General features: G+C 41.4%; 1 long non-coding RNA gene across 1 annotated transcript; it reads right to left on the bottom strand.

Annotated features, from left to right (window-relative positions):
* Positions 1-25,451: 25,451 nt before the first annotated feature.
* LOC143441670 (uncharacterized) lies at positions 25,452-66,630 on the bottom strand. Its single transcript, XR_013109260.1, has 4 exons — positions 66,512-66,630; positions 60,957-61,099; positions 30,689-30,968; positions 25,452-28,193 (listed from the first exon to the last, which is right to left on the bottom strand). It is a non-coding gene; the product is annotated as an uncharacterized LOC143441670 (long non-coding RNA).
* Positions 66,631-72,089: the final 5,459 nt, after the last annotated feature.

Below are 72,089 nucleotides of genomic sequence, written 5' to 3'. Positions count from 1 at the left end.
AGACAGAGTTTCTCTGTATAAATAGCCTTGACTGTCCTGCACTCACTTTGTAATCCAGGCTGGCCTCAGACTCATAGAGATCCACCTGTCTTTGCCTCCTGAGTACTGGGATTAAAGATGAGTGTCTGGCTTAATTCTTATTTTTTAATTGGAAACACTCTAAGTTGAAATTCATCTAATATACTGGCCAAGCCTCATAGCTCAGCTCAGAATCTAAACTCAGTATCAGCAGTCTGTCCTTGCCATCAAATGCCTGGCTGTGAACTACAGCTTTCTGACTCCACCAAGTAGCACAAGAGAATATCGATATTCTATTGATCATCGCTAGCCCAGGTGAAGACTGAAACTCAAAATCCAGAGTATGGTTTTTGCTGTATACATACAACTCTCTTGCACCAGCACAGTGTAACAAATTTAAAAAGCTAAATCTTGCTGTAAGGCCTGGACTGTCTGGACTACAGAGGCAAAATCACTGCAACCTGCAGTGTTACAACTGGAAACCATTTCCTTCATCTCAATCATGGGGTAGCTTTCCGCATCTCTAGCTCCTGAGTCTTCCTATTCTACAGAGCAACATACTTGTGCTGGGAGGAGGATGGTATCCAAGATACTAACCGCAGGAATATGGCACCTTGGGCCTGTCTCATTCAGCTCTTACATCAATCATTTCTGCATCTGCTCTGGCACTGGCTGAGGTTGACAGCGAGCTGCATTTTCAAAAGTCTGAAGAATAGCAAGACAACAGTTCTTCACACACACAGTGCAGTGGTTAGATGCAGAAGGTAACAAAAGGAGGTCTTTAGTGTGATGTGTGGCTAGTTATTTAACAGTTTACACCTAGTGAATCACATACTTTGTTCTGAGGTCTTCTGGTCTCACTGAGTTTTCCTTTGTGCAAGCCAAGCACGCATAACAAATAGTTTTCCATCCAATTGCAGAAGGCAGTGCATGTTGCCTGACCAGCAGGCTCCTTGCCTGTGTGGTAACAATCAGCGGGAGCACGGACTTCAAGGCTTTTATTTTCTCGTCTGCTCTCATTTTCCATGGCTGCCCCTTGTTTGGTTTTAGGTTATTCAGTGCCAGGAACCAGCTCTAGATGTATCAAATTTTCCATCCATTCATCAATTTTGACCCAGAGAAGTATCCTGTGTGCAGACACAGACAGGGAAGGTCTCTTGCCTTCTCTTACAAGAGAAGCCAGTGTTTAGGCTTGGAATCTGTGCCGGACTAGCAAAAGAACAAGAATGTGTTCTCCATTAGACACCACAAAGGCCTGGCTATAGACGCATCTTAATCAGCCCCAATAAACGGGTATCGTGGTGTCTGCTGTGTGTAGTATGGTCTAGAAAGTATTTTTTAAAAAGTCTTTCTTAGAAGGGAAGTCCCTGGAGATACCCAAGAGAAAAGATTCTGAAGTATGCAAAGTGTTCTGTTCCAGAATTCTCTGGTGCAGGCCCACAGTGCACTATGGGACTGCACTGCTCTGATGACCCCAGCTGCTGAAAGCAAAGCCAGAGAAACCATAGTTGTGCAAACCAGGATGTCAAGTTTTATTTGATCATAGACCCTGTGTTTTAGTCACCCCATCAAGATCTGAAGCAGCAAGGGTAAGTAGTTACTAGTGTAACTAGTGGTCTGTGAGTTACAGTCTGGGACTAGATCAGCCAGTGCCTCCGATCAAAAAACAAAGTTCCAATCTGACATTTGCTACCGACCCCTTGGCGTCACAGACACTATCATACTAGGCCGTACTCTACCACTTATCAGTAACCTTCAAGCAGTAATAGCAGTAAATTGTAAATAAGCAAGACTAGTTAGTAAGCCTTTATGTCAGGCACTGGGGTGGAGCTTTATATAGCCTGTCTAATTGATGCCCTTAAAGTTGTGATTATTTTTAAAAGAATTCAAATAAAGTTGTAATGTATTTGTATTTTTTAAAATGGAAAGTTTATACAAATAAAATTATTTTGACTTAAGCACGTGATTATCCAGTTAGAGAGAGCTGCTGCTTTTCCAGGGGACCCAAGCTCAGTATCCAGCATCCACTGGGTAGCTTCCAACCACTGTGACCTTAACTCCAGGGGATTTGATTCCTTCTTTTGGCCTCCTGGGATCCTTTCTCTCCTCCTCCAACCCCTCTCCATCTATCTCTGAGACAAGACATAGAAATATATATATATTTCTATCCTGTTACATATGTACCTGTTACATGTCTTTCCATGTCATGTCATTTTATAATATATTTAGATATCATTAGGATATTATTGGTAGATACTCATCTTATTTTTAAATTTTTTTATCAGTGTGCCAAAAGCTTTTGTTTCTTAGCAATAAGGTTTATAGATAACTACTGATGATATGCTAATTGAAACAATCAGAATCAATCAAAACTCTTGGAGACAACTTTTACAAGGCCCATAAGGAGTCCTCAGAGACCAAAGCCCAGGTGAAAGCAGAGATCTTAAAAAGCCAAGAGGCCACTTGGTGGTTTCTTTGTGGGAGTCAGTGTTGAATTCTGGATCTTTTGAGCTAATGTTTGGTGTGGTACAGGCTTCAGGAATTAAGTCTTAAGTTTCATGCAAAGATTTGAAGCCCGTAGATGATGCCCAGCTTGAAGCAGCACCAACAGTCTGAGCCTTCAATGTACCAGGAACAAAGCCATCATTTAGGAGAGATAAGAACGAGATTTGTCTGTCTCAGCTTAGGGGCTGGATATCAGATGAGGAAAATGAGTTCTGAGAATCCAACCCCCTGAGCCTGCTTCTGCGATGTGTGTTAATAAGGCAGCTGCAGCAATTAATATAGAGGGAGAAGTACAGTCCTGTTGGGGCACGAAGAGCAAGAATGTTCTTGAAAAGGCTGATTTCTAGGATAAATAGACATTCCTCAATTGATTTCTAGGATAAATAGACATTCCTCAACAGAGGTAGAGAGGGGGCCATAGAAATTTCAGTCTCAAAAGATATATCATGGGGATAGCATCAGAAACAAAATAAGGCTTGGCTTCGTGTGCTCTGTCTAGGCTTCTATAAAAGAATACTACAGACAACATGCTTTTTGTACTGAGACACTGTCCTATAAAAATCCCTCATGGCCTCATCACCTTTCTGTAGCACCACAGCAGATGGCCTCTAAACACTGTGGGTTAGGTTTCAACATGCAAACTTTAGAGAGATGCAAGCATTCAATCTATAGCATAGAGCATGACCTGAGACAGCCCTAGAGTAAGACACACCATGAGAGAGGATTCTGAAGAGACAGAATGCCCAGGCTAAGGAAGTTTGATCCCATAAAGAGTATTTTTGAAACATAATTATGTAGTAGAAGGATCTTTGTAATAGTTCTGTATTGAATTTGACTCTGTTTCTGATTTCTTTGTTGCCATTTAAATGAACATTCCAGTAAGTTAAAAATTGAGGCTCAGATAAAATTTAACCCCTGCACCCTCTAGTTCCACTCAGAACAGTCCCCATGATACTTTCAGGCTCACCTGTGTTGGACACATAGTTATTGATACATTTGTTGAGTTGTATACTCAGTGTCAAGTGAAACTATACAACTTGAGGCAGTTTTCATGAATTTGAGATTGTGTAAGATAACTTGAAATCATTTCATGTAGGAGGTTATATTTCATGAGGATAGGCTGACAGATAACGGCTGTAATGTATCTCTTGACATAACTATATATAACATGCATGCACCTTTCCAATCTGAATTTCTGTCTTGGTTATAGAATTCACTATTTAATTCAGTTAAACCAGTGCATGTAGGGAATAGCAGAGGGAAAGTAAAGATTGGTCTTCATAACCAATGCAAGAAGATGGAATATTGGTGTGTTTCAAATAGAAATGTTTTCAATCAAGCCAGCTCCATGTGGCTCACTAAAGTCTATCCCAGTCAAATTTGATGACAGTACTTCAAAATTGCACTAAGTCATTGTAAGTAAACAATCTGATTTGTGATGGCAGCAACATGAAATCTAATTACCATAGAATAACTTTCACTATAATATTCTGTCACATCTGAAGTCAAGATTATTAAAGTGGCCATTATTTAGAAGAGAGAGAAGCTGCTTCATTACTGACGTTTGTTCTGTCACATTCTGAAACAACAGTCTACCTCCTATACAGAAATTAGTAGAAAGATGTTGCAGTTTCTCGGTGCTGTATCACAGGCTCTGGGAGACATTATACACAAGGGGAATCTAAGGAGAATGTCGACCAAGGACCCATTCATAAAACTTGCCTATTATCCTCTCAAGCATACTATTTGCACAAATCCTTTTTCACTAGGGATTTTTTTCTATCTTAAGCAGTAAATTGTGAATAAGAGAAGTAGATTTCCACATGTGTAAATAAAATGTATCATCTTGCTGTATTAGTTTTTTTTTCTGTTGCTGAGACAAAACATTACAACCAAGACAACTGACAGCAGGCAAGTGTGGCCGTGAGCAGCAGTTGAGAGCTCACAGCTTGAACTGCAAACTGGAAGCAAAGAGCAGAGAGCCAAGAGAAATTGCCCCCTGCCCCCTGCCCCCTGCCCCCTGCCCCCTGCCCCCTGCCCCCTGCCCCCTGCCCCCTGCCCCCTGCCCCCTGCCCCCTGCCCCCTGCCCTCTGCTCTGAATGCCTAGGCCTAGGGGTAACATCTCACTCAAACTGCCGAACTCACTATGTAAGTTTTTTTTTTTTTTTCCTTAAAAGAATGAAATCTACTTCTTACACTTCTTACAGTCCATGGGTTGTATTGTAGGTATTCTGTACTTTTTGGCTAGTACCCACTTATTACTGAGTATATATCATGCATGTCCTTTTGGGTCTGGGTTACCTTACTCAGGATGGTATTTTCTAGTTCCATCCATTTGCCTGCAAAATTCATGATGTCCTCATTTTTAATAGCTGCCTTGGTTGTAATGTTTTGTCTCAGCAACAGAAAAAAAACCTAATACAGCAAGATGATACATTTTATTTACACATGTGGAAATCTACTTCTCTTCCATGGTGTAAATGAACCACATTTTCTGTATCCATTCTTCGGTTGAGGGGTGTCTGGGTTGTTTCTAGCTTCTGGCTGTTACAGATAATGCAGTGACCATGGTGGAGCATGTGTCCTTGTGGTATGGTGGGGCATCTTTTGGGTATATGACTATTTCCAATTTTCTGGGGAACAGTCAGATTGATTCCCAGAGTGGTTGGACCAGCTTGCAATCCCACCAACAATGAAGTGAGGAGGCTTCAATCCCATTTAGAAGGGGTAAGGAAATAATCACGGAGGCAAAGGGAGGGAAGGACCTAGGAAGGGAAGGGGAGGGGAAAAGGGAAACAGGACCAGGTATGGGGTAGGGGGTGGGGACAGGAGAGAAGCCCAGAAGGCCAGGAGAACTAATGGAAATATGCAACCCTGGAGGGTGGGGGGGACCCTCTAGAAAGTACCAGAGACCCAGGAGGTGAGAGACTCTCAGGACAGTGGGGGTGACCTTAGCCAAAATGGCCAACAATGGGGAAAGGGAACTCAGAGAGTCCACCTCCAGTGGATAGACAGGGCCTCAAGTGGAGGGATGGGGTTATTAACCCAGGGCTGTTCACGTCTAAAAGAACTGCAGGAACAAAAAATGGAGATTTTTGAGAGATTGAAGGAAAGGAGGTTCAGTGACGTGCCCAACTGGGATCCATCTCATGGGGGCGAGGGGACACCAAGGCCTGACCTTATTACTGATGCTATGGTGTGCATATAGACAGGAGCCTAGTATGACTGTGCTGTGAGAGGCTCTACCAGCAGCTGACTGAGACAGATGCAGATACTTACACCCAACCATTGGACTGAAGTTGGGGACCCTTATGGTTGAATTAGGGGAAGGGTAGAAGAAGCTGAAGGGGATGATGACCCCATAGGAAGACCAGCAGTCTCAAGTAACTTGGGCCCCAGAGAGATCCCAAAGACTGAGCCATCAACCAAGTAGCATACACTGGCTTGTCTGAGCCCCCCCCCCAGCCCCCATTACATATGTAGCAGAGGACTGCCTGGTCCTAATCTTGGAGAGTCTTGAGGCCCCAGGGAAGGGAGGTCTGGTGGGGGTGTACCCTCTGAGAGATGGGAGGGGGAGGAGGAATGGGATGAGGAACTGTGGGAGGGGAAACTGTGAGCAGGGGGCAATGGCTGGAATGTAAATAAAATGAAATCTACAAGTGGCGTTGGAAGGTGATCTTGTGTTTTATTTAAATGGTAGCACCAGCCTTGCTTGTGCAAAGATTGATTATTTTTAATTCAAGTTTTCTATTGGAGGGGAAAGTGATAGCCATTCTTTAAGACAGTGAATGTCAACCGGATGTGGAGACTGGAGTCAATCACTGGACAGCAAGGCCTCTCCTGCTCTAGGGACTGAGTCGAGGATGTCACATGAATTCTCACGTGAGGTTAAACTCAGGAACAAGTGACAACAGCATGCCATCAAACTCAGTTTTGCTATTAGTTTGGCTTTTCAGTTTGTTTATTTTGGGTTTTGAGACAGTAGTTTCAGTATGTATCCCAGGCTGCCCTGGAACTCACTAATCCAGCTTGAACTCACAGCAATGCTCCTGTCTCGGCTTTTCACGTACAGGTATTTACAGGAGTATGCCCAGCTCAGGTTTGGATATTTTTGGTTCTTATTTGTTTATTTGAGATAGGGTCTTACTATGTAGAAGTCCTGAAACTCACTATGTAGACCAGGCTGGCCTCAAACTCACAGAGATCCTCTTGGGATTAAAGGTGTGTGCCATCACACCTGGTCTGGACTTGGGTTTTTAAATACAGATTTAAAGAGAGATTTCCAGGTTATTTTAGTTGCAGTTACATTTGGTACAGAGTAACTTCAAGCCTCCTGAGTTGTACTCAGATGTCTTACGTTGCTATAGTCCTGAGATATGCACCTATCTTATGTTGCTATAGTAAAGAAACGACTGGACAGTCAGAATATCCAGTGGTAGATGTGATGATTATAGAATGTTCAGTGGCAAGAATTCATTGAATCTCTTCCCTCATCTATAACATAGGGTATTCATTCAAATATTTTGATTGTTCACATATGTAAATTTGTATTATGTACTGTGGATTTATATAATGTTCACGAATAATGTCCAAATTAAAAAAAAAAAACCTTTGAAAGATGGAAGGTAGGTAAATAAATAATAAGTATATAATGAATATTATCTAAATAGAAAAGAACCTGTTTGTTTTCAGTATAATCATCATTACCGAATACACTTTTGTATCAGCCCTTGCTGCTTAACAAAAACACCCAATAGTCAGCGATTAAGACAAGTCTCTCGTGCTGTTTCAGGATTCTTTGAGTAAGAAGCAGGCTGAGCTCATCCAGCAGCCATGGAGTTCCTGTTGCCCTATGTCCTCACCAGCATTTGACATCATCTGTTGTGTCTCAGCCACCCTTGTTTGTATACACTAGCTTCTGATTGTTGCTTGGACTTATTTCAGCATAGTCTCAAAGCTGATTGAGTAATACCTGGTACTGATTCCTCATCCAAAGCAAGAGTACAACCAACCCCCACACCTCCAGTTTTGGAGAGAATGTAAAAGGCATAGATAGTTAGAGAGATTTATGTAGCCGTTGTGGAAGCCATCTTCAGCAACTTTGGTTTTGTCTTATTTTACTTTGTTTTGTTGTAACTTTTTTTTCTAATCTTTCCTTTGTCCTTTATGACAGAATTCCAAGTTCTAGTTACTACTGAATGGGAGCAACTCCTCAGGGTCACTGTCTTAAGTGACTACCAAGCTAAAGCTCATAGATCTGATTGAAAGTTCCTCACTGAATTTGTATTTTTCAAAATTTTAAAATCATGGTTAGAATTGCATGGAGATATTAATTTCATTGAAGTCTGGCTACTAAATTTCCATCTTCTCTGGTATCAATATGTAGCCGCCCAGCGGCCACTGATGAACTGGGTTTGCCTGAAAGTAGAGCTGGAAGTGAAAAGGAGACGGTGGGGCAAGAGAAACATGAGGGGCGAGAGAAACATGGAGCCAAGACAAAGTTCTCTGATCAAGGCTCAGAGTATAATATTTAGCTCTTGTATATACAGAGAAAGTTCCACCTACCCCATCCTTTGTTTTAGCTGGATTATGTCTTGGACTATGTTGAAAATCAAGGTCAGCGGGCAGTCTGTTCTTGTACACGCAGCCAGGGTGGATAACTTGACCTAGGTCACAAGGTCTTTCCAGCCTGCTCAAGGCTGGAGAAGGACACACCAATCCATTTTTCTCACAAATAATTTGGAAAGTTTTGCACTTTCTAATAGATATAAAAATTCACTAGAATTCTGAAATACTTTTTTTAGTATATTTAAAAGATGTCTCTAGTTTTGTAATTATGATGGTAAGAGAGTTTTATCAGGTTGCTTATGTTAGTTTCAGCATAGCGATCACATAACAAAAAAGTATTCCAAACATCTTTGTAAAAACTCCATAGCACATGTTTCTTTCTTTCTTTTTATTTCAAAAGTAATTGATTTCACTCAACATTTAAAAAAAATTGCCTGGATTTTAAATATTATCTGGCTTACTGTAAGCCTTTTGTGTTGGTAAATACAGTAGCAATTTTATGCCATTTGGTGTTTTTTTTTTTTTTTTTTTTTTTAGAAAATGATTAGTTTTAAAATAGTAGCTGTTTTAAACACCTTGACATAAGGTAACCAGGGAACTTCTGGTCACAAAGCCCAGACATAATTAGCTGGAAAATTCTAGAAAGTGTGAGCATGGTCTGATACTGAAAGGGGGTACTACTTATATCTGCCCTTTGCAGAACCTGTGGTCTATGGGTTACACAAACCTCTGACTCATGGGCCAAGTGTCCATCGAGGCTTTTAATTCCTAGTCTATTAAAATAAATAAGCCAAACTCTACTGTACTCACCTTCTGGAATACCAGCTTTGAAGACCTTTGTACCACAGAGCCATTGACTTTAAGGTGAGCATGGGATGAAACATTGAGGGGGCCCTTTGGCTACTAGGATCCAATGGTTTCTTCAGTCCCAGGGAATTTGGGACTGCTGCCATATTTGGCTTGGGATATACTTCACCTGTGCAATAATGCTCAAGGTGTTAATTCTCAGGTTTACTTATTTTTTAGAGAATATATTTTATTACATGTATGTGTCTGCGTCTGGGTATGTGTATATGCGTGCAGTTGCCCACCAGAAGCCAGAAGGCATCAGATACCCTGGAGGTGTCATTACAGACCGTTGTGAGCAGGTTGATGTGGGTGCTGAAAATCAAATTAAAGTTTCCACAAGAGCAATACATGCCCTTAACCTCTGAGCCATCTCTCCAGCCACCATCCCCTGCCCCAGGTTTGCTTTCCACCTATTCTGTGGCTATTATTTCATAATCCATCGTAATTACAGTACTTTGGCCACAGGATCTAGCTTTCAAAATAAGCCTATATCAGGATCATTTCGAAAGTTGCAAAAGTAGAAAATTACTATCTTTTACTTCTTTTGTGCTGTCATGAGCCCTATGTAGACATCTCCTAGATCCTAGGCAGGCTGAGGCACAGAATGAGGCAATCAAGAAACAAACTCTATTTTCCAACTATTTGTTCTGATAGCTATGCAAATGGGTCTTCCTTCCCCGAGAGCACTTATCTTCCTTCCTATGAAAATGAGAATCATGAGATGTGGAGAGGGGTCCCGGCAGCTCTTCACACAAGTATTAGGCTGATGGGAAAGCCTTCTTGACCATAGCCCTGCCCTGTGTGTTGTAATATAGTTGGTGGTTGCATCTCTGGCCTCAACCACACAGCATATGCCCTCTTCTAGCTGTAATTACCAAATACCCGCCCACTAGGACCCACTGCCTGGAGATGAGAGGCTCAAGGGCCAGCTTGGATGCATTGCTGCCTCTTTCTCTCCATTTGAGGGTGGTCTGGACTTTTAGGGGTTTTCCATGGGAATTTTTCTCTGTCCCTTCCATTACCCCACTTTTCTCTTCCTGCCTTCTTCATTCGCTGTTCCCCACCCCTCAGCATCTTTACTTTCCACATAACCCTGGACATAAATTATTACATTTTGTCTTAGTCTTTTTTATTCACCAATGTATTCAGTATCTAAACTGTCACCTTGTGCCATAGGAAGTATCCAAAAGGTAATTTTCAGTGGCTTAGTAGGTGGTGGCTGATCTCTGGTCCTGTTGAAAAGGGATCTATCTCCCTCATTGTCTTCAACTTAGCTTCTCTTACAGTACTCCAGGCATGGGACTATTGATAATTAGGGCCAGCTAAATCTTCCTTACATGGAACATACAGTATGCATTCTTTCTAGAAGTCCATTTCAATCTCTGCACACACACAAAAGCACTCCCCATCCCTGCTGCAGTATGCAGGCAGATCCTCAGGATTCAAACCTTCCTGGAGGCTACAAGAGAGTTGGAAGTCCCATTCACTCCCTAGTCAGCACACCTGAAAATGTCATTGTCTTCATCCTACATAAATTAGACCTTGACTAGGTTCCAGATGTCAATTATGTCACAAAAACAAGGATTTGTGAGTTGTTTAGTCTTTCCTAAAAGTTTCCACTGAAAAATTCTGGGTTATTTTCCAGGTATTAAAGTAAGTGTAATGTAAAATAAAGTAGATGCAAAACTCAGTAAAATGTATTAATTTTGCCTAGAAAATATTTAATAATTCTGTCAGAGGCTAAACCTTACCCAACGACTACTTATATAGAAATACTTTACTGATTAAAAATTTAAGGACTCAAATAAATTGTCAAAATATTTGTACAAAAAGGCATTTTCAATCATATCTTACTCCCTTTGAATTACTGATTTCACTCTCTACCTGGGGCAAAGAAATAATTTAATATTCATTGTACTTTTAGATCTAGACTTCCATACAGAACAGAAATAGATACTAGTTGACTTATAGCAGTATTTTTATGGGGGAGTTCTGCCCACTCTTTCCAGTTTAACTCCCAAGTAAACAACGCAGAGACATCAGAATTTGTTACAAGCTACAGAGCTGAACTGGGCATGTTCTAAGACTATTATAACCCAGTTAGGTTATTAATAACCAGATAAATGCCCCATTACTTGCCAAGTGAGTCTTGCTCTGTTTATGTATGTCCTCAAAGCAAGCTTCTTTTGGCCATGTGCTCATGGTCCATCCTGCCTCATAGTGACCTTCTTCTAACTCCTCTGTCCTTCATTTCTTCTGTCCTGTCCTGTTTCCTGCCTGGGACCCCCTTGGTCCCCTTGGAGCCCAGAACTCAGAGTTCTGAGCTCACATAGTACATAGAACACAAGGCCAACCCCAATATTGACTGAAAAAAAATCCATATACTAAAAATCATTTATGTAATAAAGTTCTCAAAGTACATTTTGCTTGACAAGTCTGTTACTGTTTTTAGTATTGCATTAATCTGAAATGCTTACCTTTAAAAATATTTCTTAAACTTGAAACTATATGACAGTGTTCTTGAGGCATTAAAATGGTCATAAGCGCTAAACTAATAATTACACTTCTGGTATTCAGTCCTGAGAATACAGTAATAATTACTCACTATAAGTTAAAGCAACAGAATGTTCTAGGCAATCTACAGTGACCAACAACAGTAGGTGGTATTTGAGAAGCCCTGCAGTGACTGCCAAAGTGTTAAACAGACAGTTAAGATTATATTTCAAAGATTTTCCTAACATGGAATATTCTAGAATACAACATAAATAGACATTATAAATGGGACCAGGTCAAAACACATAGGTAGACAGTTACTCGAAAGGAATATGACTTGATGTTGCCTTGCAGCTGTGTGTGAATGCTACAACTTTGAGCCTTTCTTCTTTGGATGTTCTTGTCTCTTTGTGTTTGTTTGTTTTATCACAGTATATTTTCCAAACTCCCATCACCTCTGGCTTAGAACATGACAGCAGCTCTTGGTCGATGTCTCCACTTCCTTAATAGCCACCACTGTGATCTCAGATAATCTAGTTTCGTCATTAAATGACTTCCAGTAGCAAATAATGATAAAACCCATATTTTAAAAAATTAGTTGGCAATATCCACCACAGCATATTTGGTCTGACTTCCAACATAGGTTCGGCATTTATTAGATACATTTTAAAAAGCATTTCCCACTTCTTCTGAAATTCATTATCTTCCTGAAAAATGAACGCGCAAACCTTCCTTCTGTTCTTCAGCCATTAACTATGGGTTATGTTTCATGCTCATTTCAACAACTTTTACTAATCAGTCACATGTGCATTTTACCTTTGTTTCATATAAATACAGTGCAAATAAGACACCGTGAAAATGCTGATAGAATCCCCCCCCCCCCCGGGAGCACAGGAATGTGAATGAATGCTTGGCAAAGTGGATTCATGGGAAGCAGCCCTTTCCTTACTGATTTGGCAGCAAGGCCCTTACTGGTGTGAAAGACAACATCAATTGCCCTAGGTGAGGAGAATTACATTTATGGAGCTCCTAATGTGCAGTAGATAATTAATACTTGCTATCTAGAAGTGTTAATAGGTCCATGACAAAAATGAAACAAGAAATATTACCAAAGAGCTGTCTGAAATAAAGGTAAACTTTGTCTTAATTTCAGCTCTGTAATTTTTTTCTGGGTGAAAAAGTCAGGGTGCTGGATTAGTATTGCCTGTTGCAAGGTAATTCAAACCACGTGGCTAATCTTAAGTGTCTAATGGACACACAGAAAAGTTTAAAGTATAAAAATAAGATCAAATTTAATAACCATATCTATTTAAACCATATCTAAAACATCGCAATTATGAAATCTGTTCAATAAGAAATTCATTAATAACATGGTTTGCATTTCTTTGTACCATCTTCTGAATCTAGGATACATTTTCTATGTATAGTGCATCTCGGTTCAGATTAGTCCTGCTTCAGGCTCCCACTGCAAGCCACACGAGTGGGCATGGCACCAAACAGCACAAGCCTTGATAACAAGAAGAGGACAAGTCCAAGTTTGCTTCTCTAATGCTTTGGGAGGGATCAGTTACCTTTAGATTTTGCAACACTAGAGCTGAGAAGTCTGGCTTAGAATTGTCTGGGATAGTTGGTCCAAGACTCCAGCTGGCCAAGTCACTGGGGAGACCAGCTTAGTTGCACATGATGAACATTGGCAAGATGCAACTTTGATATCCAAATAACAGTCCACCACGCAGCTTTTCTAGTGCTGCATCAGCTCAACTGATGTTTAATTAGGGTGGTCAAAAAATCCATTATAAAAGTAGCCAGAACTTAAGAGAGAGAGAGAGAGAAAAAAAACCCTGTTCATAATGAACCCAGAACCACAGGCATAATATAGGCCTGTCTTTGGCTGGCCAGCCAGGACATATGACTATCCTGCCTTTAGTATTTTTACCTCTCAGGAAAATTTGGGTTACTGCTAGGGGCCTCATGACTCTTCAGGATGTATGTAACTCAGTGCAGAGTCCCCAGAAGGCCATTTGGATGAAGCCCACAATTCCTTCTGCAGATTCTAGACTCATTTCAAAAGGCCACATCAGAAAAGACTCTTTCTCCCAGAACGCTGTTATGGATGCAATTCCCAAACTCCCCGCTTTGCGCTTTTTCCACTCCGGGTGTTGTTAATATTGAGGGTTTAATGATATGTGGCTGGTGTCAGCAAAATGGAACTGCTCCATGGCAGGGTCTCTCAAGGAACTTGGAGGACTAGTAAACAAAGCCATGTAGGAGGACGACCAACACCTCTTCTATTTTTTCTTATTTCTTTTTTTTAAAAAAATAATTTATTTATTTATTATTTTATTGGATATTTTATTTACATTTCAGATGCCATCCCCTTTCCCCATTTCCCCTCCCTAGAAAACGCCTATCCCATGCCCCGTTTTCTTTTTTGATTTTATACAATTTTTTTAAAAATGTTAATCAAAGGCTTTATAAGTTTGGTAATGCTCAATCAGAGGTGTAACCCAATACCCAACCTAGATATATCAACTATCTCTGACTGGTGGAGACACGTGCACATCTGCCTCCTATTTTTTCTTATTTCTTATCCCCACACCTTTTCTACTTTTTACCCTCTTTCCTTCTTCTGTAAAAAGAGCAGAGCAAGGACTAGTGATAGCGTGAGAAATGTTTTACTGTAAGAAACTGGAGGCCAGGAGCCACCCTCAACTCTGTGCGAGGAAGAACGGAGGCCTGGAAAATTGGAGGATTGTCAACTAATTTATTTTATTTAGCTCTTTATTCTTTTACATTTAAGTACCCTTTTCCCTTCCCCACCTCTCTCCCATCCCCTTTCCTCTCCTTTCCCCTCCCCCTCCCCCACCTCTTCCCCTTCCCCAGTGGAAGATTGAAGGATTTACTTTTGCTTCTTTCCAGCTGAGAAAGGTAAAGATCCCTGGAGGAAACTGAAAGCAGAGGAGACAACACCTTGCTAGCCTGAGGGTGCCTGGGAAAGTCTCAGCTAGGAGATCTTGTGTAAAGGCTGCAGAGTTTTACGTGGGGCTATGTGTCATGTAGAAACTACAATCAGAAGTTAGCTTGTTTTTCTTTTCTTTTTTTTCTTTTCTTTTCTTTTTTTTTTTTTTGGTTATTCGAGACAGGGTTTCTCTGTGTAGCCCTGGCTGTCCTGGAACTAACTCTGTAGACCAGGCTGGCCTCGAACTCAGAAATCTGCCTGCCTCTTCCTCCCAAGTGCTGGGACTAAAGGCATGCGCCACCACCGCCCGGCTAGCTTGTTTTTCTACTATCGTAATCATTTTTAATTGATCCATCATTCCTTTGTTTTCCATTTCTTGCATTTTTGAAGTAGTCAAGTATCCTTATTTTAAATCTCCTACTAATATATTAGTTATTATATGAGTATTTAAGAATCTCTATACTAGATATATTACTGTTTATATAGTATAGTATTAGTATCGATATACTAGATATGTTAGTGTTACACCCCATAGCCTTCTATGCTAGTGTAGATGTATTTAAATTCCACATGTATTTTATACTCCATATTATTTTCATTTTATGACTTTATTATAGCCAATATGTTTACATACATTCTTATCCAGAGCCGTTTGCTACCTGCATTGACATTCTGTCTAGGCTCCGCCTCACAGATACCTGGCAACAGCCAGGTGGGCCTAACTCTATAAAAGGGGCTGTTTGCCTCCTCTGCTCTCTCTTGCTCTTGCCTTCTTCCTCATCCATCCTCTCGACCCTTCCTCCTCCCCTCCCTCCTCTCTCTCCACGTGCTCATGGCCAGCCTCTACTCCTCTTCTCTCTCTCTCTCTCTCTCTCTCTCTCTCTCTCTCTCTCTCTCTCTCGCTCTCTCTCTACTACCCTCTCAATTCCTGATTTCATTTAAAACAAGTTTTACTTATTGAGTTATTTTAAAGACATTATTGTATAGTTTTGCAAGTAGTTAATTTTTTGTTTCTGTAAAAACATCTTTGTTGTTCTTTGATATTTGAAGAATATTCTGAACGAATATAGAATTCTATGTTGGCATTGATTTTACCCCAGCACTTTATAGATTCTACCATGTTTTTTATAATTAGTTGGTTCTTTGACGACTTCACATATGTACATATTTGTATACAGATGACTCTCATTCACCCACTCTCCTAACTCCCATATCTATCAGTAGTCAATAGGTCAGCAGTAAGAGAGAGGGTGCCACGTGCCCCTCCTCCGTTGAGACCTGTCGCTAAGCCCAGTCTTGTGCAAGTAACTGAGGCTGCTGTGGCTTGGTGATTACATTGGCTGCATTGTGCTTAGGGGATGCATTTTGTAACTCCTCTCCCATCTTCCAGTCTTCAGTGCCTCAGGATCCCTCTTCCACAATGTCCCCTGAGTCCTGGTGGTAAAAACATCTTGTCTGGGGCATTGTCCCAAACAATCTCACCATTTTTGGGTAGCTGTAAGTCTCCACATTCACCCATTCTTGAAAAGAGGCTCGTTTGATGGAAGCTGTTGCCATGGCAGCTATAAACAGACACACTTAGAAGGCAGACTGATACTGTATCATTTTAGTTAAACAACAGCTTTCCCCTTGGGCCAACAACTTCTCTAGACATGGATTGTTGAGCAGTCTGAGAAGTCACGCTGCTTTATGTCACTGTCATCCTAGAGCAGGGATCATGCTAATCTTCTAGTTATGACTTCACAGAGACCATGCACCTGGAGAAGGAGAATGCATAGGCAGGTTTTATCTGGTTGTCTGGTTGGTTGATTGGCTTTGGTTTCTGTTTCTGTTTTGTTTTCTTTGGTTTTTACTATCATTATTTGTGTTGAGAAACAATAGATTTGTGGCAGTTACTTTGAAAGTAGTAGCGATTTGTTTCTTCTTGTTGCTCTTCAGTTAGTGCTTTTATCTTTGAGCAATAGACTGCCTCTTTTTTTTTTTTTTAAATTTGTAGCAACTCTTCACAGAGTTCTTAAAGTTTCTACAATATGTGAGTTGACCTGTTTCATTGGATTTTGGAGCTCCTCAGCCCTTACATCTTCTGCCCATGTCCCTGTTGTCTTCCCTCACCTCCCTACATCTGCATGCCCAGCCACGACCATTGCTCGCACTTTGGCTGCATTCTTTGTGCTCTTCCACCCTGTGTGCCTAGGTCTGAATTTTCTCTTTCTGCTTCTGTTCACGTTCACTAATCCTCTCTGCTGCTGTTTGATCTTTTGTTGAACTCATCGGTTAGTAGTCTAATCTGTTCTATCATTCAATTCTAAGAGTTTCACTACAGACACTAGAGAGTTGGCCAATGGTTCAGAGTACCATATACTGCTTTTGTAGAGAAACAGACTGTGGATCGCAGCAGTCACACCAGATGGCTAAGTAGGGCTTGTAATTCCAACTCCGGAGGCATCTGACCTCTCCAGCCTCTGAGGGGAACCTGGACTCATGTGTACAGACAGACAGACAGACACATACTCAGCTTCTTGTTTATTTTGGTACAAATTATATTACATTCTTTAAAGATTCTGGTATCCTGGTGAAATTCTTCAGTTTTCCTTCACTTGTGTTATGAAAGCTCTTTATGATAACCCCAATATAAAGTTACTTCTATTATTTCTTGATTTTTAATTACTTGTTCTTGTCTTTGCTCATGCCTAGTAGTTTCCAATAGAAAAAGGGCCAGTGTCTATGTAAAATTATAGTGGTCCTGATGATATATCTTCTCCATAAGGAATCTGTTTTTCTTTTTTTTGTTGTTGTTGTTGGTGGTGATTAGTGTAAGAGCCTGCAGCCCTCACTCCCTGGGGAACTGGGGGAAGGTCATGCTCATTTCTGTGTGAAGACAGAAATGTTCTACCTGATCGGTAGTTCTTTGAGGATACTGACTTGGTGAGTAAAATGCTCACTGTTTCCTCTCTTATCTGGCTTGAACTTTGACCAGTAATTTATTTCTCTGAGCATCATGATGGCCTCAAAGGTTGACTAACTTCTGAGTGTGTCTGTCCTTCTGTCTGTTGTCTCCTTTCCCATCCTTCACAGTTCATCAATAACAAATATGCCTGGGGTTGGGGGAGTGCCACATAATGCCAGCTTCCCTTCAGGCATTTTCTTACTTCAAGATACTACCCCGCCCCTTTTCTTTATTGTTTCTTTAGCCTTCACATTGCTGAATTTTTAATATTCATCTAGCTTTCAGTGATGTCATAGACGAGGAGCTGACTGGACAAGAAGACACCCCATCTCATGGAAAGGTAGGCAGACTACTCCTTTACATTGATTTTAATTCTAAATACAACTTTCATAAAAAGATATCTAAGAACCAAATCATCATGGTACTAATACCAAGTTAAATGATAATCTGAAGTTATTATGTCTATGGCTTAACAATTACATTTTAAATAGATGAGGACTGTATATCCACATGACAAATCAAGAAGCAGGAACAAACCAAGGGATCTTATCACCAGTAAGGTGTCAGCTGAAACCAATGGGAATGTCCGGGAAAGAAAGTGCTAGAATATCAGTGTGGGTAGGCATAGGAGAAACAGAGCCACTGTGAGGTCATTTATTTTTTAGAAAAAGTCTTTGTCACTCTAAAAATATGACCAGTTACTGGTAGCACAATGGCCTCTTGGTTCAGTGAAGTGAGATGCTAATGAAGAGTCCAGTGACATCAGTCATTCTCTATGTGTTGACATTCAGAGACTAAAATGGAAGAAATGAGCAACTCTCTTTTAGATATAAAAAAAAAATCCAAGTGATATCAGCTGTGGTGAACAAAGTATTACTTACTTTTCTTATCACTCTGATAAAATACCCAAAGAAGCCCATTGAGGCAGAAAGTATATATATATATATATATATATATATATATATATATATATATATATATGTGTGTGTGTGTGTGTATACCTATATATACACACATACATATACATATATATGTATATACCTATATATACACACATACATACACACATACGTACTTATATACACACACACACACACATATATATATATATATACATATATAGATAGAGACACATACACACACATATACATATATACATATATACATATATACATATATACATCATATATACATATATACATATATACATATATACATATATACATATATACATATATACATATATACATATATACATATATACATATATACATCATATATACATATATACATATATACATATATACATATATACATATATACATATATACATATATACATATATACATATATACATATATACATATATACATATATACATATATACATATATACATATATACATATATACATATATACATATATACATATATACATATATACATATATACATATATACATATATACATATATACATATATACATATATACATATATACATATATACATATATACATATATACATATATACATATATACATATATACATATATACATGTATGTATAGTTTGGATCATGGGTTTGAGAGCATTCATCCTATCCTTGTAAGGAGAGCATGGTGGAAGGCACTGCTCGCTGTGGCAGATGATGTATGAGATGATTTGCTTACATCTCAGTGGATCAGGAAACAGAAAGGCCTGCACTGGAGGCAGGATAGAGCTATAATCCTCAAAGCCCCATGACCCATCACCTACAGCAAGCCCAGACTTCCCAAAGGCTCCACACTCCAAGGTGGCGGCTCCAGCTGGGAACCAAGTGTTTTGAACCCGTGAGCCTGCAGGGGACATTTTATATCCAAATCATAACAGGAACACCAGAGGGAAGTGTTATTCTGTGCCCCAAATGTAAGAGCAGTTGTAAGTTGTATGGAAAAGGGAGTGAGGCTCCCCTCATCCTAAACATGAACTCTGGGATATTCACTGGGTGGTCAGTTTACAGAAAACCACTAATGTATTCTGCCACAACAAACCCACTGATGAGACACATGGCAAGTGTAGGGAAGAAATCCAGAGAAAGATCAGGAGAGCAGTGGATCATGTGAACGGAACTCTGGCACTTGTAATGGTGTGTTCCCGGTGACGTGGGGAAAGCTTTGCTTCATGTATAAAGTGATGTAATGCTGTCCCACAGATGAGGAATTACCTCGAAAAATGGCAGACATGGATGCAGAATGAACAGATAGTTGGTATCTTTGTCATTGTTTCCTCAACACCTTCAGGATAGTAAGGCATTTCTAGTTATTGCGTATTATATAATAACCTACACAGGAGACAGTTTGACTCATTCTTTGCAAATGAACTTTCGATTTCTCTATTAGAAGATTCACGTGAAACCAATGAAGAGTGAGATGACAATTTCATTAAAAGAATTCATAATAACCACAGCAGAGTCATTAGTGATTTATTTTGGGGGGAATGAAACAATTAAAAAGGTGTATGGCTGAGGGAAAAAAATCAAATTAACACAAGGAAGCCTTCATCGTGATGATCCGCATTCCATTCACCATTTGAACAGTGAGGCTTCCGTGTAGACTTAGTACTTAGTCATCAGTGATCAGCAGAAGCACATAAATTCCTGCATGGCGCCGGTCAGTACATTGTTTCTTAGACCACACCTTTAATGATTATTTGGAAGAACACTCACTCGGCAAACTTCCCATGGAAAGGTGTCTGCTTCTTACTTCATGTCCTCCGCTTACTCCTCACTGATGTCTCCCAGTTTACTCTGCCCCCTCACCTTCCATCCTGAAGCCCGGGAAAGCATCTTATCCTCACCATCCATCTCTCATCATGTCGAGATTTGCATCCCTAGCCTCTCCACTCCTTCTCCCATAAGCTTACAATCAGGATGTGTGCACATCGCTCGTCCTCCTAGGTTGTCCTTGTGAAGGGCATCAAGTCCAATCCTGGCCTTTAAATCCTTAGCATACTGAACAGGATTTGATGAGGGTGACAATCACCACTCACTGGAGGATCTTTTCTGACTGACTATGGAGACTCAAGTTCCCTGGGTTGCCTCAGATTTCACAGGCCAGCACTCTGCAGTCTCTTTCTGTGGGTCGTCTCTCTTCATGGTTTCTGAATGTAAGAGTACCACACTCCTCACATCTCTATTCACCACTTAATGACGTCAGCCAAAGGCTTTACTTGACGTTCGCCTATTTCACTGTGTCTAATGTGACAGATGGAGTAATGAATCCCAAAGAGGCCCAAATCTAAATCCTTAGCATCTGTAAGCAAACGTTACTATGAATCCAGGAAAAACAGCTTTTGTCAGCTTATGTTTATGAGCTTAAGATGTGTAAGATATTCAAGTGGGCAGTAAACCAAATCAAGATGGTGTTGCTGGGAAGAAGGTAAAGAGTTATTTCACTACAAGGAACGAGGCAATATGATGTCCGGGGTTAGATGCTGTGTGCTACTAGCTTCCAAGATGGAGGATGGATCCATGGGTCAAAGGTGTAAGACCTTAAGTGCTAAGAGCTGGAAAAAGCAAGGAACTAAAATCCCAAATCTCTAAACAGTATAGCTTCAGTTGCTGGGCTCATCTGGACACTGGCCTCTAAATCATAAGAGAACTATATGTTATTTAAACAAACAGGCACGTAATTTGTTGCATAGAAAAGGGGTGAGTGTGCATTTTTCTTCACATTTATCATCTCTGGGATTAGGAGGAGTTCAACAATTACAACATGTTAGAATTTCAGTCAGCCAAGTGCAAGGTGTGACCTGGTTGATGATTACCTGTGACTCCTTAAAACTGGAGCTTCTATCAAATGCAGTGACTGCACAGTGCAGCTCCTGACACTTCAGCAAACATTGCATCTAAAGACTGAGGGAGGAGCGAGAGTTCCAGCTGTTTTTCCACAAGCCTCCCATTGGTGCTGTGTGCTGAGATCCTACACTATAATCCTGTAGAATGGGGGCCAACAACTTGAAACAAATCCTGGAGAAAATAGGGAAGCAGAGTGTACCACTGTTGTCGTTGATGGCTACTGACTGGAACAACATAATCGAAGTGACTTTCTTTTAGGGATAGATGACCTCAACTGCCCCCTTGTACCCATAGTCCTCTCTGATCACCATGCCTAAAACTGACCTCTTCATCCTCCTCAGTCACTGCACTGTGAGTATCACCTTTGCAACCTCCACTGCCTGGCATTATTTCCATTATTTACTTTGTTTGTTTGTTTGTTTTGTTTTGTTTTTCGAGACAGGGTTTCTCTGTGTAATCCTGGCTGTCCTTGAACTCACTCTGTAGACCAGGCTGGCCTCGAACTCAGAAATCTGCCTGCCTCTGCCTCCCAAGTGCTGGGAGCATTATTTCCTTCTTTATCAGTGTGTTTTTGTCCATTCCCAGCCAGAAGAAAAGTCCAGGGGGCTGCAGGCTCTTTTCTCATTCGTTATCAAATCCTACATGCCAAAAATTGGGAATGACGAATGCTAAAAATGTCAATCAGTGTCTGAGATTACTGAATGAAAGATGAGGCTGAGTTTGGTGGTTAACTCTAGACTCTAACCTTTTCTTAATGAACAGACTGCATCTCTTCCAACAGTGTTAGGTAGAGAAGTAAGCAGAAAGAGCAGCAACTTCCCACCTTTCTCCTGGTCTCCTCCTAGATCCCTGAGATCCCTGCATCATTAGCGTTTTGTATTAGTGAGGTGGATTTCTTACCCTGGATGAACTGCTGTCGATAAGTTTATTACCTAGAGTTCTCAGTTTACACTGACTTTCATTATCTGTGTTTTATGAATGCATAACACGTGTCCACCATTGCAGAACCACATAGAATCCGTTTACAGCTTTAAATCCTGTCTCTAATTATTTGTAGCCTCCCCACCCCCAGCACTGTTTTGATTTCATCTATTAGATGGTTGGGCTCTCCCTCAAGACAACGAAACAAAGCCCAGGCTCCAGGTTTCCAGCGCTCCCAACACACTGGCTGCTCGTCCAACATTCTGGCTTCTCTAAAGTGTACACCAGGCGGGAGAGAGAGCGAGCAAACTAGAAGCCATTTCACCTAATGTCCCATCTTGTATTGCTTTCAGAAAGATTGCTTGGTGCCTAATTATCACTCGACTGTGGTCTCCGGTGCCATTGTCTGAAGCTGCAATGAATACAGGGACTCTCTGGGAGACAGTTTCAAATTAGGTTCATTTCCTCTCTCTAGGATTCTCCTCACTCCACCTTCTCTCTTCTTGTCTTCATTTTCTGACAGGTTTGGCACTATTGAGTTGCTTATTTTTGCTTGTTTTTGTCTGGTTTTATGCAATTGCACTTTAAGAAACAACCAAAGACAAATTGACTTTTCCAATCAGTCCTGGAGGAAGGCTAAGCTCGAGGGGATTTAAATGGCAGAGGCTCTAGGACTGGTGTGGGACCGGGGAATATTAGAATTGCTGAAGGGCCGGTGTCTCTAAGCAGTTTGCTTCTGTACTTCCTATGAAGGTTACGGAAGCATGGCTGCTGGACAAAAAGTTCTGTCATCTTAAGCTTGGCTCCTGGAGGTTCCTGCTCTTCTCTTGGTAAGGTCATTAGAGCATTTACATCAGCCTTTAGCACTGAAGAATCTCTCTGAAGAAACCCATTGGTTAAAAAGATCACAGGTGTACCAAATGTGGGAGTCCTCTTGCAGCCAAGAAAGACCATGGTCTCCAGAAAGAATGCTGTTGGAGTTTCATGATTAAACTAGTTCATAAGTTCCCCCTCCTCCAAAGGCTTGTCATTTCCAAATACATGTTATTCTATCTCTTTGTCTGCCTTCAGCTCCTGAAGTGTCTCAGTAGTCCAAGGCAAGGCTAGTACCCCCTTATTAATTCTTGCTATCTTCCTTAATATACAATTTTCCTGTAATACTCTTCAGAATTCTGCGAGTGATAGATGAAAACTAAGAAGCCTATCAGGACTCTATGGTCGATAACAAGGAGCTCTGGGGCTGAAAGAATGACTTGAGAGCTTTTAGACCCAGTAGCGATAGCTTTGGCTAGACTGTGTGGGTTGGGTTCATTGTTGGCTACTCCAGCATGTTCGGACAAGCACTGAAACTAGCCCAATAACAGGAATTCCACAAGAACTGGGCTCTCCAGGGAAATAATTAGTCCTATGGAAGTGGTTCCTGGAAAGTTCTAACCTCTCCTGCCCTGGGGCACCACACATGTTCCACAGGTGTTCTGTCTGTTGCTCTCCTCTTTCCTTTTTACTAAGCATTTGTATTTCAGAGCTGGATTTTTAAATATCTCTTCTTTAGAAAATCTTTAGTCACCACCAAGACTGTCAGGCCTCCCTCCTTCCTCTTCTCTCCTGAGCCCCTTAGTTTCTCCTCACTCTCCTAGCATCTTAGGTCTTTGCCCAGTGTTTGTCCTGCCTGAATGGTTATTAATGTCACGAGGCTGAGGCTGCCTCTCTCCTGTGTATTCTACATTAGGTTCAGTTCCTACAGGTAGTAAGAACTCAAGAGTATTTAAATTAGTTAAGGAGCATGCATAAATGTCTTGCTGGCTCACGACCTTAATATGTTGCAAATGTGCGATTTCCTCACCAAAAAGTCTATTTTTTATTCTCTCAATTTCGTGTGTGTGTGTGTGTGTGTGTGTGTGTGTGTGTGTGTGTGTGTGTATGTGTGCATGCTTATATGCACACATGTGTGCAGGTCTTGTGCAGGTAACCATGATTGCTGGGTAGTGATGATTACCTCATCCATGGCATATCTGGAAGACAGAGTTTCACAGGGCCCCTCCTTTCCCTCCAGCTCTTAGAATCTGTCGGCTCTTTTTTTCTGAGGTATTCTGCAGACCTTTGAGAAAATGAGTTAGATGACCTGGTTAGTGCTGAGCTGGGTAGCAGTAGTTTACTCCCAGAATTTTGAGATGTTGAGTCTCTGTCTAACTGTCTAACTGTCTAACTGTCTAACTGTCTAACTGTCTAACTGTCTAACTGTCTAACTGTCTAACTGTCTGTCTAACTGTCACTCCCTGGAAAAAGAAGCACCCTAGCCAGGGCAGATGTGGCCAGGGAAAATGTGGCCAAGGCAGATGTGGCCAGGGAGGATGTGGCCAGGGTGGATGGCAGTGCTGGGCTTTGTTCTAGCAGTCTGTCACTTGGGTGGCTACAGCTAATTTACTAACTGTTCCATTTCCCTTCTTGGTTCTCTCTAATTTGTTTTACACAAGCAGCCTGAAGGTCTTTACAAAATGGAAAAAAATGTGATTCTTTTGGTTTTAAGCATCTTTTCAGTCACAGCCCACAAAACTCAGTCAGAGCTAGGCTCCTCCTCACAATTCTCATCCTGTCTCCCACCATTCTGCCTCTCCTGCAGTCAGCTCTGGCTGTGTGCACTCCAGCTTGGGTCAGGTCATTGAAAATACTGTGTTTTTTCTCTTTCAGGCCTATCCCCTTTGTTGGTAAGACTCATCATCTGGCTTCTCCCTAAAGGGTTGCTTCCTTCTTCTCTTCTCATTTAATTTACTGGTTGACTGACTGAATGACAGTAATGCTGAAAATTAAACTGAGGGCCTCGTGTGCTAGGAAGTGGCCTTTCATGGAGCTAGCAAGCTAGCCCCACGATCTCAATCTGAAAGCACTTCCCAAAGGACCTACCTGCTAACCACACCCTTGGCTGTTACAATTGATCTCAGCACCTTGACCATTCCCTTATGCCTTTGTTCTGCACTCTCTCTAGAGAAAGAATTAGGTGTGAGAGTGTACTATATGGACATACATGGCTATGGATACATATGAACAGGTGAGTGGCTACTCACATCTGTGAACATGCAGAGGCTAGGGAGGGCATCATGTTTCCTACTTTCTCAGCTCCATCTTATTTCCCTTGAGCCAGGAGTTGGGCTTGTGGCCGACAAGCCCCAACAAATCCCCTTGTCTCAGTCATCACCATGCCGGAGTTAGAGGTGTGTGCAACCAAGTTAGCTTTTTAGTTGTGTGCTGGGTTTTGAACTCAGACCTTTCATGCTTTCGTAGTAAGCATTCCTATCCACTGAAACATCTTTCCAGCTACCACGGTGTATCTTATCCACATAACTGTGTACAATGAGCCTATTTTAGTATTAACATATAACAAATGTTTAATAAACATTGTTTGAATGAGTAAGCAGAGGATTGAATGAAGTTCAAGGGGCACGGAATGAAAATGAAATGAAGGATGTATAGTCTCTACCACACCTGGCTCCAAGTTACTCAAACACAAGTTCGCTCTGCCTTGGTCAGCACAGCTTGGTGTCAACACTGCCCCCAACAACCTATCTGGTGGGCATGGAAGCTCACCTCAGTCTCAGCAAAAGCACATGCAGTCTTGGTGGTCTGCACAAGCTATGGCCCCATCATGGCAGAGGAAGGAGATGTCTGAAATGTTGGGTGCCACGTGAGAGAGATCTGGGCCTTGTTCAAACTCATCTGGGGAAAATTGCAAGGTTCTAAAGATTCTATAAGGTGAGGATAGAGCCAGGGTGGTGTTTGTTTGTTTGTTTGTTTGTTTTTAAAGTCATCTTGGGTGAGTTGTGGCCAGGGACATGTGGGCTTTGTCTAAATCTTCCAAGCCTTTTCTCTGCATTGGTGATTTGTCTCAATTTGCCTCCAAGACACTGAGAGCAGCAGCAGCGATCAGTCAACAGTGGCAGATGACACCGGAGGCCAACAAGGCCTCAGCTCCACTAGTGGGAGTGGTTGCAATTTTATGAAGTTGCTTTGGAAGTACATTGAAAAGCAGATACAAAGAAGCCTTGATCTCATTCCAGCTGCTGCAGAAACTCTTCAGGTATTTATGGTCAATGACTACATCAACAGCTTTTAATATGTCACAGGTGGCCGCCTTCTATTTTTTAAAGCAGTCTCACAAGGCAATCCAATTTAAGGATACATTTGTGCCAAATCCTAGTCCTTTGTGGCTCTATGGGGGACAGGAATTCATTAGTGAGAAAACACAAGGTTCTCTGAGAGGAGGGATTGTCTACTCGTTAAGGAGTCAACCCAAGTCTCTGTGAGTCCTATATCCTGGTTCTGCTCCATTTGTCCCCAGATTGTTTCTTTCCATGGAAGCTGGTTTCCTTCAAGCCTGATGCTTCTTGTCAACAAGAGTCCTGGGTGAGGAGAACAGGCACACAGAAAGCCGCATACATGAGTCTTGCCTGACACATAGCCTCAATGCTCCCATGGCCTCAATCATTGAGGCCGCTCATGCTGGCTCCAGGTGAGCTGTTTCCCAGGCTTAAGCAGCAGTAAGATGTTTTTGGCACATTCCTTCCATCTCTGCATATATTCTCATGAGCCTGTAGCCTAGTGTTTGCCTTCAGCTCAGCATAATACTCAACCCACGCTGACATACACCCACAGTGTGGTGTCCGTCTCTCCTTTGTCCCTAACATCTGAGTTTGTTTTATAACCTTGATGTCTTGTCTCTTCTCAAGCAGATGTGTCTTTTCTTTTTTTCCTTTTCAAGTTGGTAAGCCTCATTCCATCCACCATCTCAGGCTGGAACCCTGTACCCATGAGTCAGGAACCCTGCTCCACAAAGGCTTGGTTCCACTTGGTGGCCATTAGCATTTTCTCTTAAAGTGAATGTCAATGTTAGCTTGCCTTTCTGCCCAGCTTTGTGTTGTCTGACCACAATAGTCAGTCATAGACTAGAATCTTAAGTTTTGAGCCTCAATCTAGGAGGTGAAACTTAGCTACCTGCTTTTTGAATGCTTCTATTTTCTGCCTGCCTGCCTCAGCTTCTGAGTTTAAATCATCTTCAGTCTTCACTACATTCTTTTTTCTGTGTGTGTGTGTATGCACAAGTATGTATAGTGCATGCATGTGTGTCTGCATGTGTGTGTGCATGCATGAGTATGTATAGTGCATGTATATGTGTGTGTGCATGCACGAGTATGTATAGTGCATGTATGTGTGTGTATATGTGTGTATGTGTGTGTGTGCATGCACGAGTATATATAGTGCATGTGTGTGTGTGCATGCACGAGTATGTATAGTGCATGTGTGTGTGTGTGTGCATGCACGAGTATGTATAGTGCGTGCATATGGGTGCACTCGATCCCTCCTGTGGTGTGTGACTTGGGGCCAGAGGGAAGATAGTGGGTTTTCTCCTGTGGAACTCACTGCCTTGTTCCCTTCAGACAGTTTCTCACTGAGTCTGGAGCTCATTGATTTTCAGCTAGTCTGGAAGGCATCAGGCATTAGCAATCCTCTTGTCTCTTCTCTCTTCCATCCTCCATGCGGTGTGACAGGTACACATAGTTACACTTGATTTTTTTCACTTTGATGCCAAGGATCTAGCTCAGATCTTCAGACTTGTTCAGCAAATGTTCTTTCCCACTGAGCCATCTTCTCAGCCCTTCACTGCCTTTTCCTGGCTCCTCCTTTCCCTAGCCTATGGCTTTGAGCTCACTATTGCAACCCTTCTTATGATTGCTAGTTCTTGTCTCCTTTTTTGTGCCTCCTTTCCACACTTTGAGGTAGTGTTCTGTTTGCTGGACGGTACTCTTTAGATCCTGTAGCTGGAGCTTTGTCTTTGCTCTCTTATCTGACCTCATTCCTTCCAAGTGGCTCCATGTCATCGCTCTTTTTTGGACTTCCTGGATGTCCCTTTAGGTACCTGGTGCAGTTAGGTGACTCTGCGACCTTTGGAATCCTATAGATTGTATTAGTTATTTTGTTGTTGTTGTTGTTGCTGTGATAAAAACAGCCTGGCCAAGGCAACTTCCAGAAGAAGGTCTCAGAGAGATGAGTTCATCACGATATGGTCACAAGTGTCAGACATGGTGGCAGGAAGCTGAGTGCTCATACCTTCAGCAGGAACCAGGGAGCAGATGGAGAAAGAAGTAGGAATAGGGTGAGACTGTATACGCTCAAAGCCCATCACCCCTAGGGGGCATATACCCTCCAAACCTCCCCAACAGTAACCCAACTAGGGACCAAGTGTTCAAATGCTTCAATCTATAGGGGAAACATTTCTCATTTTAACCACCACACAGATGTCAACTATTGCGTTGATATAGACTCAAATTCAGAATTATTATCAGAAGTCCATGAGAATTAGCAAAGTCTAAGAAAAATAGTTGTATTCTGAGCCACACCGATTGAGATGAGTTTTCATTGGCTGAATGACCCCAAATGTAATCATTTATATAGGTTTAAAAACTAATTTCAAGTTATTAGAACCACTTCCCATTCTGCTGTATGAAATGAGAATGTCTTCAGCAACATCCCCAACTAGGGCAACCTGACCAGTCTTTGGAACTCCATTTACAAAGAATTTAGAACATCTTGGTGTCTCACTGTTCCTTGGCTGGTTAGATTGTTTGAGCCGGAGGCTCTCTTCTGAAGGGACAGTTGTCCTACTGACTGATTTTTTTTTGCTGCTATTTAAGTCTGAATTGTACTTAAAAATGTATTTCTGTCTCATGTTAATAAGAGGTAAGTTTAGAGATCAGTAAGCTGCTACTGTGAAATTGAGCATCTCAACCCAATTCCTCATTCAGTAGAAGTCACACATATTAAAACTTCCCTCAGGAAGGACAGGAGGTAGAATTGGATGCTTATAAGAACTCTGGATTCTCAAATATTCTGTGTTCTGGGTGAAACCTTTGAAAGAGTGAAGGTGGTTCTATTTTTTTTTTAAATAGTTGAAGATGTTCTGTGTACTGGCAGGGCTGCGCAGTGTTAGGCCAGGAGCCAGGGTTTCAGGGCTGGCCAACGGAGCAGGCAGATTAAAGCTGAATTATATAGTAGAATCAAGTGAAGTGCAGGGAATCTGTCCACCAGCTAAGGAACTTTGGGTGCTGTGAGATGAGTGATCAGAGACATGCAAGGAGCAGGCACAGTAGAGGAATGTGAGGTACAGATTGAAGAAGGGAAGCATCAGCTGACATGAGGGAAATGTTACTTAGGAACACTTTTCCAGTGTTTTTATGGTGGGTAGTGTCTGGTTGGAAGGCCAAGGCTCTCACTTGAGATGGTATCAGTTTTATTCTTGACGCTGGGTGTCGCTAGGATGAACTGAACAACAGGACTAATGCACCCCCATTCATGCCATGTCTGTGCATTGAAAAGGCACTAGACTTGTATTGAAAGACCTGGGTTTCAGTTTCACTACTTAGTTGGTTATGTGTTTGGAAGAACAAGTTGCCTTCTCAGAGCGTGATTCTTCTTTTAAGACATAAAAGAACATAATTAATAAAGGCATAGGATGACTTTAAGTGTCTTTGAACTTGGGGCAAGCATGCTATCGTGAAGTTAGACCTTCCTAAAACAAGTCTTAGAAAAAAACCAAAAGAAAAACTTAGTGATTTGTGCCTCAGAAGGCATCAGCTGCTCTGGGAAGGCAAAGTGGGGAGAGGCTGTGTTTTCCTATGCAGGTCTGTTCAGGGGTTTCGTGCCATGTTTTGTCAGCTGCTAATAATGGAAGTTCCTGCCAAATATGAATTAATAATAACTCTAGCTCTAAACTTTCCCTGGCTGTCCTTTCAGCAGTAAGCCACAGTCTAATGGCACGTGTTCTTCTGAAGCTTACCTCTGTGGTTCCCAGTTCAATCTATCAAACTGATCTATGGGTTTAGATAGGCTTCCCCTGACCTGTCACACGTTACTACAGAAGAGAGATCATTTTCTTTTTTGAAAATGAGATTTGTTTTTAGAACATTTACATTTACTTAAAGACTCCTTCTAAAGGCAGCTCATTGCGTTCTCACAGGCAGGGACCCCACTCCTGAGCCCACAGAGCTCATTAGTAAACATTAGTATTGCTCAGTGTGTGAACGAACCAAGATACATTGTTAGTAGTAAAGTTCCTATTTTATTTTTGTGTCTTAACTTTCACCTTAAGTCCCTATCCTATTCCAAAGTTACATCTAGGATCACATGCCGCCATCCCCTGTAGTTATGTCCTTGTAAGGCTCCTTTTCGTCGTGACAGATTCTGACTGTTCCGGCTTGAGTGTGGTATGTCTTCCACCAGCTCTTGTTTGAGTGCTTGGTCCCCAGCTGCTGATGCTGCTTGGGGATGCTGTGGAATCTGTGGGATGTAGAACCTCACTGACAGACAGCTTGCGGGGCATAGCCCAGCTTCACTTATGGTCCCTCCCATGCACTACTTCCTCCTGGGATACAAGCACCTACTGCAAGCTCTCGCTGTCACCAACTGACTGCCACCAGCCAGCCTCCATGCTTTCCTGGCCTCAATAGACCACATGTACCTTCTAAACCTGTGAGCTGACATAAATTTCTTCTCTCCTAAGTTGCTCTGGTCAAGGATTTTGTCATAAATGCCCTGAATTTCCTCACCTTGGATAACCTGGACCACCCTGAGGCATTTTGTAGGATGCATCATCCCTGGGATCTATCTGATGTTTTCATCATGATTGTCTGGGGATGTGGAATTTGGAGGCGGGGACAGTGGTAAGGAACCTTTCTCATTGTGCGCTCCCAAGGTTCTTGCTGTCAACATGGCTTGTCACTATTGGTAGCTCTGATCATTTGTCTGAGGCAGTGCTTTCATGGAGGTGGGGTTCTCCATGCTCTGCTTTTCTGAAGGAAGCTATTTGTGTGCAGACAGCACTGCCACCTGTAAGGAAAGAGGGCACAGTTATGTTCAGTGCAGCCAGAAGGTAGAGAGCCCACTAATTATTTAGAACTCTTCTGTATGGTCATTTTGTTTCTTCCTTTCATCCTTCCTTTTTCCTTCTTTCTTTCCTTCCACCCATCTATCTATTCTTCCTTCCTTTTTTCCTTCCTTCCTTGCATCCTTCCTTCTTTTCTGTTTTCATTAAGGATCAATTTACAGGTATTAAGTATATTGCCATCCAGGTCTACTCTAAATTTTTGTTCAAATTCTTCCGTCTTTGGGCATCAGGTGCTCTTTCAGCTGGCTCCTCTGACCCTTTGCTACACCTCCCTGTGATGCTTCATTTTGATTGGCATCCTGATTGGATTTAAAAACACTAGATACTTTTGGTAAGGGTTGCCTTTCTTCTAAAATGTGTCTCTGACTTTTATGTGGGGGGACATTTCCTTATGTTTTTGTGAAATAAGCTATTGCATAGGGTATAGGAAAAGGCTCAGTGGAAAGACCCCTTGTGGTTTAAATATGAGAATCTGAGTTCAGATCCCCAGAACCCCCACTAAAGCTGCTGTGTGTGGGGCCAGTGAGGTGGCTCAGTATGTCAAGGCATTTGCCACCAAGCCAGATGACTGACCTCAGTCTAGCCCCTGAATCCTACATAGTGGAGGGAAACAACAAACTCCAGCAAATTGTTCTGACTGCCACAACCATACCCTGGTGTGCATGCACCCCCACACATGCATGTGTGATACATACATGCAAAACTAAAAGGCTGTAAATGGCCATGTGCACCTGTAACATCATACTAGAGTGAGGGGCAGGGATTGAGACAGGCAGATCTCAGGGTAGCTCTAGCTGGTGAGCTTAGCCAACAAGAGGAGCTCCAAGTTTAGTGAGAGACCCTGTCTCAAAATAATAAGAAAATAACTAGTATCAGTCTCTTGCTTCTACATATGCACACAGGTCCGTGTAAACCTATGCATGTGTGTGTGTGTGTACACAAGTGCATTCATGTGCATGTACACACACATACACACACCACAACACTACACACACACATGCACACTACACACACCACAACACTACACACACACACACATGCACACTACACACACCACCATACCATACATACATATCACACACACCACAACACTACACATACACACCACACATCACACACACATAAACACTATACACCACACACACACACACACAGATATTGAAAAATCATTTGAATAATTCCTGCCCCAATCTTAGAAGCAGCCATTTCTCTGGGAGCCCATGTTCCTTCTGTGGAAGGAAGGTAACAGATCCATGATCTGAGTATCGGGTTTGCTTGGTGCTGGGTTGTCAGTGCTTCTGGACTCTCTTTGGCTGTCAGAGCAAGAAAATATGCATGAGTATGCTCACCCATGTACTTACACATACCTGTTAATTCTTTGATACATACCCATCTCATTTATATTAAGCCAAGCAGGAAAGAACTCTGATGTTTCCAGTTTTACTTTATTATTCATTAGGCTGTTGGTTATTTTAGACTCCTCCCCTTACCTAGATTCTTGATTCAACAATGATAAACCTGCCTTTCACTATCTGTGATCAACTTACTTCATTGTTCACATCTGACATGCATGTACAGTGACTTCAGAAACAGCTACCCTCCTGGGAAACGGCCATACCCAGTCACCCAGTCAAGCACTTTAAAACATTTTCTCTTGCCCTTCCTTATGCACTCCATCCACTTCCTACACCACCAGAAATGGCAACCCCCGTGTTTTACCTCTCTTTATCTCATAGTTTATACTTCTCTGTTGTATCTTCTCCAGCATAAGCTCTTTTTTTTTTTTTTAAATCAAATTTGCATTAAAGCAAACTTTATTCTTTGTGCTATTCAAATGGTTCGGTGAGTTTCACCAAGAGAACAGCTCTATCTATCCATGATTTCAGATGACTTTATGTCATTAACCTAACACTCAGTGCTTTACATACTCAGCAGTCCCTCGCCACACACCACAGATGCAAACCTTAACAACTACTGCTTCTTTCCTGTCGGTACAGTTTCATCTCTTCCAGGCGATGCTGTAATTAGAATCATACAGCACATAGCTCTTGCAGCCTGCCTTGTTCTCAGTTTGTTTCCACATTAAGAGTCCTCTGTGTCTTTTCTTTTGACCTGAGTAGGACGTTCCTCATTGCAGCTGGATGATGCCCAGCTGTGTGTATGTGCCACTGACGATTCATTCACTGAAGGATGTTATGGCTCTATTCTGTTTGAGGCTGTCACGGAAAAGCCTACGCTAAATATTAACAAAACTTCAACATAGTGGACTGGAGAAGCCCACTTTAACTCTTTGCATTCAACCTTGCTCTCATGCCTAGCCCTGGCCAGTTTTGTCATTTTAATAAATTTTATGTACACATAATCCTCACAGTCCTGTGTGTGTGGCTTGTTTTCCTTAGCCTTTTATGGTCTCCAGTCATGTTGTTTCATACATAATTTCTTTTCACTGCTGTGTGGCATTTATAAGAACTTGATACCAATTGTGCATTTACCAGTTGATGGGCAATCAGATTGCTGCTTCCTTGGACTATTGTATTAGTTTCTTGCCTCATTGCTGTGACAAAACAACAAGAACAACTTAACAGAGGGAGGGTTTATTGTCTCATGTTCAATGGTACAGCCCATCATGGTGGGGAAGACATGACAGTAGTAGCTTGGAGAAGCTGGTCACTTTGTGACTAGGGAGCAGAGAGCAACAAATGTTAGTACCACTTTCCATATATATATATATATATATATATATATATATATATATATATATTCTCTCAGTTAGAGTGGGTCTTCCCACATCAGTTAACCTGTCTATGCAGTCCTCATAGACACCCACCAAGGCAAACTTCATCCCATTCATGTGCTGAGATGATCATCTCCTATGTGATTTTCTAGACCCTGTGAAGTTGACAGCCAACACAAACCATCGTAACTATCATGACCAATGCTTAGTACAACCACTCATGTGTCAACTTCTGTGTGGACACAGTCTCTCATTCTTCTGTAGGTAGCTACAGAACTGGAGTTGCTGGCCCAGGATAAACTCGTTCACAGTTGTTAATAACTGACTGTAGACTGCCACATAAAGGTACGGTTGGTTATAAGTGGGATTCTTATTACTGGTGAAGAATATCTTTTGCATTGTTCAAAAGATCAAATAGGAAATAGAAGAAGAGTACTGAGAAGAGAATTGGGTTGATTGCTGTTAATGTATAGGTATGTGTATACCACCGGTGGGGGGTTATTAATGATAGTGGTAGTGGTTGCCTATTTGTCCCTAACTAGGTCTTTTGAAATAATCCAAGGATTCTTGCCTGTTCAGGCCAAGAAGCAACATCTCCCTTGGCCATGGGTTAGCACCCATCACCCATCACCCATCACCCATCACCCATCATTTTTCTACAGTTTCCAGGAAAGGAGTTCAAACTGATGATAAAATCTAGACAAAACTAGAGTTGGATGGGAAAAAAAAAACCTTGTGTAGGTAGCTAAGAAATATCTATGGGAAAGAGGAAGAGGAATTGTTCAAATGAGGATTAGTCTACCTGTCTATACATCCACATATATCCACAGTTACTTCTATGTGTGTATTCATATGGATGAAGTTTACTTGCTCTGGGCCAAATGACAATTCTTTCTTCAGACTAAAGCACCTCACTCGGCAATGATCCCACCGAAGAAACCAGACTTTGTTGCATCAGTAAAGAGTTTAAGAGTTATGCTGGCCTGGGCAGAAGAGAGAGAAACACACAAATAGAAAAGGAAAACCTGAACTTTAAACGTCACAATCTTGAGGCTCTGGGTAGTTTGAAAATGTCACAAGTGACATGGTGTTATTTTGTTCTAATGCTTTCCCGGAGACGCCATCCTTCTTTGAGTCTTCAAAGGGATTGAATTTTGATCTTTTAGAAATGTTCTTTTTATCTGAAAAGAAAAATTTGTCATGGAAACAGAAGCAAATGTAAAATTGTGTGGGCATTAACAGTTCCCCAGACTAGTTAGGATTCTCAAGCTCTGTCCTTGCTTTCTCTGGTAGTGCTGAGGAGACCAGAGGGCAGGGACGAGAAGGAAGGGAACATTTACGACTATCCAGAGTACCCCCAACCGGTATTTCAGCAGATTTGTACCTCATGGAAAAAAGACTAAGAGTAAGACATAGACATATATCTTACATAATGCATGATATCTACATACATGTACATATGTATTCATCTATTCATGTGTTGTATATCTACACTCATACATACATTTTTTTAAATTGGAGAAATCTTGGAAGTTAGATTTGAATAATCTAACTGGAGGCTTATTCTCCCCTCCTACTATGGTTTGAATGTGGTTTGTTTCTATCAAAATTCCAATTTAACTGTGGATGTTACCAAGGTTGGCAGTGGTGATGGAATAAGAGGTAACTAGGTGGTGAGGCCAGTATCAGAAGCCAAACCAGTGCTGGCAAAACACCCATGCATTGGGAATGACAAACCTTCCATTCATAACAGTCTGTGATCACAATGTGAGCAGAATCAGGAAGAAAACTACCCAGGACTGCCCACTGAGAATGTTCTAGACTTATTTTATGAGTCAAAAATAAGCATCTTTGTTTCATGATTTATGCAGCCTTAGTATCTCAACACAACAACAGAAATAGGACTAATACTGAAGAAATCATATTTATTATGGACCCTCAATTTTTTCTCTTAATTGTCTCCTCTTCTTTCCAGTGGCCACAACCTTCTGCACAGATAATTAATTAAACTGCTAGCTATCCTGAGTGGTTCAACTGGACTGGGAGTACAGAGACAGAGATGATATTTCTCCAAAGCCTCTTCTCTTCCCCACTTTAGGTCCATGTTCATAGTTGTGCAAAATATATTGGCTTTTACTCTAATTTCCCAAACTCAACTGGAAAATAGGATTATAAATGTCTTTCCTTTTCTCGAGATTATCTACAGGGCTATCTGAGAAAGGGGAACAAAGACCTCTGAACTCCCTGTAGGGTAACAAAATATATTAAATGGGAGATGGTTCAGACCAGCATCTTAATTTTGCAAATGAGAAGATTGAACCCCAGAGCAGCTGGGAGGTTCTCAGTCTCACAGCTGGCCTGCACCCAGCTGGGGCATGAATTCTCAGCTATACTTCCTCCTTGAAGAGGTGGTGAAAAGTATCTGATACTTTTCTGTCTGTTGCTGGCATTTCTCAGGGAACCGTGCAGTCGTAGATGTTAGATGATTGACATAAATATCACCACTTGTTATTTGTTTACTCTCACTCCCATTTTAGACAGCAGAGAACCAAAGGACTGAGTAATGACACCCACAACCACAGCAGCGCTGGTAGGGTTGTGCTTCTCACAGGGCAAGCCTTTAATACAGGCAGGTTATCTGAGGGATGAATGGGGCTCGCAGGAAAGGAGCATCAGGATTGGGTTCCTTCCCTCAGTTGGCATGGCAGCACAGGTCAAGCACAAGGGCATAGTATCTGTCCATCCCCCAAGTCCCCCTACTAAAAAATACAAAAACTAAAAAAAAAACAAAGCAAAAAAAAAAAAAAAAAAGAAAAGAAAAGAAAAGAAAAGAAAGAAAGAAAGAAAAGAAAAGAAAAGAAAGGCTTAATAATGACAACTAGTGCCACACTGATCAAACTGAGAAGTCAGTTCAGTGTCTGACAGAGGTCCCTGCATGCTGCCGATTTTGTTTGTTTTGTTGTTGTTTGGGGGGGTTGTTTTGTTTTTTGTTGTTTTGTTTTGTTTACCCTCTTTAAACTTCTCTGAATTTCTTCTGTGGCTCTTCATTCCTGCCCAAGGAAGCTGCTTTATTCGCAGGAATCTTGTTTTTTCCCGTATCCCTTTTAAAGTTCCTCCCAGTATTATTCAGTGCACAGGACTGAATGCAAGGCATGGATCCATAATTCATCCCACAGTCATCGCCACCCTTACTTCCTGGGGATGCTTCGTGAGGACAGCCTTGGCCAGAAATCCGGACATAGTCATATCAGAGCCTGGCTGCTTCTCTGGAAATGCAGAGTGAACACACAGGATTTTAGCAGAGCCCGTTATAGCCAGTGATTGGAAATGATGAAGTGTTTTCCAGACCAGCATCTCGGCTCACTCGTTTATGCTTGGCCTAGAAATGAATCATTCATTTTAGGCTTGGGCCTTAAAAAAATAAAAAGCAAACTCAAAGCTTGGATGCTTTGTTTTCATGGTTCTCTTTACATCAGGCAAGGAGATGAGGGAGGCACTGCGGGCTTTAGTGGGAGCGACAAGCCAACACTATTTTCCTTTCTTTGTTAGTAACATTTTCCTAGCTGCATCTACTTCCATTTTATGACTCCATTTACTGTGTTTAAAATTACACCACATTCTTCCTGCAATGCTTAGGTCAACTATACGTACTGTGTATACAGTGGGAAATTCTTCCTCACAGATCTGGAGAATGCTATGGACTTTGTATTTGTGTCCTTGTTGCCATGGTGACTAGAAAAGGTTAAAGCCAGGGCCTCAGAAAATGGAGTGGCTAGGCAAATAAGATATCATGACTCTCTGTGTGCCTCAAGATGTGGATTAAAATGTCTTACAACCGCTGCCATAAAATTCACTTTCCATTTCTCCCCTGTGGGTTATTGCCTGATATGCATATTCTCAAAACAATCTCACTCCACTTGGTCCTTCCTCTGTAAGGTACAGCTTCATGGTACATTTCTCTCTGACGCTAGTCTCTGCAAATCCAGGAAGAAGAAGGCTTTATATTCATGGGTGAAAAAGACACACCGATGATAATATCTGTAAACCAGGCTATCTCCTTGAAGCCTTCTACTTTAGATCCATTTATTTAGATGAGAATAATAAAGCATTCCTCCCTGTTTGCTTAAGAGGTTGCTGAATAAACTCGGGCAATGCTTAACAACACCGACTGTGTTAAACATTTACCAGCTGTGAGCATACAGACTCTTCTTATGTTGGCCAGTGGTCCCCGGCTCTCCCACTCAATATTTCTTTATATATTTTAGCTTCCCTTTGAGTCGAACATAAGGGCTTGTCCTCAAAAGTAACTTTGGATATTGGTGGAGAATGTCACACTTGCGAGGCCCAGGACTGTCACAGCAAAGGAGAAAAGAGAACATTTCTGATCCTTATCTTTTCTATGTCTAGTTTCAGGTTCAAAAGTAGGCGGGGAGGAGAACCTTCGTTAAGTACTTCTCTGTCCCCTCTGCCATTGCACAGGAGTATGCCCAGCCCTTTTAATCCATGGTTGAACTGTTAACTTCCAACCTAGACCCTAAGTTTTCCACAATCTTGTGTCTTTTGCAATGTATTTTTATGTAGCCAATATAATGGACATTAAGTCATAGGACTACATTTAAGTTTTTATTTCCTGCTCTTAATATAATTTCATACTTAATACATTAGTGAATCAAAAATATTTTAGCTTCTATCCTGGCCCCTGTTCTGCCATCTGGTGGACAAATGAGGAAGCAGTGGAATTAAATCATAGACCAAGTAGGTTTTTTTTTTTTTTTTTTTTTTTTTTTTTTTTTTTCTTTATGGAACCCATAAGTGCATCTGTCAGCAAGTGTTTAGGGGGCGTTATTGACCAACCGGTGCCCATGAAGGCACACAATCAAACGTCATACTCTGTGGAATAAACAAATCTAGTTGGTTCCTAGGAAGACTGTTACATATTATGGAATTGAAAGCCTCTTGGTTGGGCTAACAGAACAGTTAGTAAAATGTTTGCCTTGTAAAGAAGACCCTGACTTTAATACCTAGAACCCCCTGAAAAATAAGCTTAGAAGCCTAACAGTGTGGATGAAGAGAGACAAGTGGCTTCCTGAGGCCCCATGACTAGCCAGCCTAACATACTTGGTGCCTTCCAGGCCAGAAAGATACCTTATATCAAAAATGAACAAATAAAAAATCGCTTGTATTTAGTAAAGGTAGAAGGTACTTGGGTAACAAATCTCCAGATTGTTCTCTGGCTTCCACATATAACCCTGCACACACTGCGTACACCTTAACATGAACACACATAAACACAGAGAAGAGAAAGAGACCAAGCTTCAACATTAGCGCTACAAAAGGGTTACTTTCACTCATTTTAGTAGGGCTCTAATGACATTAGATTGTTGTCTACAGACTGACTACAGCCTGCCCCTGACTACAGATGTTTTCCTAAGCAATATGAGAGAGAGAGAGAGAGAGAGAGAGAGAGAGAGAGAGAGAGAGAGAGGACAAGAACAAGGGAAGAGAATATTTTGCACTATGAAGAGAAAAAATGAGCACATTAGTATTCCTAAACCACTGTAAAGTCTCTCTCTCTCTCTCTCTCTCTCTCTCTCTCTCTCTCTCACACACACACACACACACACATTAGACTTAGGACCTTGGACATGCTGGGTGAGCATTCTACAACTGTGAAAGATCTCCTTATGAGAAAATTATCCCTGTGTACATCTACATTTTTACCAAATTTATTATTGTGTGATATGTAATATCCAAACTGTTATCAGTTTGGGGAAAGTGGTAGCTCTTCTCACATGAGTTTGAATAAGCTTGATGAATTGCCCCATGGGCAACCAATCTGAATTCCCATCTTCTTTCCAAAGTCATAAAACGGAGACAGCCAGAAGTCATCCAGGCAACATCATGGTTGCTAACTATCCCATATATTCTGTGAGTGTTCTGTATGCAGAGGGCGTTTGTCTGAAAACACAACAGGACAAAGGACATGCTGTTTGTGTTAAGAATAACTTGGAACTCTTGGTTTGGTCCACTGCCACATGGCCTTTGATTTTACAGGGACATTGAAATCTGATGAAGGTACATCGTCAAATTCCAGAATCATTACTCATGTATAGTTAAAAAAAAGTGGTGATATAGCTGGTACATGCCAGTGGGGCCCTTGAAATTCCATCCCTGCTTCCTGACTCTTCCACTTGGCACCCTCTTGGCCATAGCTAGAGTACACATTTGGTCAGAAATAACCTAGGCTTAAAGAGGGGGTGGGAACTCCATGTTTAACATTGCTAATTATAATAATCAATGGGATATTTTGACTACCTTGATATGAGATGCTTTTCTAAACAACATGAAAATTTCTATTGGCCAAAAATAGACTTTAAAATTATAGCCTCTAGGCTTTGTAGTGGTTTCTCTACACCATTTCCCTCACCCCTCCATGCCCTCCCCCAGATTCTCAGCCACTATGGCAATGTGAAAAGCTGACACATTTTCTTAGTTGACTCCAGGGAAAATTGTGTTGTTTTGGGTTTTGGTTTTTTTCTTTGTTGTTGTTGCTGAGTGTCCACAAGGGACCTCAAGCAGTATTTTGCCCATAAGTGATATGATCTTTAATCAAAGTAGCCGGAGCCACTAGGCCTGCCTGCCTTTCTTTCTTTCTTTCTTTCTTTCTTTCTTTCTTTCTTTCTTTCTTTCTTTCCTTTTCCAGACAGGGTTTCTCTGTGTAGCCCTGGCTGTCCTGGAACTCACTCTATAGACCAGGCTGGCCTCAAACTTAGAAATCTGCCTGCCTCTGCCTCCCAAGTGCTGGCATTAAAGGTATGTGCCACCACTGTCTGGCAAGGCATTTCTTAATATTGAATAAACTCTTTCTTTTATTGAAGTTGATAATATAGTAATTTAAATATTCTTAAATAATAGCATGACACTTGAGAGATGAAGAATTACAAATGAGCGGAATCCAAACCCATTTTTAGTGGCACACACTGAGAGATGGGAACCAAAACAATAGCTTTTGTAAAGGAAACAAAGTATCCTGTTCCTGTTTCCAGTTTTAATAAATAAAATATCAAAATCATTCCTTAGAAATCTGATCAACAGCAAGATGGGACTCTGGGTCACAGCTGGTGACACAGGGTGTTTTACCTTTAGTGCCAGGGCTTAGTGATTATGCTGATGATAGACACTGTGGTAACAAAACGCTGGACAACAGGAACACAAGCTAAAAATAGTGTGCACATTTATTGAGCCAAATTTACCAGCTCTAAACTAAGAATGAATGTGTGTGTGTGTGTGTGTGTGTGTGTATGTGTGTGTGCATGTGTGCATGTGCATATGTATATCTATATGTATACATATAAATACACACATACATATACTCATACAAATACATATACATATGTATACATATGCATGCACGTGCACACACACACACACACACACACACTGGGTAAGCAATGATTTCATTTGAAAGATGTAGTAGTTTGAGGTGATCAATAGAGGGGATTGTAATGTGTTATAGTTAAAAATATCTCTGAAATTTTGGGGGTATATTATGCAGACTTATGAATGTGGAGTGATTAATCTTGATTGCAAACGTAAAGGATTTTAGAATGAGTGATGCGACAAACCTTTGAGTGTGCTTATGAGGGCATTTCCAGGGAGGTTTAACTGAGTTAGAAGACTCAGCTGAAATGGAGAAGCACCATTTCACTAGCACTGGGCTGGACTGTTTATAAAGGAGAAAGTCAGTTGGGTACCAGTCTGCATCATTGTCAGCTTCCTAGCTGCAGATACAATGTAACCAGCCACCTAAATCCCCTGCTCCTTGACCCTGGGTATCCTCAAACCACAATCTAAAATGAAACCTCCCTTCGCTAAGGTTCCTGTGTCAGATACTTTTGTCACAGCAATGGGAAGAGCAAACCTTTGCATGAATCCAGAACTAATTAGCAACCAACCTTATATCCTGTGACGGCTTTACTAGATGAAGTATTGCTTCCTCTGTTGTACGTAATACATTACTCAAGCCACAGACATAGTACCACATTGGTAAGTAACCAGTGAGAACAGTAGGTGCTCGGACCCAGACACTTGAACAGTAAATGTTTATTGAAGGCTTACTTCGTTTCAGACACTGACTTAGGGGATATATGATGGGCAAACAGACCTCTGTCGAGTGGAACTATCAGGTCAAGGAGGGAACAAAAGACATTCAAATCATGGATCATTTTTTACTCTAAATAGTACTTTAAAAGAACAAACCCCCACATTCATGAGTCACATTGCAAAAGACTATTATTGTCATCATTAGATTGGGAAGCAGGGAGATGAAAGGAATATACAAATGTCTAATTTAGATACAGGAAAAGATTTTAGAAAGGAGAGACCAAATATGTTCCGAAAGGGTCTGAAAACTAGAAGGTCAGTGGGGCGCAGGGCGGGGGGAGATTCAACATGCCACAGGACAGCTGATACAAATAAAATTGAGACTACTTTAGGAAAAACATCTTTACCAATCAGCTGGGCAAAGCAGAGTTTGGCTGAGGGCTATGTGATGGTTAATTGTCAACCTAATCCAATGTATAATCAATCACCTGAGAATAGAATCACAAGGAGGGGTTGTCCAGATTAGGGTGGCCTGTGGGCTGTCTGTGGGAGAATTAACTTGATTACAATTTCAATGATGTAGGAAGACCCAGACCACTGTTGGGCAGCACCATTCCCTAGGAAGGACTTCCCCGGGCTATATGAGACTAGAGAAAGCTGAATACTACTAGGCTTTCATGCACTCCTTTCCCTCTGCTCTTGAGGATGTGATTGTGACCAGGTGATTCAAGTTCCTGCCTCTTTGACTCCCCCCCCCCAATGGACTGTAACCCAGAATTACAAGTTAACATCAATGTCTTCTCCTCTAAGTTGTTATTTTTAATCAGGGCATTTTATCTCGGCAACAAAAATTAAGCTGACAAGTCCAATCTCTGCGACCCCAGATGGGTTAGTATTTATTGGCTCTTCTTGCTCAACCTATGGAGCCGCGGTAGATCTTCAGGAACACTCAAAATCTGAATACATATCATATTTTAATTCTAGGCAGCATATCATACCATCAGCCACTTGATAAATGTTCAATAGAGGAAATCGAGTATCAGATAAGTCAGAGAAGATGCAGAGCATGATGACCCTTGAGATGCTTTCTGGATGCTGTATGGATTTCAGGAAGTGGATTATAGGAAATATTAATTGCTGCTTGAAAATTCCAACCGAATATTCCATTACTGGCTATAAGCCAATAATTTTTAAATAATATGTTGAACACACTTGTGATCCCAACATTCAAAGACTGAGTCATGCAGTTTGGAAGTTAGAGTTGGGAGCCAGTCTGAATGGCTAGTCCATTCTATATGAATGAATTCCAGATCAGCCTTGACTATGGAGTAAAACTCAAATCTCACCCTCCAAACCTTTTTCATTAAATGTGATGGGAGTAGGTGGAGATGGGTGATCATCTGCCGTGCGCCATGTGCAAACAATGTCCGCCGAGGACAGAAGAAGCTGGTGGCTTCTCTAGAAGTGGAGTTACACACAGTCGTGGGTACTGAGAACTGTACCCAGGTCCTCTATAAAGAGTTTCAAGTGCTTTTAATCATTGAGCCATCTCTCCAGCTCCCCCCAAAATATTTCTTGAAACACTCTTTCTTCTAAAAATATTCAACATCTTATCAAGTGGAATCATTGCCATATTAAATCAGGTACCTAGGCATCAGTGAGGTTGAAATTTTCCACCCACACCATTGCATCTTTCTTCCTGATTCCCAAGTAGTTTTGTGAACATTTCTAAAGCCACTTTCTGCGTCTTCTCCTGACTCAGCTCAGGCTCGCATCAATCTCTGATGTCTGAGTCAGGAAGCAGGCACAAGTCAAAAACTAACTCATACTTGCCAAACAAAAGGAATTCAGAACCTTCTGGTACATGGCTTCAAACAGCTCGGTCTGTGCTTTACAGTGCAATGAATGGTTCAAGCAACAGTAATGAAGCTTTGTGTCCCTGACTTTCATTTCCCTCTATGCATTGGCTTAGTAGTCAGAGAGCCTTCTCTACTTAGGAGGGAAGGTTGCCTTTGAAAACTAAAAGCTACACCTTTCATTTTTGAAAAAAAAAAAAAAAAAAGAACCTGGATTTATCTGACTGTATCTGAATTTCATCAGAGAAACATGGTACTGCTTGCAGACATGCTCATCTGGACCACACACGTGAACCAGGAGTAGAGGACTCTATGGCTGAGGTCATATGCCTGTTGGGAGCCGTAGTGAGTATGTCAGTATGCGCCATTCCAAGATGGCGCTGGCCTCGTGTCTTCCCAGTAGTAAACAAGTAACTGCGCAGCTGCAAAGGCAGAAAGCCCGCCAAAGTCACTGGCCAATCCCGAGGCATAATATTGGGTGGTGAGCGAACAGCCAATCAGAAGTGAATACGTCACTCTAGGGTGTATTTAAGCTAGGCCCCTTCTGCGTCTCAGCCCTTCCGCGTCCCTTCCGAGTCCTTCCGCGTTTTCCACGTTTGCTGATACAGAGTAAAGCCTCGTTTTGCAGTAACTACCCGAATACTGTCTCTCGTGTCCTTTTTCGCGGGCGAAGGGGACTCGAGAGGTGTGTGGAACATATGCCCACTCTTGTATGGATGGATGGGCCAGGCACTAGAAGACTGATTCTTTTTCAAGAAACACACACACACACAGACACACACACACACAAACACACACACACAAATAGACACACATATGCACACACATACACATAAAAACACACATATGCACACAAATACACATGCATGCACATACATGCACAAATACACACAGAGATACACAGAGACATACATAGACACACAGACACATATACACACACCTACACACACATATACACACAAACACACATATTTACACACATACACACAAACACACACATCTACACACACCTACACACACAGAGAGAGACACACATACAAATAGACATACACAGACACACACATATACACAGACCTACACACATACACACACAGAGACACACACACAGACAAGCACAGACACACACACACACACACATGCACATGCACACGCACATGCTGGACATAAACTAGTAGGCGTTCTTGATGATCAGACTCCTTCAGTGACTCTAATGGCCCCGCATCTTCTGTTGTCTCAGTTCATGTTCTTACCTGTAAGGATAATTTTCTTAAATATCAATCACCATTTTCTTTCCCCACTTAAGAGCCTTAGGTATCTCTCATTGGCCCACAAAACAAAATGAAGTTCATTCTGTCTGGCCCCAGCTTTCCACTCTTGTCGTCTTACAAGTTAGCTAGAGCAAGCTCCAGGTAGTCTGGATGACAGCCTCCTAAACATACAAGATCATCTCATGCTTCCAAACTGTAACACATTTATCCTTTCTCCCTCTCTCCTTCCCTGTCTTCCACCATGTCACTCTGGCCAAGTCTCTCTCCTCTAGACAGCCTCGCTGGTATCCTCTAAGGAAGATGTCTCGAGACCTGGCCTATATACGCCTACCTGATGTCATCTGAAAGCCCAGTGGCTCCTAGAGAAGAGGGATGAAGCCTTGTTCAACCTTACTCTCTGTGTTCCTAGTCATGGCCTGCAGATGGGGGAGTGCTTCTTAAACTGTCTCAAGAGAGGCTAAAAAGAAGTGAAGAAGAAAAAACAGATATTCCTCAGGGTCTGTCCCAGAGAGTGAATAGATTTTGAAAAGTATATTCTAAGTGAATGTTCTAGTTCCTCCCTCCCCAGTTTGCTCCCTAAGTCAAGTCGTGATTCATGGTGAGAATTCCAGGCTCCAACACAGTTGAAAGGGTCATGCAAGGAACACAGGAAGAGGGGACCAAAAGGTCACCTTCTTTGGTGTGATCTCCCCATCCCCATGCCAGGAGGAGCTGGGTGGCAGGTGTGTCTGAAGCGTTGGGCATAGTGATGTGCTGTGGCTGCCAGGCTCTGGCTTCTTTCCAACTGGGCAGTCATGTGGAGCAAGGCAAGCAAATAGGGAACTTGGAAAGGTGACCTGATTCTCTGCCTCGGGCACTGGCAGTCTAGGTCTGAGTATATTTTAATTAGACCTGGACACAGGAGTCCTCAGTCAGACACAACTGAAGTCCCCGGTGAACTGTTGCGGCTGCTGTTAGGATTTGTCTGAGTCTCTGGTTATCTCAAGAGCCTGACATCACACTGATCATTAAGCAAAGAGCCAAGGAGCAGCTGGACGTTACCATGGCAACCTGCTTAGGTTGCTTTTGGAGCCCGGTAACAAGAGCATTTTTATCATGGGTCATTAAGGGCGAAAGGCTTCATTTACATTATTTCCTGTAAAAATCTTATTATTTCAGGTGTTACACTCCATCTCCCCTACATGAAAAAGAAAGGAAAGAAAGAAAAGGAAAAGAAAAGAAAACCAGAGATGTGCATTCTTTGACGAAACAACCGTGTAACAGGCTTTAGGTAAATGGAGCCACACAGTGTTCTGTAGATGAGAAAAGTATTTCGCCACAGGCAGATGGGGTAAAAAGGTGCCCAGTGTTCTCTGAAGGCAGCGAATTCTTGCTGTATAAAGGAAAGGCTTATTTCTTTCACTGTTCATTCCCCTTGGCTGAGTCATGCCTTTTGACAGATACTGATAAGACCTCTCAGGCTCTTTAATCTGCTGAATAAATGTGACAAGTCTGGCCTTCCTGCTAACCTCCTCCAGTGTTGTCCCAGGTATCTTTTCCCAGAGCAGTCAAATGCAAGACATGGTAGATTCTGTGAACATTTAGGCACTACAGCTCTGAGAAGCTGTGAGAATTTTTCTTGTAAATTCATCCTTGGGGGGTAAAGAAACCAGAAAATCAACCCCAGCTACTGATAACACGGACTTCTGGCCAGCATCCCATATCACACAGAATGGATGAATGTTCACTGCTAAGGATATTTAAGAAAGCCTGGCTCCAGCCACTGCCCATAATAAAGGGTATACATTCTGAAAGAACAATACCACAAAGGCCAGATAATATGCCCAAACCTCCAAACCCATGTGACCTTTTATCCTTTCTGAATGTTCATAAGCCCCAATCATGATTGACACGTTTCCTAGGCGTTCTGTTCCTCGGGGTAACAGCTAAGAACTAGAGATAATGAAGCCATGGCCTAATCTTTAAACTTCTGGAGTTAATATAGTATTGTTTGGAGAACGTGAAATGCTTCCATGTGCAGAAAACCCATTGCCTGACACAGTGGGACAATGGCCATTGTCACTGAGTCAGTTCACAGTTTCATGGCATTGGTACTTATCTATAAGGACAGATGACCCAAAGCAGAGCAGTAGTCACCCATTGGTGATTATCAGTGCTTTGCTTAGAATAAAAACACTACAGAATTGCAGGGTTGGGCTCTTGGTCAAGCAAATGAAAATCTGTCTTGGCCCGCCTGTCACCAGAACGGCTGGAATTCAATGTGGATTTTTAGGTCAAATCCTAGTCTTTCAATATACTATTATGACATCTTGGGTACAAAGTGTGACCTTATTTGTCAGGATTGAGGCAGAGGCAACCTTTAAGAGGAGACAGGTGAACTAACGCACTCTGGACAGTGTTCTTGGTTTTATGTTGTGACAAGAGACAGAAAGCAAAGTACAGTTTAGACTTCGTGAACTAAGATTCGGATCATGCACCCTTTGTAGCCCACAGGATCCATGACGGCTCATGACAGGTACTTTTACAAATTGCTTGTCTGGCCTCAGCAAAAAAGATCAGGGTGGGTTTGACTCAGAAAATGAGGTTATGCCTCAATTGCAAATGACCAGATATATAGAGGCACACACAGCAGAGGGGGGTGTATCATTAACTGGTTGGTTTGTGATGCAGTTGCCTCTTAGCTAGAAGAGGTGCCAGTATGATCTATGTGTCAAATGCTCCCTTACAGTGTATTCCAAGCTGGGAAGTCTCCTAGTTTAGGAGGCAAAACTTCCGGATGCCTAATTGAATGTATGTATATCTAATTAGAGTTGAGGGGGCAAAGCTCTAAGGACTGGGTTTTCTGGGCAATTTCCAACAGCAGGATTAAAAGCTAGAACTTAATCACAAATGATGGTTCTCAGTCTTTCCCTTCCGCTTTCATGTGTGTATATTTAACTCTCAGAAGGTTTCACAAATAAAGGGCTGTTTCTCTTGATTAAAGACAGATGAGTACAAATGATAGTTAGAAATAAAATTAATCCTTTGTAACCTACATTCTACAGTTTGTTATCTAGAGTACGCTGAGATCATTGGAATTTTAGCAGAAGGTCTAAGACTGAATGTGCAAGTTAAGTATTATAAACAGAACATACACGAGTCAACCTGAAGAATGATTGTATATTGGGCACAGTGAAGATAATAAGAAAAAAAAACCAGAAAAACATCAGGGGACCCAAGTGGATGAAATGAAAGTAAATGTGTTTTTTAAACATGTCTTTCCATTATAAATAGTAAAATTATTACAGTGACATGCAGTAGCAAAAATACCAGTGAATTAATTTTACAATGGCTTTTGCAAAATGAACCAATTTAATCAACTTCTCTATTATATTCTAAAAGAACTAGAGACGTGGACAGTCTTGAAGAAAATTGTTCTCTTTCATGTTACTTTTATTTGTTAATTATGAAGAAAGTTATTTAACTTCCCCAGCTCTTCCTGACTTGTCGAAAAGTTTTAAAATTGCAGTTCTCTTTTAGCACTGAGTCTACAAAATAATGCTATTTGAAAATGAAAAGTTCAGTTATTTCAATCTTTTTGGAACAGACTCCTTTTATTGTTTTTCTCTTTAAAAAAGAAAGGGAGGTTCAGCAAGCAAAGGGCTTGCCATGAGAGTATTCGGTGCTGAGTCTGAGTCCCTGGAGCCCAAGTGAAAAGCTTGATGCAGCATCCTCTGTAATCCCATTGTCCTTGTGGTAAGATGAAGACAGGGATGGAGAATTCATGGAATCTCATGGGTCAGCAAGCCTGGCATATGAAGCCAGGAGCAACAGAAAGCCCATCTCAAATGAGGTGGAAGGTGAGGACCAACCAAAGCTTGAGATTGTCCACTGCCCCCACATGCATGCCGTGTTACTTGTATAAGCCTACACACACACACACACACACACACAAAACTTGAGATTGTCCACTGCCCCCACATGCATGCCGTGTTACTTGTATAAGCCCCCCCACCCCACACATGTCATATACACATACAATCAATACACAGTGCACAGAATAGATAATAGTAAAAGAAGCTGTGTCCATTTGTAAGAGTAAATTTAAATGAACACAGAAGTCTTTTTGACATGTTTTTTTTTTTACACTGCTTTCTGAGTGAAAAGACCTTTTATTATTGGCCTAGATTAAATGGTGAGAACCAACAGAAGAGTCCTCTTTATGAGAAATCTTACAGGATAATTAAGAATCAACTATAGTCAGGCCTGGGGAGATGTTAAGTACAACATTCTCCAGAGATGATCGACAGAAAGATGTGTAGTTAAAATTTCACAGGCCATCAATGCAGACGAGCAGTGTGCATTGTTCTCAGAGAGCCCGAGTCTTGAGGATTTTAAACGTCCTCCGACAAAGAGGAAAGTCTAAGGACTTTCTCCTGCATCTTTGGCAGGGCACTATGAAGCCAACACACTATCTGCAGAGCCCAAAGGGGAGCACCAAGTCAGTGTGCTAGGTGAGGTGTTAATACAAACCTTGTATCCTCTCTCCCTCTCCTTTTTTTCTCTTTTCATCTCCCTCCCTTCCTCCCCCTCTTCGTTTTTCTTCATTTCTTTACCTTTTTATACATCAAATGCAGAGTCTTACATATATCAGGCAAGAGCTCCAGAACTCATTCTTGGAAAGCAACCTTAAGCTGGCCATACTCTCTGGTTAAAGGCACAGCTGCAGCATGCTTCTGAGGGCTCCTTTCTGTTGTTCCCCTTGGTGTTCATCTCCAATCCCATTACTGTCCCTTCTCCAGTGTAAAAGGATATAAAGTTTGCTTTATCTCTCTGAGTCTGCCATGTGGACATGTTATGATTAAACAATTCCATCTCTATGTGTGCTCAAGAAAAGCCTCTGTATGGGACAGTGCTTACATTAGATTATAGCTGGATTGTGTGGTAAATAGTGACATGGCAGAAGCCGCCTGTGTCCGAGTGAACAGATACATAAGTGATGACTTATGCACCTAGCAGGGTACTATGCAGTGGTTGACGTGAATGAAATTATCATATAGTAGCACAAAAATGTATGAAACAGAATAAGATCCAGAGCGTAATGCCATTTCTGCAAAACTTTCCAATCACAGACTCAGGGCAACGCTGAATCTCTCTCAAGATGCATTTTCAGCTCTCATTTTTAGCATATGCAAGATGTATGCAGTTGATTAAAAACAGAAGGAAGAGAAAGGGGAAGTGGGTAAAGGAAAGAGAGAGTTGTCTATAGGGCTGGAGGTTTACTGATAGTTCCATGGGAGAGGACTTGCTGTGCTTAAACCTCAATCAACCAATCAATAAAAGCCTAAAATGTTTTTTTTTTCTGTGAGTATTATGTATTGATTATGTCTGATATAATGCCTAGTTTATTCATTATCTTTCTTCAAACATAACCACGTGAAAAGTAGATGCTGCTATTTTCCGGAGGCCCAGAAAGGTGACATGTGTCCCCTAAGAGCTCAGTGCTGGAAAGTAACAGAATCAGCTTAAAAATGCAGAAAGACTGGACCAGGTTCATGAGATTTTCCATCTCTGGGGAATGCTCTTATCTCTGGGTATCTCACTGAGAATGGTCTCTAGCCTGTTTTCTCTGTCACCCTTCTATTCCACTCTCAGCTGTTAGACATCTTTACTTCCTGGGTGTCTAGAATTCAGGGAAGATTAACAGTATCAGATACATTCTTCTTCCCAGAAATGTGTGTATCTGGCTTGTACATTAGTATTTTATTAATTTGATTGGCATGGGTCAATCTCTAAGCAACAAATAAACCTAGATAAATTGTCAAAATTTTACTTGTGGAGATGAAATGGTGACAACATGGCTGTATGTGTGGTGACTTCTTCGCTAGAATATCACAGAAAACCCAGTAGACTCCATGGACTGTTCTCAATAGATGACTGAGATTCCAAAAGGATGTGTTGTGTTTCTCTATAGAAAGTACAGTATGATTTTCAAAGTAGTAAACATAATAATTAGAAATAATAATAATCAATTAAAATTTCTTTCTGGAAATTTTATGAGATGTGCCAATTTAATAGAGAACAAATTAACACTCATAAAATGTTTTGGATATAAATAAAGATAATGGTTTTTGAAAAGGGAAGGGTTATGGAGCCAGTTCACACTCCTGCTCTTTGAGTGAGTTAGCTCTTTCTCTGGAATTGCTTAATGAAAACAATTTTTTTAAAAAAAAAAAATTAATTATTTTAGTTTTTACTTATGTGTTTGCATACATGTCTATGTTGGGGCATGGCACATGCACATAGGCCAGAAGGGGACATTAGATCACCTGAAGCTGGTGTTGTGTTTTAGAAAAAGATAGGGGAGGTAGGGATATGTTTGGTGGAGGTACAGTTCGGTGTGGGGAAAGGGGGTGCCTCTGCAGGCCCATGCTGAGGCATCCCTTCCCCCTGAGGTACCAGCTACACCCACACAAGGATATAGTATACAACAGAGTTTATTCAGGGCACGAGGAGGGGAGTTGAGAAAAAGGCAAAGAGGGGGGCATGTAGAGGAGTAGAGGAAGAGCAAGAGAGAGAGGAGGGGGCAAGCATCCCCAGGCACACCTGGCTGTTGCCAGATAATGGTGGGGCCGAGCCTAGACGAAATGCCAACAGCTGGAGTTCCAGGCAGCTGTGAGTTGCCTCTTATGGGTACTGGACACAAAACTCAAGTCCTCTGCAAGGACAGTCAGCATTCTCAGCTGCTCAGTCGTCTCTTTAGCCCCGATCTTTTGAGATTTCTAAAAGGGATGTCACAGAGCTGCTAGACACGGGCAAGGAGAACGCTGCGTGGAGTCACTCCGTTGGAAATTTAATTGATATCTTTATTTTTCTACTAGATATGTTCCACTTGTGACCCAGAGAGGAGAAGGAAGTATGGCATTCAATCAGGAGCTGTGATAAGAGTATTATCTACTGATAATATTATATGAATCTTTGAAAGCCTGGGAAGGGGTTTCCCGTGGAATGGGAGGTAAGATACAATTTGTCAGAAACAGAAAAAAAAAAATGAATTGTAAGGCAAGAGGAAGGCACTTTTTATTATTTTCTTTCTCTTGGAAATTGACTAGTGCTTGTCATAAAACAAATCTCTATTTCCACCAAAATGAAGTTAATTAAGGCATGCTGCATGGAATGCCTTCATGGATAATTTCTTTATGTTTGGGGGCTATAAATACCTCTACAGATATCATTAAAGTCGTAGATTAGTCTTTTTTTTTTCTTTCTTTTTTTTTGGGGGGGGGGGTAACAGAAGTCAGGGAGCTATCCAACCAAAGACCAGATAAGAAAGATCAAATTGGTAGGGCACCTACAGATTCCGTCTACATTGTCCCTAATTTGTTTAACAAAAGTTTTGACATTTTCTTCTCTTGAACTTCCATACTAGGTAGCCACTAATCATCCTACCTTAATCAAGTTTCAATTTAGATGTCATTAGGTTTTATTTAGTAAGAGCCGCCATTAAGTTCTGCATAATACAGACAAAGATAGTAATGACCTCCCCAGGAGCCAAAGGGCAGAGCCAAAGGGCACAAACATATATGGTCACAAGGAAGAAGTAGTGTTGCCTCATGCCATGGGCTAGGGCAGTATTAACCAGCTACCACACAGAATGGTAGAGGGAAACGGAACTCATTGACATTCCTCAGGCTCACAGAAGGGTAAATCAAGGAACACCCCATACTACAGATGACACTCAACTATAATATTCTTGTCTAACCCTGTGACAGGTACATCATTAAGGCTTAATGTAATCGTGTCTTGGCAGCAAATAGGACTCTTATTTCCCAGGTGTACCGAAGCAAATTGAGAACATTTATTAAGTGATATGATCAGCCCCTTGTGTCTTGGGTGATCTAATGAGAAGCATTTATCCATTACGAAAAGCACTACGATTTCAAAGCCATTCACCTGAAGGTTTCTCAGTGTGTCACCCAGCCAAGGGTACAGTGGAGACCTGAGACTGTCTGTGGCTTCATTTATTTAGCTCAGTCGTACATAATGAAGGATATTATTCTTCTAGTGAGAAACTTTAAGGTACCATGTACAGATGGTATTATTGAAAATGCTAAGCTAAAAGCTAGTGAAAAGTAGGAGTATGTTGTGAGGGGGCCTGAGATAGGAAATCGACCTGGATCTACCCTACCATTAGAACTGTACCATTGGCAGAGTCTCTGGGCATCACTTTCCTCCAATGTAAAAAGAGGATGAAGTGTTTACCTCTTAGACCTTGTCTAAGTTCTCTCGTGGGCTACTAGTGTGTTTTTTAGTTTCACAAATATACAATGTACTTACATTTAATTTTTATATTTTGCATACTATTATGTAGATAAGCTAAAAACTCAAATATCGCTACAAAGTCTCCAATGAAAGCTAAAACAATCAGCAGTTTCCTCACCCATTTCTCTTCCTTAGAGGCAATCATTTTCTTTTTGTTGTTGTTTATTTTGTCTTTTATCTTACTTTTCAACTTATCCCTGTATGATTTTTCATTGACATTTTAATTGCTTTTTTATTTTAATTTCTGTGGCTAAATGCCTGACTCAGGAAAGTAAAGATTTATTGACTTGTTGGCTGCAGAGTGTTTGGTCTACAGTTGCTTGGCCATGTGCTTGAGCTCAGCGACCCAGCAGGGGAAGGGTGTGGCAGAGACCATGATCAGTGACCCAGCAATGGAAGGGTGTGGCTTCGGGCCAGGCAAGGGACAAACTGGGGAAATGCAGGAAAGGACCAGAGTAAGATGCCCCCAGTGATTCCTTTCTCCAAACAGGCTCTGTCACCCTTCATTACTTATCAATAATGTCATAGAATTATGGATTTATCAAGGGGTTGGTCTTTTTGTGGCATCAGAGGTCTTGTGACCTCCTTGTCTGTTGAAATGCTATCATTGACATGCCAGGGGTATACTTTGCCAATTCAGAGGTGTTTATTAAATATTTTTTTTAGATTTGTTAATTTTTGTGCACGAATGTTTTGCCTATATACGTGTATGTGCACCACACTCGTGTCTGGTGCCCATGGAGGTCAGAAAAGGGTACCAGATTTCCTGGAACTGGAGTAACTGATGATTGTGAGCCACCAATGTGGTTTGGGGGAGGCAAGCCTGTATTTTCTGGAAAAAATATACATACTTACATTATTATATGATATATATCATAAATAACATGAGATTTCTGTATGTTATGAGCTTCTTTGTCTTCTCAAACACTGCTATGCATTACAGGGGCCCTTTCATTTGATTTCTTCTTTCTTTCACCCTGAAAAACCTTTCTTGTATTATCCTATGGTTGTTTCTTGCTTTCCACTCCATTTTCTAAAGCCATGTCAACAATTCTCCTGTTTTCGTTCTGACTCCCACACTGGCCACTTAGGAGAACCCAGTTCTTACAAGGTTAGGTGACAGTCAGCCCTGAGTGTTCTAAGCAGCTTCAAGGACCCAACCACTGCCTATGCGTATGTAGCCAGGCAGAAGAAGAGTCCTTAACCCACTCTCTGTTTTCTTCCACTCTGCTTCTTATTTTGTCTCTTTTTGTCCAGCATCTTCTTCATCTGTTTGTGTCTACTGACTATCCACCCTCTCCCCTGGAGGCTCACTTGTCAGGTTAGACGAAGGTAGAGAACTAGGATTCTGCAGAGAGGCTGGGCTGGTTTGTAGTGACAGGATCCTGGCTCCAGTTCAGCTCTGCCAGCTCTGGATCCATTGCTCTTCCCATTACACAGGAGCCGAGAAGCTCTGCACACTAGGGCCACAAACTCTCAGCATTTTATCTAAACATTATGCTGTATAAATCTTACTGAGAGGAAAGGCTTGATTTTACATGGCATTTAAAATTTACTTCTTTCTTCTCTTTACTTTTGAGTATGTGTATATCTCTGTGTGAGTTTGTGCCCATGGAGGACAGAAGCAGGTGTTGGGTTCCCCGGAGCTGCAGTCATGGGCAGTTGTGAGATGCCTGCCATGATTGCTCCTCTCTGGATGCAATGGCATGGAGAGATTAAGCTCTTTACTCTTTATTTTAAGGACTCCTACGTCTGTTTGGTTCTTAGGTCTGAATGGGAACTAATATGTGGTGCTTCTTTAGATACTTACTGAACAAACTCAAATGGTCCTGAAACTTGTAAGCCTTTAAAGCAGTCTTCATACTTTTGGTTACCACATGCTTTAGCAACACTTCACCTGCTTTTAAATCTAGAGATTTTCAAGAGGGCAAAGTTCTGCCAGGACTCCCTCTGTACCTTGAGTCTTTACACCTATATAAGAGAAGAGGAGAGGGAGAGGGAGAAGGAGAGGGGAAGGAAAAGGGAAGGGGAGGGAGAGGAGGAAGGAGGGGAGGGGAAGGGGAAGGGGAAGGAGAGGAGGAGGGAAAGGGAAGGAGAAAGGGGAGGGGAGGGGAAGGAGAGGGGGAAGGGAGGGGAAGGAGAAAGGGGAGGGGAGGGGAAGAGGAAGGGGGGAAGAAGAAGGGAGGGGAAGGGAAGGAGAAAGAGGAGGGGAGGGAAAGAGGAAGGGAAGGGGAAGGGGAGGGGAAGGGAAGGGGAAGGGAGAGAGAGAGAGAGAAAGAGAGAGAGAGAGAGAGAGAGAGAGAGAGAGAGAGAGAGAGAGAGAGAGAGAGAGAGAGGTTTTCTAGATGTTCCCAGTGTAGTCAGCCTACTTTTCTGGGTGCAAAGGACTCATGAAGTGCTCTCTGGAAGGCTGTCCTAATGACAGGCATCTCAGTGGCATAAACAAAAGTACTTAGATTGGTCCTCCCAGGCTGCTTCCCAGCTATCATGACTGCTATTTTGTGCTGAAAAATCTGGTTTGGCCAAGGAATGGATACTAAAAGTATTCTTGCTTTCCCTCCAATTCAACTCAGCCGTTATATATCACAGAAAAAAAAAAAAAAAAGCCCTGATACTGAGCTGAGAAATGTATTGTCCAGCTTGCCAGAATTTCTGTTGGCATTTCTGTACGAGGGTGGGTGGCTCTGATATAGTTTAGCTGCAACTGAGTTTTCAAAAACTCTTTCTTTTAAGTCATCTCAATTCTTTGATTCATTTCAATTTGAAAAAAGAATCAGTTTTATGATGGATTACAAGAGCCGTGTTTTGGCCAGTACCACTTACAATTCATGATTATTTTTGTAAAGGCAGTTTTTAGAAAGCTGTTTCTATCCTCTCAGGCTGATGTGTTATTCTTTGACTGCCATATCAATCTTCTGCTTTATTTTCTACATCTTTGGGTTATTTTTTTCTATTGTGCTAAAGTATAATGACCCATACATCAGATTTTATAAACTATGTTCTGCCCTTCCAAGCAAGTTAAGTCAATTACTTAGAAAATGCTCCATTGTCATTCCCACAGCAAGGTGCACGTTTCCTATCTGTGGCTTTCAGGGTTGGAGGCAGTTTGGAATAGACAAATAGGCAGTTGATGCTTTCAGTCCTGCCACCAGGACTAAACTGTGCTTTGGAAGAAAGAAAGTCAATAAGGTGATTTTCTTTCTGCCTCCAACTCAAACTTTCTCAAATACTCACAGTGTGGCCCTATTTGGGAAACATTGTCTTTGAAGATGTAGTTGGGGGGGAGCACACCTGGCTAACAAATGCCTACCTCAGATGACTGGTCTTCCACAAGAAGAAAGAGCAGGATTCAGAGAGGATGGCTTGTGACAAGAGGAAGAGACAAAAGTAATGGGGGCCCAAAGAAAGCTGGAGTCACTAAGACCAGGAGAAAAGGGGAAATTTGCATTTAGAAACCTCAGGAGGAGCAAGTGACTTTAGACCTCTTGTTCACAGAGCACGGAGAGGGCAGATTTATACTGTTTTAAATCACACAGTCTGGGGCAGCTTGTTATAGCAGCCGTAGGAAGCTAATACATGCTTGAGTGTGGCTAAAGGAAAGTGAACACATTCCAGACTGTCACATTCCAGAGTTTTCACTGCTGAACTGTGGGTAGTGATAGAAACCTGCGGGTTAGAGGAACTAGAACACAGCCATTGGAGATGGACCAACTTGCTTCATGTGAACTACTATTACTTTGAGGAATTTGCAAGCTTGGTGCACTTGATAGGAGCTTTGCAGTGTACAGTGGAACTTCCAATTAAAGAATAGTCTTTGTATGGAAGCTGAAAGGGAGATGTCCCAGCACAACATTAATATTTTCAACTGTTCCAGAGCGTGGAAACACAAGACCATCCCTATACCTAGCCAATAATTTTGAAAATTCTTCAACCATGGTAATAGAAATATTTGTGAGTGGAAATAGAAAGACATTTGGTTTGAATTATAGAAAAATGTCCATTTGGGAAACTTAAACTCAAAAGATGAGCCAAGACTCTGCTCTGCCTTGAGGAACACCATAGTATTCTGGGAAACACACGTGCCTAAGACTTATTCTTATTCTGGCTCAATTACTTTCTGGCCTTTGACTGTTATGTTTTCATAAAATGCTATGGGTTGGGTTGGTCTCGTTTTAAAATACAGATTAAAATGTCCATCCTATAAAGTAATTCTAAATATCAGCTCAGGAGGCTGCAGAGATGGCTCAGGCGTTACAATCGTGTGCTTCTCTTTTTGAATACCTGAGTTCTAGTCCTAGCACCCACATCAGGAAGCTCACAACTTTCTATAACTTCAGTTCTGAGGAACAGGCATTTCATCTGGCCTCTATGGCACCCTCATGGACATGCACATACTAATACAGAGATACACGCATATACATGAATTTAAAAAATTAAAATTTATTTTTTAGAATAGTCATCTTTTAAAGATTTTATTTATTGTATGTATATGAGTACACTGGTGTGTCAGACACACCGGAAGAGGGCATCAGATCCCATTACAGATATTTGTGAGCCACCATGTGGGTGCTGGGAATTGAACTCAGGACCTCTGGAAGAGCAGTCAGTGCTTTTAACCACTGAGCCATCTCTCCAGTCCTTTAAAATCTTTTAAATAGAACAACTTAGATAAAATATACAAAGTACTTAGTGTGAACTAAATGTTAGTTTTGTCCTTTTCTTCCACTATTTGCAGGGAATTACATAGTAACAGCTCCCTGTCCTTTGCCACGTTTCTAGCTCTAAAAACATCAAGCAATGTATGATTTTCTAAAAAGCCTGGAGGCCTGTCTTTGCTCATTGTTATGATTTGAATTTTGATCATGAAATGTCCGTCATGGATTCACATGCCCTAGCTAGTGATGCTATCTGGGGGAATGAGGGAAACTTAGGATGCAGGGCCTACTTGGAGGAAATATATCACTGGGGTGTGCCTTGGATGGCTTGTAACTTGTCTCTACTTCCTCATTCTCTTTCTGCTTCCTGTAAATAAGCTTCTGTCATATGCTTTTACCACCACAGTCGTCTACCTCACCAGTGGAACCCTGAGCTAAAATAGATCTTTCTCCTCTTAAGTTGTTTATATTGGGTATTTTTAGATGGCCAACTTTAATATTCATAAATGATTTTCCTAAACACAAGAGATTCACTAAGTCAGGGACCCCACATTCTGCTACCATGAGGAGTTGTGCTGCCACATGACAACAGGAATATGGCAGTTGGGCGTTTTTTCCACTTTGTGTCTAAAGAATTCTAATGCTGGCCAGTGAGAAATTAAAAAACATCTTCTCTTACACATAGCTTAGCTGGCCCAAGACATAAATTGAGCAATGAAATAGTAGCTGTTAAACATTTTCTCTAGTTCTGAAAAACCAAAAAATTATTTCCAAGTTAATATCTCCTCACATAGAATTTTCCAGATTAAACCCCTCGAGGCTATCAGAAAAGTAATAACTTGTGGACAGGACTCAAACTGAAATCTAGAGGTGACAGTGTCTACTCATCACGGTGTCCCCTGTGCTACCGTGGCACAGGGAAGGCTCTTTTTCCTCTCCTTCCCTGCATTCTTAAAACTGATAAAAAATGGTCCCAAGACTTGTTTCAGTATTTTTTATTTGTTTTTCCTTAGAGAAATGTTATTTGGTTTTCCCTGGAGAAATAGTCCTTTTCTGATCCTTCAAGAATTCCATCATGTTAAAAGCTCCCAACAAAATTATTATAGAAAGAACATACTAAATCTATACCTGACAACCCACAATCAATACGATACGGCTCAGGGAAGAGCTGGCCTTGCTTTCTCTGAGACAGGGAGCAAGCCCAGGATGGCCATATCACATCAGGCATCCAACTGAAAGAAAGTATTCAAGTCATCCATGTTTGCAGATCAAATGACGCCTACACAGCAAAATTCAGAGATGCCATAAAAAGGACTGTAAAAACTAATGAATTCAGTGAAGTTATAGGGTACAAAATAAACCCATAGATAATGATAACATTTTTGTATAATAATGAATTAATGACATAGAAATTAAAAAAGCAATTTCATTATCAAGTTACCAGAAAAGCCCAAAACATTTAAAAATTTTTTATTTTAAACTATGAATGTGTGTGTGTGTGTGTGTGTGTGTTGTATATGTGTGTTGGGGGGTGTGAATGTGAGTGCAGGTACCCTTGGAGACCAGAGATGCCAGATCCCAGAGACATTGCTGGCTGTTGTAAGCTGCCTGATATGGGCATTGGAAACTACACTCTCATCCTCTGGAAGAGTACCACACACTATGAAACATAGCCATCACTCCAGACCCAAATTCAAACTATTTATAGACAAAATTAGCTAGGAAACTGGAAGTTTGATATAGCAAAAATTATAAAACACATTGAAAGACATTATAGATGACACAGACAATATTCTTTCCCTCCTTCCCTCCCTCCCTCCCTCCCTCTCCCCCTGTGATGGTTTATATATGCTTGGGCCAAGGCAATGGCACTATTAGGAGGTATGGCTTTGTTGGAGTAGGTGTGTTACTGTGGTTGTGAGCTTTAATACCCTAGTCCTTGTTGCCTGGAAGTCAGTCTTTCACTAGCAAACTTCAGATGAAGATGTAGAACTCTCAGCTCTGCCTGAACCAAGCCTGCCTGCTTCCTGCCTTGATGATAATGAACTGAACCTCTGAATCTGTAAGCCAATTAAACGTTGTCCTTATGAGAGTTGCCTTGGCCATGATGTCTGTTCACAGCAGTAAAACCTTAACTAAGACACTCCCTCTCAGTCATCTGGAGACTGTTCCACCTGGTATCCATCCCATGTGCAGTCACCAAAGGTAGACACTGATGTGGATGTCAGGAAGTGCATGCTGACAGGAGCCTGATAAAGCTGTCTCCTTAGAGGTCTGCCAGAGCCTGACATATACCGAGGGGGATGCTCACAGCTAACCACTGAAACGATCATGGGGTTCCCAATGAAGGAGTGAGAGAGAAGACTGAAGGAGCTGAAAGGGTTTGAGGCCCCATGAGGAGAGCAACAATACCAACCAACCAGAGCTCCCAGGGTCTAAAGCACCAGCCTGGGAGCACATAGGGAGGGACCCATGGCTCCAGCTGTATATGTAGGGGAGGATGGCATTGTCGGGCATAGGTGGGAGAGGAAGTCCTTGGTCCAGTGAAGGCTGGATGCCCCAGTGTGGGGGAATTTGTGGGTGGGGAGGTGGGAGTGGGGGGTGGGTTGGAGCACATCCTCATAGAAGCAGGAGGAGGGGGGATGGGATAGGGGATTCCTGGGTGGTGAGGGAATGGGGAAAGTGGATTACATCTTAAATGTAAATATAATATCCAATAAAAAACAAAACAAAGACACCCCTCTCTCATTCCCTCTCTTCCATGAATGCATCAGAAGAATCACTATTGTTAACCATACTACTGAAGTGATATGCAAGTTCAACACAACGATCATCAAGATATTAATGATTTTTCTTGTCAGAACTAGAAAAATCAATCTTAAAACCCATATGGACTCACAAAACCAACAAACAAACCCCAAACCCAGAATAGCTAAAATGACTGTCTTTTTCTGTGCTGTAATAAACATTCTGATAAAAACAGCCTAAGGGAGAAAGGGCTTCTGTGGCTCACCCTCCAAGTAACGGTGCATTGTTGTGGGAAATCAATGTGACAGGAACGTGAAGAATCAGCTCGTGTCCATGTCAAAACAGAGGGAGTGGATGCATGCTCTCCAGTGCTCAGCTCCATGTCTCCTTTGCAACAGGTCCAGGGCCCTGTCCATGAACAGAAGATGAAAATCTCTCACAAGGCTGCCTTCAGGGCAGCTTGACCTAGGGAGTTCCTCACTGAAACTCCCTTCTCAAGTGATGGTGCATGTGTCAGGTTGACAAAGCTACCCAGTACAGTGCCCTAAACAAAAACCAAGTGGATCCAGCACCATAAGACTGGAGCAATAGTTGACTTTTCAACATATCACAAACATACTGTAACTAAAACAGTATGCTTCTGAAATAAAAACTGGCATATACTCAAGCAGGGCACAAGAAAGAACCCACAAAATGGCACACGTTCATACAGGCACGAGTATGAATATGTGCACTACAGACATCATGACCCAGTGAGGAACAGAGAGCCTTTACAAATACTACTGGTAGTAGTATTCACCCTAAGTCATGTGACAGCTCTAGTTTTGGATATTTTGAGGACTCTCCATCCTCTACAATATCATAATGGCTGTAAGAGTCACATGTCCACCAGCAGTGGATCAAGTGTATCAGTGTTCTTGCTCTGCAGCCTTAACAACATTTACTACTTGGTTGCTGTGTATTTAATTTTGTGATAATACTTATTTTAACTGAACTAAAAAAATCAAATAAGATGTTTGATTTGGGGGCAGGGGTGGGAGCTGTTGTTTTTGTTTCTCAGTGGTAGGGATCAAACTGAATGGACAGGCCTGGTGGACCAGGGAGGTGGGCAGGCAGGCAGAAAGAAAAAAAAAACTTTGAAGAAATGATAAAGAAAAGAATCAGGGACCTTTGCTTTCCTGAACTAGGTAAGGTGATTGTCAGTTGTCTGTCACTTCTGGAATGATGCTCCTGGGGAAGGCAAAGAATTACATAGGAAGGGAGCAAACTGGGAGAAAAGATGAAGAAAAGAAGGAGGAGGAGGAGGAGGAAGAAGAGGAAAGGGGAGAAAGAAGAAAGAAGACAGAAGAGAGGAGGAGAAGGGAGGAGAAGGGAGGAGAAAGGCAAAGGAAAAGAGAAGAGAGAAATACAAAAGGGAGGAGGAGAGATGAGCACTGCCTGGCAGAGTGTTCCAGATGTGGTCCTTTGATGCTGATGTTGGTTTGCTAAGGCCTCCATATCAAAGTACTGCAGCAAAAAGCCATTTTCTAGGACATTCTCAAGAAGATGGGAGCAGGGTGGGTTTCCTCTGAGGATTCCTTACTCACAGATGTCTGCCCTTTTTAGAGTGACTTCCCATGATCCCTCTCTGTGTATGCACCTCCTTCTTCCTGCTTTTACAGACCTCTGACATGCTGGATTAGGATCCACCATATGACTTTATTCCATTAAATCATCTTTAAGGACCCTATTTCTAAATAAAGTCGTGCATTTGGGGTTAAGACTTCCACATGTAAATTTGAAGAACATAATTCAGCCCTAATCGGTTTACTTGGCAAACACAACTCAAGGTTCCCTGATTTCCTCCTCGTCTCTGTTCTCCTTGTCTTCCATGTGGTAGGACAGTGTAACCAATGCCGTCTCAGAGGTTAAACTGACATTGTGACTCTTGCTATGTTTATCTTGCTGTGTCAAGGACAACAGCTAACCAATGCATCAAATACTACTGTTGGTCAGATGCTGTCCTGGTGACCCCTCCCTCTTTTCATCTATGACTGAGAAAAATGAGTTCTAGAGAAATTAAGAAACTTGCTGATGGCCTTAAAGCTAGTAGATCCAACACTCAAAACCATTCCTGGGATTCAAAGCTCCCTGAGCTTTAAGTGCCAAGTCTGCCACACCTAGAAAGGGGAAGAAACACTGGAACATCCACCTCTCCCATGTAGTTCTGCAGCTGCAATAGTTTGCAGGCCCTGGATGGCACGGTGTTTGCTTGGACAACAGTATTCTATTATTCCTCAAGCTTCCTTAGATGGTTCCTGAGCAGGACGTGAAGAGAGCCCCTCCCTTTGTTCCTCCTGTGATGTGAAGAAAGCAGGAAGTGTCCTGATGCAGCGCTTTGGCAGAACTGAGGACACTTGGCTTTCTGCCTCCATTCCTCTAGCCCCAGCTTGTGCCCTGTGTATTCATTTTCTCTTGCCTCATTTGGTCAGCCTCCCCATGCTGTCTTTGTCCTGTGCCCTGACACTGCCTGTGCCCTGCAGTGTCCCAAGGACCTCCAAAGGCATGGATTTCTAATTCCCTGTGGATGGTAGGTTTGGGCACACACCTTAAGCTATATTTTATAGTTATTTTTATATGAAAACTACTGCTCTGGTGTTTATCTGTATGTCTCTTTGTCTTATTTTTCAGTTGAGTTCAAACTCATGAAGGGATGCAGGGGGTGTTTGTAATTAGCCTCCCTCATACCTAGAAAGAATAAGAATGATTTTGGAAACATAAATCTGGGTTTGAATCCTGGTTTCTTTGATTATGAGCTATATGTCTCTGATCCTCTTTCTCAGATTTTCTGAGCTCTGGTTTTCTCAACTTCTAAGTGAGAATAATAATAACAACAACCTTTTAACACAATTTCTCTAACAGTTAAATGTGATAAAATATATAAATCTTCTTGCATCCAGTAAGCACTTAAAAACTGCTAGCTTCTTCTTCTCTTGTCACTTTTTCGCAACCCAAATGTATGAGTTATTTTATTAAAGAAATATATCTTTCCCACTTGTAATCCCTTGTTAAAAAGTTATTAATTTTTAAAAAATAATATCCCATAGGTATTACAAATAAAAGAAAACTAGATCTATATAAATAAGAAGTCTCAAAGGATTGGCGCCTTCTAGAGGTCTGGTCTCCATAGCCAAATTATTTTATTTGTTGTTTGTTTGGTTTTTTTTGTTGTTGTTGTTGTTTGAGACAGGGTTTCTCTGTGTAATCCTGGCTATCCTGGAACTCACTCTGTAGACCAGGCTGGCCTTGAACTCAGAAATCTGCCTGCCTCTGCCTCCCAAGTGCTGAGATTAAAGGCGTGCGCCACCACTGCCCGGCACCAAATTCTTCATACATCGATTTGTCTTAGAGGAACAATGAATGTATCTGATATGATGACTTTCTAGAAGCATAGTCTTTTTAAATGGCATGATTTTGCTTATAGGGACAAGGAATTTTAAAACGAGCCGCTAAAGAGAAGAATGGATGTGTAGAATAAGTTAAATTTTGTAGCATTCAAAGTTAATTGTTCTGGATTCTGTTTGGGGCAGCACATTAAGGAAATGAGAGAAAGGGTAAAGTATCTAGAGATTGCAGGCAACTCTGCATCTTGTGGAGTTCATTATCTGTTTGTTCTGATGAGAAAGCTGAAAGCCCAGCCTTCAGAGGCCACATGATGACATCTTACCATGGGGTCCATAAAAATATATCTTCTCAAGAGAAAGAAGGCAAAACCAAACAGCTGACAGGCGAGAGAACAACAGTACTTGCTATTCTTCGGAGTGACACATTTCAGAACTCAAAGTGACAAATACTTGTTTGACATTGCAGTTGCTCTATAGGGAACCTAGCAAACAAGCACTCTGACTTTGGGTTCTGTCTTTAAATGGTTTTCCAGAACAAGACAGAGGTCTTCCTGACAGGGGACCATGAACACAGAGGTCACAAAGGCACTGTCTTGGATTGTGATAAGGTGTCAAGCTGAGCTTCTTGAAGGCAGAGATGCCATAGATGGATCCATGGAGGTTTGAATTGATTCCTAGCTCAAGATCACACAGCAATGTCCACAATGGTAGAGAACCATGATGGTCCCAGCTGTCATTTTGGTCCTTACTCTTCCATATAAATGACAGTGATGCCTTTGCTCAGTAGAGTGGGCTTACTCAATGTTGAGTTTCCTGAGTCCTCTTCAAAAAACTTGAGTTTTCTTCTTGCATTGGCCTCAATTTTAAAAAAGGGAAAAATAAAGGAAAATCAGTCCAGGTATTCCTATGAATCCCTGGGCTTCCTACACCCTGAGCCAATAAAGAAGAATTGGCTAATAGGAAGGTCACACTAGCAGGTGACTTCTGCACTTTTGGTTTGTTCACAACTAGCCACTAAGAAGTTTGTTTTCTAAACTCAGCTCTATTCTTTAGAAAGAGATACAAACATAAGGCCTGTCCCTCTCTCTGTTAGCTTACTGCTCAGAAAAGGTGGAATAGAACAAAAGCAAGAGACAGACATGAAGTCCAGAATTTCACTTGCCACTCTTAGCTTTGAAAGTCGCTTAACTGAGTATTAACCTTTACTCCGATTTGATTGTCTTCCAAAGATCTGTGCATTAAAGACTTGGTATTGAGCCAGGCACACTGTTGTAAGGTAGCTGAGTGTCAAGAGGTGGAAGTCATATACCAATGGCAATGGATCATTGGTATATGAGTGTGTTTGGGTGTATGTAGGCAGTATGTCGAAGAGAATTATGGGAGTCCAAGTTGTTTTCACCATCTGGCTTGCCTGTGAGGTGAATGGTTGCTATTCCATGGGTTTTCTACTGGGCTATATTGTGTTGCCAAGGCACAAAGCAATGTGGACAGTTCCTCATGGACTGAAATCTTTGAAGCTATGAGTCAATACAAACCTTTCTCCTTTTTAATTCTATTTAGCTCAAGAAGCTGCTGTAGTATCAAAAAGGTGACTAGTTACCTCCTTACGATGCCACAGGGGGTTATTGCTATATCCCATAACTTTCAGACTGCCATCAGAATTGGGGATTTGAAATAAAGATACATTTCTAATTTTTATTTTTTTTAAAGAGAGTAATAAGCTCTGGGAATTCTCACTCTAGTGTTTGATGTGTGATTTACCTTATTCAGCCAAAGGAAGTTCAACATTCATAATGGAAAATAATATGATGCTATAGGAAGGTTATCTTACACATAGTTAACAAATACCTTTAAGGTTACTGATTGAACCGACTGACTAGAACAAGTCATATACACCATTTTAATACCATGTAATGTTATCTGCATTAGCTTGCCAGAATCAAACAAACGCATATAAGATGTAAATTAACATAGTATTGAAAATACTATTTTTTTTCTTGTAAAGCTAAGTCTATCCAAGATTTCAATAGTACAGAAGCATTTTAATAGCACTTCTAATATATTAATCACACAATGGGAAGCTCACGTGTTTGCAGCTGCAGCAGAAATCAGCTACTTTGTCAAGAGCATTGGGGTCTCTCTTGCTTAGATTTAACAAGAAAACAATTTGATCTCCAGCCCTTTGTGATGAGAGAAAAAGAAGAGAGGCCTTCCCTAAGGAAGCTGACTTTTTGAGTGTGATCCAGGAAAGATCGTAGGGGGGGGGGGCCACACGTTGGGATTTTGGCAAATCTGATGATATAAACTCATGTTATATTTTTATATACAAAAATCAAAGTGACTGAAAAACAATCAAGTCATAGCACCTCGGCCACTTATTAATATTCTCACAACTCTCTGGAACAAGGGCAACAACTAGAGGTTGATAACTGCTTACCTGTCAGTCATTTGCATTCTTTAGTAAGATATTGTCCAGGTACTTCTTCTGGCTTTCTCCGCCTCTGACATAAATGCCACCCTTCATTGAGAAACTCTTAGGAGGTACTGAGAAGTTTGCAGGAACAGGGTTTTATCATTATGGGATAAAAGAAATACTTGTACAAACAATCCAATGTCTTAGAAATTTAAATATTCAAAATCTTATATCATGGTTATACATTATGCAAAGTCTGCTGGCTTGCTTTGTTTGGTAGTCAGAGTGTCTGTGAGGAAGAGATTTTGAGATTATTTGATGAACTCAAAGGGCACTGACTTAGGAGGCTCCTGGGAGCTTCCTGTCAGAGGGATTGCCAGCCTAGCCTTATACTTCCTGCCCTAGTTCCAGTCTGGGATCTATATCGCCTGACTAACATCTTGCCAAAGCAGAGGAGCTGGTAAAGTTTTCATCAGCATCAGTTTGTGTGACTCCAACCTTCCCTTAAACTTTCAGGATGAGGCAACTTCCTTCTCGAGCCAAACTATCCAGTAACCAGAATATCTTTTTTCTCATTCCTCAGTCCTTGGACTCAGAACTCTGTGATGCAGAACTTGGGAAAATTTTAATGACAGGGACAGCCTGGCTATAAACGTACTAACTTGTGTGTCCTAAAGAAATTAAGGCTGCTTAGTTAACACATTGCAAATACCCCCAGCAATACCCCCCCAACCGTTGTAGTAAAGTAAAAACAAATGTCATATTGCTGGCCATTGTATTTCAAACTTTATCATGTCCAGTGCATCAAGGTCATTAAAATACACTTCTTGGCTCAGTCCCTAGAGTGTGTGACTCAATTGGGCTGGGTTCCAAGAAATTACATCTCTAACAAGTTACCAGATGCTGCTGCTGCTTTTGCTGCTGCTAGCCCGAGAATCTCACCCTGGGAGTCTCAGCTAATGTTAAGGTCCAGATACCTGTGTGGTGGAGCCACAGTTACTAACACAGTCTGGTTTGCCTGGGACTTTCCGAATTCTAGGACAGAAAAAAAATCCCATATTTTAAGAACTCTCCTAGTATGGGAAAAACCTGCTCACTCTATGTGAGACCAAAATACTACTTTAAGCAGAAATTTGGCCACCCTAATATTTCTGAAAAATATTTTCAAGCTGTATTATGACTTTATGTTTAGATTATCAATGTGATTTTAAACCGGTAGACTTTAATTGTGAATAAACTTGTGGTATCCTGTATTAGCAGGGATAAGGTTTGTTTGTTTGCTTGCTTGCTTGCTTGCTTGTTTTCTCTGATATCCTGAAGCCCTGTGTGGCACTGTCAGCACTTTGTATATCCCCTACCTCACTTCATTTTATTAAAAATTATAGTTTGTACTTGCGGGAAAAGTAAACCCACAGAGCCTATGGGTGACACAATAGATACTCTTCCATTAGTGCCTGAGTCCATATCACTCTTACACCAAATGTGCGTTATTCCCAGAAGCTCTGAGTGGGGGTTTGCTACCCTGGGGCCTGAGTAGACATAGTCAAGGCTTGTTTATAAAGGATGACTATTTAAAGTCACTAATTCCAAAATGGTAACAATCATCAACCTGTACACACAAATATCTACTGTAAGTTATTAGGATAAGTTGGAAGAACCAGGGAAAGACTTAGTTATGTTTTTGAAAATGAAGTGAAGTTATCAAAAACAATTTCACATTTATATTAGACTGTTTCACATGAATAAGAATTGGTTATGGAATAAAGCTTGGAGGACTTCATTTAGCTATAATGTGATGTCTTTACGACATTTCAATGATTATCAATCATTACTCAACTGCAAGAAGAGGTTCCCTTCCTTCTCCTCCTGCAGCTATTCTGACCTATCATCTTTTCTCTCTAATGACAAGCAAGTGTCAGCTCCTGACCAAGTGGTTCCTGGGAATAATGTTGCCTCTCTTGCTTCTTCCTACTGGTAAGCTGTTTTGTCACCTGTCGAGCAACAGGAATGGTGTGCATCTCTTTCTGAAAGAGACCTATTTACTCATCCCTTGGAAGCTTCTTACTAATATTTCCCTGGCTTGTGATTTTTTTTTTCCTGTGAAGGCTAGACCACAGAGAGGAGAGTCCTAGCCAAAATTTGTCTTTTTCCTCTTAGGCCTCTGACCATTGATACTTTCTTCCTACTTGGGAAAATTTCCCTTCCAAATCATCAAACTTATCCAGTAGCTTCCTCCCCACTCATTTAGCCGTGGCTCACAGCAAGCTTAGAACTGTGCGTATGTACATTTTCTTAATGTCAGTTTAGGACTCAAAGGACTCTGTTCTTATTTTCATGGTTTTGAATATATTTGGAAGCAGCAGAAACATTTGAGGAGGCTTGCTCCAGTCTTTCCTGCAGGCTGTTTTAAGTTTTTACTATCCCCACATTCAGGTGAAGCTCGGAGTCTATAAAATCTCAACAGTCGCCTTTATCCTTCTGGTTTCTCTTTGGCACAATTATTGAAATGGTCTAGTTTTGCTTATTTTTTTGTTTGTTTCTTTTTATAAAAAATGTATGTATTTATTCATTTTACATCCCAATTGCCCTCCCCGACCCCAGTCTCTCCTCTCTTTCCAGTTCTACCCTTACAAACCCTCCTTCCATTACCCTTCTCCGTTGTACTATGAAGTGGTCATAACCTAACCTTCCTAAGGGAGTCATGTTTGAGCAGACGGTTGCTGGCCGGGGATGGGGGGTGGGGGTGGGGGAGGTGGGGCAGATGTAACAAGGAGTTAAACAAACAGAAAAATCTCATTGTTCCAAGCCCACAAATAACAATCACATTCTCTTAGGTCAACACTTAAAAGTGGGATAGCTTGAACTAAAAACAACAGGCAAAACGAATTTGTTTATTTTTTTCTTTCTTTTTAAATGATCAAATAAGAATTACTAACAGAAAACAGATGGAGTATAAATGTCCAACACCATTAAAAAGAGTCTTATTTAGTATGAGTGTCAGAAATAAAGTGAGTCTTTCCTAGCCATGGTCCACACTTCAAACGAAGACATCTGTAGAAGCTAGGGAAAACAGCAGACTTGTGCATGCACGCATGCATTTGTGCAAGTGTGTGCACATTTATTACTCTAATGTAAAATGCCTTTTGCTCTCTGCTCCTAAGGTCAATTCTGACCGGCGATGTTGTTTTAAACTCTGAGCCGAACCAGATAGAAGTAGCTGGTGATTGTTTCCTCTTTAGTGTGTAGACCAGACAAAGCCCTGCCAGGCCTTTGGGTCTCCTGAGGTCACTTCCTAACCACACAGCAGGCACTGTGGAGGGACACAGGCTACTTTGACATCTTTGTTCTCTAGAGCATCAAGGACACGGAACTCTACTTGCGGTTCTGTTTGGCAAGTTTCAAGGAATATGATATTCTAGCCAATAGCCCATCCCAATGTCATTCAAATAAGATTCTAAGAAATGAATCCTGGAACTGGGTTGTCAAGGTGTCTGAGATCTTCTCTGGCTCCTTTTCCTGAACCATGGCTCATTCCAGTAGGCAGAAATTACTGTTGTTTATGGTGCTCTGCTGAGCACCGTGGAAGGACAGTGGGTGAATAAAGATGCCGGTTTGCCCTGTCCAATCATTAGCAAATCCTTATTACATTTTCCAGGCTGAGCAGCTGAAGTTTACTCAGAAGCCCAGGGAATGAGATTTTGAACCAACACACAGTTTAGAGAACTAGACTAATAGATGTTTCGATTTTCCAATATCATTCATCAAGTTTAGGATTATTTGATTGGGCCTCAATTGAAATTTGTCTTTGACGGTCTGGGCACCAGGGTTTTGCTAAGCAAGTAAGAGAGAAGTAGTTGACATGGCACAATTTAAACTAGTAAAAAGACTAAGGGATGGCTATTTTCTCTTGTTCTGTAGGCCTTGAAGAGGTGACAAAGCATATCTAATTTTACTTAATGGTGGAGACAATTTATTCTTTCTTTCAATAAACATAGTGAGTGATGCACCTTTCTTTCATGATAGAAAGAACACGAAAGAATCTCTATAGTAAGATTCCCACTGACTGACTTAGCAGCCTCTCCCCCTCCCCTTTCAATTTGTTTTCTTACTTATATATGTTTAAATCAACCTTTGTTCTATTCAGTCAGCACTGCTGTGAGTGCATTATGAGTGTAGGTGATGCAATGAAAACAAAACAGCCAATCTAAAGGGACTCAGAAGGACTTGATTATGGCATCTTATGTCTTTGAATCACCAGAACCAAATTAAATAGCATTTTCTCTATATTAGATAAACGATAAACTTTTCACCTCACAATCTAGTTGATATTCTCTCCCTCTCTGTCTCTCTTTCTGTGTGTCTCTGTCTCTGTCTCTCTCTCTCTCTCTCTCTCTTTCTCTCTCTGTCTCTCTCTCTCTCCAAAAAAGCAAGGCAGAATTATTTCTTAGCCTTAATCTCAAAAACACTTCATATTCAAAGCCTAAGGTCAGAATCAGGTTAGATGGACCAGAAACTTGGCAGCAACTAAGATCCCAAGTACCTTAGACAGGGATGGACATCCCTGGTGTCCTCAAGTGCCTCACTGGTCTCCAGCTGTTAGGACTAGAGCAGATATCCATTAAGCATAGAATAACTACAGTTATTGTCCAAACGGGCACATTTTGGAGAGTAAAAGAAGATATTTTATAAAACCATGCCTCGGAAACAATGTAAACAAAGCCCATTCCATAGAATCATGGGGCTGAAGTCACCCAGTCAGGAGCCAGAGAGCCACAAGGTTTTCATGTCAGAAACTTGAGGTCAAGGGAATCATTTACCAACAGCAGCATTCCACAGGTCACAGACAACAAAGGTGGAGGGCTGGAAAAGAACTTTCTGGAAGGCCCACAGCCACTTACTGGCAGAATTAGGAACTGGACCAGAGTTTCCTGTTCCCAGACTAGTGGTTTGCTAATGTGCCACGTGTTTGTGGAGTATTTCTTTCTCTTCAAGGCACGATTACAGCCTCGTGGAGCCTCAAGATGCCCCGGGCCACATCATCTGGGAATGTAAACTAAGCCTGAACAGCAATAACAGCCGGCTTTTTCCTATTTATTCTCTACCTGTGAGTTTTAGAAATTGCAGTTGTTCCTTGAGATTTCCAGAGTTCCTAGGAAGCCCCCAGCATCAGCTAATGCTGCTTTCCTTGCCCACCTTCCCAGGATTGCAGCATAAACGGCAATAGAGAGCCACAGTGGCCGAGGGCCTCCCATCTCATGCCAGTACCTTGACCCTGACCACAGTGTTTAGTCTTTTTAGTCCTAAAACCCCTCTAGGGCTCCGTGTGCTTTAAAGTTAGTTTATGAACTGTGCCTATTCAATGAACTAATAGTCCTTGGTTTGGGGACTCGTCCTGTTCCATATTGTCAATAGAAATGCTAAATTACCCAGTCCTGAGCCATCACTCCTTGGGAAATAGGGATTAGCTCCTGTGACTCTGAGGTCACAATTTTGCCAGTTATTAATGCAGTACCATATTATATGAGTGTTACTAGGTAGAATATCTTAATATATTCCTGATTCACTAATAGAAACTCCTGGCCAAGAGCTCAACACATGCTGA

Source organism: Arvicanthis niloticus, chromosome 3, assembly GCF_011762505.2.
Source record: "Arvicanthis niloticus isolate mArvNil1 chromosome 3, mArvNil1.pat.X, whole genome shotgun sequence".
Classification (NCBI taxonomy): Eukaryota; Metazoa; Chordata; class Mammalia; order Rodentia; family Muridae; genus Arvicanthis; species Arvicanthis niloticus.
Note: the sequence above shows the minus strand (reverse complement) of the source record. Positions and strands in the feature narration are given on the sequence as shown.